Genomic DNA, 72,089 nt, shown 5'->3' with positions numbered 1-72,089 from the left:
AAATATGCCTTTCACTCGTGCTTCAATTTCACGACAAATATAAATTGCTATATATCGTTGGAAAGCTCTAAATGTTAGCTTTCCAACGCAACTAGAAGCACATCAATTGGATGTCTGTAGCTCAAGTTATAGCCCTTTGAAGTAGGCATGGTCATGCTAAGAGCGCCCAGATTTTAACTTAGCGAAAATTTGCTTCCAAACTCACTTTGTTTCATCACGATATTGCCCTGCTCTTGGCAAGAGCAGAGCAATGTGCATGCTGGTTGCTTCCTTCTTTGATTTGGTCATGGGCCACGCTTTTAAAAGCGTGGCCTAAGGCTCCAAAGTGTGCTCCAACTTCAAAGTGTGCCCCAAAGCTCTTTTTTTCTCCTTCTTAGCTTATTTTGTGCTTCTTTGCTTCTTTTTCTTCTTATTTCCTACAAGATTTATAAATTTAAAAGATCACGGAAATATTCTAATTAAGCACAAAAGAATGCAATATTTAAGCACTAATCATCAATTTCTTGTATGAAAAAGCATTGAAAAATAGGTATATGATGATTTGTCATCAATAGTAATTTAAACAAAAGTGGTAGTGAATAATGCACAAGGAAAAGAATTCAAGATGCATCTCGAGAAAAGGGTTCAATAAAAACCATGATAGGGAGAATCAAGGCATATCAAATCAAGCAAGTCTCAGGTAATGTCAAAAAGGACACAAGTTTGCAAAAAGGGAGCTCGACTCGTAGCACGTCCCCCAAGATTCAAGGATTTAGATGATTATACCAAGACAAGTCCAGGTTCATTCTGGAAAAACAAGAATCATACAAGTAAAAGGTAGCATTGGAAGGAATATCGATTCATTAAGAATGCCAAGAAGCTTGTGAAATATTTGCAATAATCCACAGACGTTTTGTACGACCAATTGATTAAGAATTGATGAAGTTGGGAATTGCAGTAATAGCGAGTATGTTTGATTATGACAAGATTGATTCTAGTTGGTTCGATGGCATTATAAAGGTAGAATTTATGATTGATTATGATGGAAGTCGACTGCATGTGAGTTAAGAACAACTACACGATTGTATCTCTACGTGAGTGTTTTGCTGGAGATTTTAGTTACCTCAGATAAAACGCACATGGGGTATTTTACAAATAACAGCTACGATTGTTTTTAAAATGTGTGGCTAAAATGTGCAAATAAGGAATAGAGGTGTCGAGTAAATTGAAATAATAATCAACTCTAAAAGCTGAAAGAGCTTCCATAAGTAGATGAAAATGTGAACATTAGAATTAGGAATGAGAGTGATACCGAATACTCAACTATGGCATTGAAATGAGCCTGGGCAACGATCACGGGAGCATTTGGACTACTAAGTGGGGTCGCGGAGAAGCGATGTCGCAACCCTTCATGTATGAAGCCTTCTGTTGTTCTCTTTGTTCTCCATTGGCATAACCGGTGCTCCTCACAGGAAAACACTTAGTCAGATAGTTTTCTCTTCTAATACTCCCTTCAACTCGATCCTAGGTTCTACCGATTATAATGGTGTCCTCAGTTGTGGTACAATCAAAACTGTTCCGGCTTCTGGCGCAAAGTCTATTGCAAACTCACTTTCTCCTCGAGATGGAGGTTCTGGTACATCTTCAGGATAGTCTCGGAAACTCTCTTGCAATAGCGGATTGGTCTCATCTTCACTCACCTCTCAAACGAATAGCAACTAAAGATTAAATCCGTTCCATACCTCTTCCTCGCAGTTCACTATCACTGGGTACCAAAAAATAACTCCGCACAGTCCTCAATACTTCCGAACCCTTAGGTATAATCCAACAAGCTTCTGCCGCGTCGCTCTGATTCTTAACCTTCAAGAGTCTAGCCACCCCTCTAAGTTAACTAAATATTGCTCCGTCTCAACAACTAATAGTCGTCAACTAATCACCAATTGGGACTTCACGATAATCAATGCTTGTCATGCATTACGAATGAATATCACATATTAATGACATGCAAAGAAGTAAAAAAATCCAACTGCTAATTCATGATCACCTCGGGTCTGAGAATCAGATTCGGCTGCCTCCTGGCATTTTCTGTGTTGACAATCTTGATTTATATGCCCTGGCTTCCCGCACTGGTAACACACACCTAGTCCAGCCCTGCATGATCTGTTTGGATGATACTTTTTGCATCTCCGACACTTTTAGTCTTCCAGTTGAATACTAATCTGCCCTCCTGAATTCGGACCCTGACAATTGTCGTTCTTTCGATCATTATTCCAGCATTGAGAACTTGAAGTGGCATAACGGCCCCTCATGAAACTTTGGCCCCTTGGTGTAGTCTTTGTCTTTTTTCCCTCTTTCCTGGTGAAAGCTTTTCGGTGGTCACTCCTAGCCAGCTCGGTTCTTCTTGAGCTTTCGCCCGCTGTTTGACCCGCGTCAATTAACTCCGGATAACTCACTATTCCCATGGGTGTCACTGTACTCGGGACACCATTTTCACCTTCATTTCCATCACCACTGTCGTTGCGAACTCTAACTTGGTGCTTTTTGCTACCCCTTTCTGGCTAGTCGCAGCAACCACAGCGCCGATGGCAGCAACATCACTCGCCATCACGGTCATGAAATCAGTCAAGGTACCTACCGGTATGGTTACATCATTACATCTCCATCCTCGACCTCGATTACAGCCCCGACCACATCCACGAGGCGCCATTTGGTTCCTGTTCACACCAAACAAGTGATATCAAGGTGATCAGTCTCAATATCGCAAGTCTAGTGCTTCAAAGTTCCAAATGCATGCTCATGAACTTTATGCTATGTATATATGGTAGATATCCTAAATAGCACATAAACATGACTCAGAGTATGTTCAGAAGCATAGTCAGTCCATCCCTCAGGCTCTATAGGAACGAACTGCTCTGATACCATAATATAACACCCTACCACACAGAGCTTTACACCTAGGATGTAAAACAGAGGTGGTGAGGCACTACGACCTCTAAAATAAAAATTTAATATATAATATAATGAAAAAGACTTATATAGAGGAGCCTTTGAAGGAAGGGTGGTGGACGAAATTGTGATCCTCAAAGTTGGTCTCTTTATACTTGTATGAAATTTATTTAATGGCTCTTATCAAAAATACCCCAAAGAGATCATGGTGTGATGAATTGGGATCTTAATAATCCCTGGTGTGATCATAACTCCGTTCAACTTAACCAGCAAGTGTACTGGGTCATCCAAGTAATACCTTACGTGAGTAAGGGTCGATCCCACAGAGATTGTTGGTATGAAGCAAGCTATGGTCACCTTGTAAATCTCAGTTAGGCAGATTAAACAGTTTATGATGAGTTCAAAAATTAATAATAAACAGAAAATAAAATAGGATAGAAATATTTATGTAGATCAATAGTGGGAATTTCAGATAGGCATGTGGAGATGTTGTGCTCCTCTTGAATCTCTACTTTCTTATTACATTCATCCAATTTCTTCTTACTCCTTTCCATGGCAAGCTGTATGTAGGGCATCACCATCGTCAATGGCTACTTTCATCCTCTCGGGAAAATGGTCCTATGCGCTGTCACTGCATGGCTAATCGTCTGGAGGCATCACCCTTGACAATGGCTACATCCAATCCTCTCAGTGAAAATGGTCCAAATGCTCTGTCACAGCACGGCTAATCATCTGTCGGTTCTCAATCAGGTTGGAATAGAATCCATTGATTCTTTTGCGTCTGTCACTAACGCCCAGCCTTTAGGAGTTTGAAGCTCGTCACAGTCATTCAATACCGGAATCTTACTCGGAATACCACAGACAAGGTTAGACTTTCCAGATTCCCGGAATCCTACTCGGAATACCACAAACAAGGTTAGACTTTCCGGATTCCCATGAATGCCGCCATCTATCTAGCTTATACCACAAAGATTCTGTTGGGGAATCTAAAAGATATGCGCCCGGCCTAAGGTAGAACGGAAGTGGTTGTCAGTCACGCGCGTTCATAGGTGAGAATGATGATGAGTGTCACGGATCATCAAATTCATCAAGTTGAAGTGCAACGTATATCTTGGAATAAGAATAAAAGAGAATTGACTAGCAGATAATAGTAATTGTATTGAAACTTGAGGTACAGCAGAGCTCCACACCCTTAATCTATGGTGTGTAGAAACTCCACCGTTGAAAATACATAAGTGAAAGGTTCAGGCATGGCCGAATGGCCAGCCCCCTAAAATGTGATCAATAGCCTCCTAAGATAAAGAATAAAACAAAACTGAGACCAAAGATGAAACGTGGTCAAAAGACGTCTAATACACTAGTAAGAAGTCTTATTTATACTAAACTAGCTACTAGGGTTTACATGAGTAAGTAATTGATGCATAAATCCACTTCCGGGGCCCACTTGGTGTATTCTTGGGCTGAGCTTGATCTATCCATGAGCTGAGGCTTTTATTGGAGTTTGAATGCCGAGTTATAGCGTGTTTCTGGCGTTCAACTCTGGGTTGTGACGTGTTTCTGGCGTTTAACTCCAGACAGCAGCATGTACTTGGCGTTGAGCACCACTTTACGTCGTCAATTTCCGAATAAAATATGAACTATTACATATTGCTGGAAAGTTATGGATGTCTACTTTCCAACGCCGTTGAGAGCGCGCCATTTGGAGTTCTGTAGCTCTAGAAAATCCATTTTGAGTGCAGAGAGGTCAGATTCCAATAGCATCAGCAGTCCTTTTGTCAGCCTTTTTCAGAGTTTTGCTCAAGTCCCTCAATTTCAGCCAGAAATCACCTGAAATCAAAGAAAAACACACAAACTCATAGTAAAGTCCAGAAATGTGAATTTAGCATAAAAACTAATGAAAACATCCCTAAAAGTAGCTTGAACTTACTAAAAACTACCTAAAAATAATGCCAAAAAGCGTATAAATTATCCGCTCATCACAACACCAAACTTAAATTATTGCTTGTCCCCAAGCAACTAAAATCAAATAGGATAAAAAGAAGAGAATATACTATAAATTCCAAAATATCAATGAATATTAATTATAATTAGATGAGCGAGACTTGTAGCTTTTTGCTTCTGAACAGTTTTGGCATCTCACTTTTTCCTTTGAAGTTTAGAATGATTGGCATCTCTAGGAACTTAGAATTTCAGATAGTGTTATTGATTCTCCTAGTTAAGTATGTTGATTATTGAACACAGCTACTTTTATGAGTTTTGGCCGTGGCCCTAAGCACTTTGTTTTCCAGTATTACCACCAGATACATAAATGCCACAGACACATAACTGGGTGAACCTTTTCAGATTGTGACTCAGCTTTGCTAGAGTCCTCAGTTAGAGGTGTCCAGAGCTCTTAAGCACACTCTTTTTGCTTTGGATCACGACTTTAACCACTCATTCTCAAGCTTTTCACTTGGACCTGCATGCCACAAGCACATGGTTAGGGACAGCTTGGTTTAGCCGCTTAGGCCTGGATTTTATTTCCTTGGGCCCTCCTATCCATTGATGCTCAAAGCCTTGGATCCTTTTTACCCTTACCTTTTGGTTTTAAGGGCTATTGGCTTTTCCTGCTTGCTTTTTCTTTTTCTTTCTATTTTTTTTGCCATTTTTTTTCACTGCTTTTTCTTGCTTCAAGAATCAATTTTATGATTTTTCAGATTATCAATAACATTTCTCTTTGTTTATCATTCTTTCAAGAGCCAACAGTTTTAACATTCATAAACAACAAGATAAAAAATATGCACTATTCAAGCATTCATTCAGAAAACAAAAAGTATTGTCACCACATCAATATAATTAAACTAAATTCAAGGATAAATTCGAAATTCATGGACTTCTTGTTCTTTTGAATTAAAACATTTTTCATTTAAGAGAGGTGAAGGATTAATGGAATTTATTCATAGCCTTAAGACATAGTTACTAACTACTAATGATCATGAAGTAGAGACACAAAACATAGATAAACACAACATAAAAACCGAAAAGCAGAAAGAAATAAGAACAAGGAACGAATCCACCTTAGTGGCGTCTTCTTCTTGAAGGACCAACAATGTCCTTAAGCTCTTCTATGTCCCTTCCTTGCCATTGTTGCTCCTCCCTCATTGCTCTTTGATCTTCTCTTATTTCATGGAGAATGATGGAGTGCTCATGATGTTCCACCCTTAGTTGTTCCACATTGTAGCTCAAATCTTCTAAGGAAGTGTTGAGTTGTTCCCAATAGTTGTTGGGAGGAAAGTGCATCCCTTGAGGCATCTCAGGGATTTCTTGATGATGAGCTTCCTCATGCATCTCTTGAGATCCGTGGAGGGTCTCTCTTGCTTGCTCCATCCTCTTCTTGGTGATGGGCTTATCCTCTTCAATGGAGATGTCTCCTTCTATGATAACTCCAGCTGAGTAACATAGATGGCAAATAAGATGAAGAAAAGCTAGTCTTGCCATGGTGGAGGGCTTTTCGGCTATTTTGTAGATTTCATTGGAGATGACTTCATGAACTTCTACTTCCTCTCCAATCATGATGCTATGAATCATGATGGCCCGATCCACAGTAACTTCAGATCGATTGCTAGTAGGAATGATGGAGCGTGAATGAACTCCAACCATCCTCTAGCCATAGGCTTGAGGTCCAGTCTTCTTAGTTGAACTGGCTTGCCTTTGGAGTCTCTTTTCCATTGATCTCCTTCCACACATATGTCCATTAGGACTTGGTCCAACCTTTGATTAAAGTTGACCCTTCTAGTGTAGGGGCGTACATCTCCTTGCATCATGGGCAAGTGGAACGCCAACCTCACATTTTTCGGACTAAAATCTAAGTATTTCCCCCGAACCATTGTGAGATAATTCTTTGGATTCGGGTTCATACTTTGATCATGGTTCCTAGTGATCCATGCATTGGCATAGAACTCTTGAACCATTAAGATTCCGACTTGTTGCATGGGGTTGGTTAAGACTTCCCAACCTCTTCTTCGGATCTCATGTCGGATCTCCGAATACTCATTTTTCTTGAGCTTGAAAGGGACCTCAGGGATCACCTTCTTCTTTACCACAACATCATAGAAGTGGTCTTGATGGCTTTTGGAGATGAATCTTTCCATCTCCCATGACTCGGAGGTGGAAGCTTTTGTCTTCCCTTTTCCTTTTCTGGAGGATTCTCCAGCCATAGGTGCCATTGATGGTAATGGAAAAACAAAAAGCTTATGCTTTTACCACACCAAACTTAAAATATTGCTCACCCTCGAGCAAGAGAAGAAAGAAGAGAAGAAGAAGAAGAAGAAAATATGGAGGAGAAGGGGGAGTGTAGGTTTCGGCCAAGGTATAGAAGAGGGGGTTGTGTTGTGTGAAAATAAAGTGGAATGGAGGGGTTTATATAGGAAAATGGGAGAGGGTAGGTTCGGCCATTTTAGGGTGGGTTTGGGTGGGAAAGTGTTTTTGAATTTTGAAGGTAGGTGGGGGTTTATGGGGAAGAGTGATTGAGGTGATTGGTAAAGGGTTTTGGGAAAGAGTGTTTATTGGGAGGAGAGATTCAGAGATTGAAGTTGTTGGGAAGTGTGACATGGGGAAGAGTGAAATAGGATTAGGAGGTAAGGTGGGAATATGTTAGGTGGGGATCCTGTGGGGTCCACAGATCCTGAGGTGATCCTGTGGGGTCCACAGATCCTGAGATAATCCTGTGGGGTCCACAGATCCTGAGGTGTCAAGGAATTACATCCCTGCACCAAATAGGCATGTAAAATGCCTTTGCATACCATTCTGGCATTTAAACGCCGAGGTGATGCACGTTCTGGGCGTTCAACGCCCATGTAAAGCATGTTCTGGGCGTTCAACGCCCATATGTAGCATGTTTCTGGCGTTGAACGCCAGTTTCATGCTTGTTACTGGCGTTCAGCGCCAGCTTTCCTCAAGGCACATTCATGGCGTTCAAACGCCAGAATGTTGCTTGTTTCTGGAGTTCAGCGCCAGATTCATGCTCTGTTCTGGCGTTGAACGCCAGCCAGATGCTCCTTACTGGCGTTGAACGCCAGTCTGTCCTTCCTCCAGGGTGCGAATTTTTTTCTGCTGTTTTTGATTCTGTTTTTAATTTTTATGATTTTTTCGTGACTCCTCATGATCATGTACCTAATAAAACATAAAATAACAATAAAATAAAATAAAATAATCATTAGATAAATAAAATTGGGTTGTCTCCCAACAAGCGCTTCTTTAATGTCAATAGCTTGACATTGTGCTCTCATGGAGCCACAAAGGTGATCAGGTCAATGTTGTATAGTCCCAACACCAAACTTAAAGTTTAGATATGGGGTCTTAACACCAAACTTAGTGTTTGGTTGTGGCCTCCCAACACCAAACTTAGAGTTTGACTGTGGGGGCTCTTCTTGACTCTGAACTGAGAGAAGCTCTTCATGCTTACTCTCCTTTATCACAGAGGGATAGCCATGTGCCTTAAACACAAGGTAGTCCCCATTCAATTGAAGGACTAATTCACCTCTGTTGACATCTATCACAGCTCCTACTGTGGGTAGGAAAGGTCTTCCAAGGATGATACACTCATCCTCTTCCTTCCTAGTGTCTAAGATTATGAAATCAGCAGGGATGTAAAGGCCTTCAACCTTTACTAACACGTCCTCTACTATTTCATAAGCTTGTCTCAATGACTTGTCTGCCAATTATAATGAGAACAAGGCAGGTTGTACCTCAATGATTCCCAGCTTCTCCATTACAGAGAGTGGCATAAGATTTATCCCTGACCCCAGATCACATAGAGCTTTTTCAAAGGTCAATGTGCCTATGGTACAAGGTATTAAGAATTTGCCAGGATCTTGTTTCTTTTGAGGTAAAATTTGCTGAATCCAGGTATCTAGTTCACTAATGAGCAAGGGAGGTTCACTTTCCCAAGTCTCATTACCAAACAACTTGGCATTCAGCTTCATGATAGCTCCTAAATATTGAGCAACTTGCTCTCTAGTCACATCTTCATCCTCTTCAGAGGAAGAATAGTCGTCAGAGCTCATGAATGGCAGAAGGAGATTTAATGGAATCTCAATGGTCTCTATTTGAGCCTCAGATTCCTTTGGATCCTTAATAGGAAACTCCCTCTTGCTTGAAAGACGTCCCAGGAGGTCCTCCTCACTAGGATTTTCGTCCTCCTCCTCCCTTGTGCACTCGGCCATATTGATTAAATCAATGGCCTTGCACTCTCCTTTGGGATTCTCTTATGTATTGCTTGGGAGAATACTGGGAGGAGTTTCAATGACTTTCTTACTCAGCTGGCCCACTTGTGCCTCCAGATTTCTAATGGAGGACCTTGTTTCACTCATGAAATTGAAAGTGGCCTTTGACAGATCAGAGACTAAATTGGCTAAACTAGAAGTGTTTTGTTCAGAATTCTCTGTCTGTTGCTGAGAAGATGATGGAAAAGGCTTGCTATTGCTCAGCCTATTGTGTCCACCATGGTTAAAGCCTTGTTGAAGCTTTTGTTGATGCTTCCATGAGAAATTTGGATGATTTCTCCATGATGAATTATAGGTGTTTCCATAAGGTTCACCCATGTAATTTACCTCTGCTATTGCAGGGTTCTCAGGATCATAAGCTTCTTCAGAAGCTGCCTCTTTAGTACTGTTGGATGCATTTTGCCATCCATTCAGACTTTGAGAGATCATGTTGACTTGCTGAGTCAACACTTTGTTCTGAGCCAATATGGCATTTAGAGCATCAATTTCAAGAACTCCCTTCCTCTGAGGCGTCCCATTATTCACGGAATTCCTCTCAGAAGTGTACATGAATTGGTTATTTGCAACCATGTCAATTAGTTCTTGAGCTTCTGCAGGCGTTTTCTTTAGGTGAATGGATCCACCTGCAGAATGGTCCAATGACATTTTTGAAAATTCAGATAGACCATAATAGAATATATCTAATATGGTCCATTCTGAAAACATGTCAGATGGACACCTTTTGGTCAACTGCTTGTATCTTTCCCAAGCTTCACAGAGGGATTCACCATCTTTTTGTTTGAAGGTCTGAACATCCACTCTAAGCTTGCTCAGCTTTTGAGGAGGAAAGAATTTATCCAAGAAAGCCGTGACCAGCTTATCCCATGAGTCCAGGCTATCCTTAGGTTGTGAATCCAACCATATTCTAGCTCTGTCTCTTACTGCAAAAGGGAAAAAGCATGAGTCTGTAGACTTCAGGATCTACTCCATTCGTCTTTACAGTCTTACAAATCTGCAAGAACTCAGTTAAAAACTGATAAGGATCTTCAGATGGAAGTCCATAGAACTTGCATTTTTGTTGCATTAAGGCAACTAATTGAGGCTTAAGCTCAAAATTATTGGCTCCAATGGCAGGAATGGAAATGCTTCTTCCATCAAATTTGGACGTGGGCTTGGTAAAGACACCAAGCATCCTTCTTGCATTATCATTATTGGGTTCGGCTGCCATCTCCTTCTCTTGTTTGAAATTTTCTGAAAGGTTACTTCTGGATTGTTGTAATTTAGCTTCTCTTAGTTTCCTCTTCAAAGTCCTTTCAGGTTCAGGATCAATTTCAACAAGAGTGCCTTTTTCCTTGTTCCTGCTCATATGAAATAGAAGAAAACAAGAAAAGAAAGAGGAATCCTCTATGTCACAGTATAGAGATTCCTTTATGTTAGTAAAAAAAAAAGAAGGGGATAGAAGAATGAAAAGTGAAGAATCCAAACACAAGGGATAGATTGGGTTCGGATTTGTAGATGAGGAGAGGTGAAGAGAAGTGTTAGTAAATAAATAATTAAATAGAATAAGAAAAGAGATAAAGAATTTCGAAAATAATTTTGAAAAAGTGGTTGGTGATTTTTGAAAATTAAAGATAAGATATGATTAAAATTAAAATTTAAAACAATTAAAAAGAATTTTTGAAAAAGAGAGAGGTATTTTCGAAAATTAGAGAGGGATAGGTAGTTAGTTGGTTTTGAAAAAGATAAGAAACAAACAAAAAGTCAAATAGTTAGTTAAAACAAAAATATTAAAATTAAATTTGAAAAGATGAGAAGATAAGAAGTTAGATAAGATATTTTGAAATCAAATTTTGAAAAAGATAAAATTTTGAAAAAGATAAGATAAAAAGATAAGATTTTTAAGAAAAAGGCATTTTGAAAAAGATTTAATTTTTTAAAATGACTTAACTAACAAGAAACTACAAGATAAGATTCTAGGATTTAAAGATTGAACCTTTCTTGACAAGAAAGTAACAAACTTCAAATTTTTGAACCAATCACATTAATTGTTAGCATATTTTCGAAAATATGATATAAAAATGAGGAAAAGGATTTTGAAAATAGTTTGAAAAATAATTTAAAAAGATAAGATTTTTAAAATTGAAATTTTGAATTGACTTGTAAGAAACAACTAATTTTAAAAAATTTTTGACCAAGTCAACCCAAAATTTCAAAAATTTGGAGAGAAAAAAGGAAAAGATATATTTTTTTTTTTGAATTTTTAATTATAAGAGAGAAAAATAATTAAAATTAAAACGTCATAATTGTGTTTTTCTCTTTTCTTTTTGGATCAAAACAAGGAATGCATGCAAGAACACTATGAATGTCAAGATGAACACCAAGAACACTTTGAAGATCATGATGAACATCAAGAACATATTTTTGAAAAATTTTTGATGCAAAGAAGACATGCAAGACACCAAACTTAGAAATCTTTAATGCATGGACTCTAACAAACGAAAAATACACATGAAAAACAACAAACAACACAAAACAAGAAAACATCAAGATCAAACAAGAAGACTTGTCAAGAATAACTTGAAGATCATGAAGAACACTATGAATGCATGGAATTTTCGAAAATAATGCATAAATTTTTAAAAACATGCAATTGACACCAAACTTAAAAATTGACTCAAGACTCAAACAAGAAACACAAAATATTTTTTATTTTTATGATTTTATGATTTTTTTGTATTTTTATTATATTTTTCGAAATTAAAGTTTGGAAAAACGAAAAAGAAAAGAAAAAATTTTGAAAAAGATTTTTGAAAAATTTTTGAAAAGAAAATTACCTAATCAGAGCAACAAGATGAACCGTCAGTTGTCCATACTCGAACAATCCCCGGCAACGGCGCCAAAAACTTGGTGGACGAAATTGTGATCCTCAAAGTTGGTCTCTTTGTACTTGTATGAAATTTATTTAATGGCTCTTATCAAAAATACCCCAAAGAGATCATGGTGTGATGAATTGGGATCTTAATAATCCCTGGTGTGATCATAACTCCGTTCAACTTAACCAGCAAGTGTACTGGGTCATCCAAGTAATACTTTACGTGAGTAAGGGTCGATCCCACAGAGATTGTTGGTATGAAGCAAGCTATGGTCACCGTGTAAATCTCAGTTAGGCAGATTAAATAGTTTATGATGAGTTCGAAAATTAATAATAAATAGAAAAAAATAGGATAGAAATACTTATGTAGATCAATAGTGGGAATTTCAGATAGGCATGTGGAGATGCTGTGCTCCTCTTGAATCTCTACTTTCTTATTACATTCATCCAATTTCTTCTTACTCCTTTCCATGGCAAGCTGTATGTAGGGCATCACCATCGTCAATGGCTACTTTTCATCCTCTCGGAAAAATGGTCCTTTGCGCTGTCACTGCATGGCTAATCGTCTGGAGGCATCACCCTTGACAATGGCTACATCCCATCCTCTCAGTGAAAATGGTCCAAATGCTCTGTTACAGCATGGCTAATCATCTGTCGGTTCTCAATCAGATTGGAATAGAATCCATTGATTCTTTTGCATCTGTCACTAACGCCCAGCCTTCAGGAGTTTGAAGCTCGTCACAATCATTCAATACCGGAATCTTACTCGGAATACCACAGACAAGGTTAGACTTTCCAGATTCCCGGAATCCTACTCAGAATACCACAGACAAGGTTAGACTTTTCGGATTCCCATGAATGCCGCCATCTATCTAGCTTATACCACGAAGATTCTATTGGGGAATCTAAGAGATATGCACCCGGCCTAAGGTAGAACGGAAGTGGTTGTCAGTCACGCGCGTTCATAGGTGAGAATGATGATAAGTGTCACGGATCATCAAATTCATCAAGTTGAAGTGCAACGTATATCTTGGAATAAGAATAAAAGAGAATTGAATAGAAGATAATAGTAATTGTATTGAAACTTTAGGTACAGCAGAGCTCCACACCCTTAATCTATGGTGTGTAGAAACTCCACCGTTGAAAATACATAAGTGAAAGGTTCAGGCATGGCCGAATGGCCAGCCCCCTAAAACATGATCAATAGCCTCCTAAGATAAAGAATAAAACAAAACTGAGACCAAAGATGAAACGTGGTCAAAAGACGTCTAATACACTAGTAAAAAGTCTTATTTATACTAAACTAGCTACTAGGGTTTACATGAGTAAGTAATTGATGCATAAATCCACTTCTGGGGCCCACTTGGTGTATGCTTGGGCTGAGCTTGATCTATCCACGAGCTAAGGCTTTTATTGGAGTTTGAACGCCGAGTTATAGCGTGTTTCTGGCGTTCAACTCCGGGTTGTAACGTGTTTCTGGCGTTTAACTCTAGACAGCAGCATGTACTTGGCGTTGAGCGCCACTTTACGTCGTCAATTCCCGAATAAAGTATAGACTATTACATATTGCCGGAAAGCTATGGATGTCTACTTTCCAACGCCGTTGAGAGCGTGCCATTTAGAGTTCTGTAACTCTAGAAAATGCATTTTGAGTGCAGAGAGGTCAGATTCCAACAGCATCAGAAGTCCTTTTGTCAGCCTTTTTCAGAGTTTTGCTCAAGTCCCTCAATTTCAGCCAAAAATCACCTGAAATCACAGAAAAACACACAAATTCATAGTAAAGTCCAGAAATGTGAATTTAGCATAAAAACTAATGAAAACATCCCTAAAAGTAGCTTGAACTTACTAAAAACTACCTAAAAACAATGCCAAAAAGCGTATAAATTATCCGCTCATCAAAGGGATAAGGTAAAACTATTAAATTGAAAAGCGTAATGCTCACGAAGCGAGAAAGCAGACGAAACGAGATAGAACAGGCTAAGGAGTTAATATACCAAAAGTTCCAAAACACATGTAACAAACTCAAGACTCGGTTCATGAAGATAAACTGGCCCGAGCGAATAAGTGTATATACATATATAGGTATACAGAAAAAAAAAACAAAAGGAAACCCAAAATACAAAGTTACAAAACCTGAGTCTCCAAAGTCACCTCTAAGAGGAAGTAATACAGCATCTATATAATAGGAGGAGATAATAAGTATCTAAGCAAATACAAATGACCAACATAAACCCAAAACATGAAGATCTTTGCAATATCAGAAGCTTCCAGCATGCCTCAGCGAGGAGCCTCACGCCCTGCATCTGAAAACCACAAAATCTGCATGGGTGAGAACCGGAGGTTCTTAGCATGGTAACAGTGCCCATATATCTAACATATAATGTTCTGGAAAATCTGAAGGTGATCCTAGAACTTCCAATAGATAATCAAAGCTTAAAATATAACTAAACCATAAGGATAAAACAGGCAACTAGTTAAGGGTCTTCAGAACTATCTAAAACTCCCCTTTCCAACTCCTGCAAACCTCCCAACCTCCACAGTAATAGAAATGCAAACACAAGTATATCAAGCAAGGAATGTACAAGTAGGAAGTAGATAAGTCAATTAGGCAATTAGCAAGTAATGATGCAATCAATTAGGCAATCCAGACAATTCACATATAATGCATATGATGCATGCCTGTCCTAGTGGCTGATGAGTCTCATCTGTCGGTTATAGAGCCAACCCGACAAGTCCTGGTAGCTAACCAATGGACGGTCCCTCTGTCGTGCATCCCCAACTCGAGAAATTCTCAATCATAACATATTCATAATCATAATCATCATCATAATCATACAACACCCACTCTTAGTGTTTATCACGGGGGCAGGCTCATCCGGACCTTTCACAGTGTCTGGCCATACCTACGACATAGGGTCAGCAGAGTATCAAGTTTTAACCTGGAGCACGTGATGGCTAGTTACTGCTTTCATCCAGGGAAACTCGTGTCTCAGATAATCATTTCACATCCATCCATACACATTCTATAATCATTCCTTATAACCATATCATTACTCATCATAATCCATGGCAAGTGGGGACGAAACCACAACCTTTGCGTCCACCTGGGGAGCCTCTATACTAACCAACCTAGAGCAAGTGGGGCAAGACCACAACCCTTGCATTTATCCAAGAGGTACGTTCTCATATGCCCAGGAGGAACCAAGGAGGTGATCCTGTCCTCCCACCATCTCGCTGGGGCGATTTTAAAATACCAGGAGGAACAAGGAAGGGGATCCTCACCGTCCACCATCTCTCTGGGGTCGCACTTTCGAGAAAGAGAACTAAATATAAAACAATAATCCACATTCACATTTTAATCCCCAGCCATAAATTACAATTCATCATTGCTATCCGGCTTAAATTCACAATTCATACCCAGGCATAAACCATTATCATACAGAGCCATTCGGCTCATATCATATACACAGTCATTCGGCTCAAATCTTCTACCCAGCCATTCCACCAGCCTCCTCCACAACTCATAACCTCATCATAAATCATAACTTACCATTATACCCACTTTCTTCACCCACAAGCTTCCCCTTTCCTAGCTTCCTCTCAATCACTAGGCATTCCACATTGATCTAAGATTTAAAGGGCGAAATTGGGGGTTTATAAGTGTGAAATAACAGCTCGTAAGGTTACGAGCTTGTTGGGAATGCGAAGAACCTGAAAACAAAAGCTTTAGAAAAGAACTGGGTTACATGCGTATGCACAGGGGTGTACGTGCGCACGCCCAAGAATATTTTTAAATGTGTGCGTACGTACAGAAAACGAAATCTTTAAGGTGAGGCGTGTGCACAACGTGCGCCGCCACCAGTGTGTCATTCCCAACGTGTGCGTGCGCACAGGCCTGTGCGTACGCACAGCTCGAAATCATTCGTTGGTTGCGCGTGCGCATAGGGCGTGCTAGCGCCGCCACCAGTAGCTCTGTCTCTGCGTGCACATGCGCACAAGGCTATGCGTGTGCGCAGGACCCAATTCTCGCGGAGTGTGTGTGCGCACACAAACTAGAAATCACAAATTCTGCAGAAGTTGCAAAATTCATATTTTTAACCCAAACTTCCAACGATCATGTCTCCTTCCACAAAATTTGGATTTCCACCAAATTTAAGCCATTTTAAAGCTTATAAAATTATCTTTCTATTGATATAAAAATCATTAAATTTCAAAAACAATAGACCGTTGAAGTTCATCAAAATTTTATTTTTACCAAAGCTCATAAACTCTCAATTTCTCAAATATGTACTTCCAATTCCATTTTTAAAACCAACCAAAACCTTACTATTTCAGTCTCAACCACATTACATCCTCCATATTTATCCCACAACACATCAACACTCTTTTTCATAAATTTTAACTCAATAATTCACAATATACATCATCTAATACCAACCTTTCATTTTCATGAAACTCCACCACCAAGGCCTCTAATTCCACAATGATCAACATACAAGATCAATCATCCATATCAAGCTCAATTTCAACTTTAATTCAACCTTTGTACATACCAAATATCATCATCATACAAAACTCACATACGTCATCAATCAAGAACTTCAATCACACACTCCAAAAACCAATAATCACATAATCATACATCCATTCCAACAACCAATCCACCATCATCACAAATTTAATTCCTATCCTATGGGTCACTAGCCTAAGTTTTCACAACCACATTATATTTTAGATACAGAAAACAGAAACTATACCTTGGCCGATTCCCGTTCCACCCGGAACACTCTCAAATTCAACTTCCAAGGTTTTCAACTCCACCAACAGATTTTCAAGCTTGGGATTCCACACCAAAGCTTTCCAAAATCACCAATCAAGCTCCAAAACACACATATATAATGCCTAAGCCACAATATCACATCAAAACACACTAACTCAATACCCAATACCTCAAATTCAACACTTTCACTAGGGTTTGAGATCTCTTACCTTATCCAAGGGTCAAGGGAGAAAGAACAAGCCTTCCCTTCAAGCTAATATGATCCTATAACATAAATGAGCTCAAAATCTCAACATTATTACCCAAGAAACTCGAAACTCAAGGCTGGAATTTTGAAGAAGAAAACGTGGCTTACCTCAAGATTTTTTGTATGGGTTTTGTAGAGCTTGACGCCGCGGTCGCGTGGCCACAAATGGTGCGTCAATCGGAGCTCCAGATCAAAAGTTATGATCCATGGAAGTTTGAGGTGAATAGTAGCAAGGGTTTCAATCTTCCCCCATCCCCTTACCTTAATTTCCAGCATGTGTGTGTGTTTAAGAGGAAAGAGAGAGCTGAGAACTCTCATTAAATGAGAGTTGGCTGGGCCCTTGGGCCCAACTTGGGTCCGGTTGGCCCGGTTTGGCCCGTTCGGCCCGATCTTGGGTCAATTTCTTTAAAATTGGTGTCAAAATTCTCGTTTTAATTTTCTCTATAACATTAAACCATAAAAATCTCATTTCTCACTTTCTAGAATATATTTTAATTTATAGATTAATTAGCCATTAATTAACCGAGTTTTACGAAGGCAATCCTAGAACTTCACATCAAACCGATACTCAAGCTTAACGTAAACCTTAAACAATAAACAGGGTTTTCTAAACTTAAAGGATTCTAATTAATACTAATAACACCATTGCATCCCACAGCTTTTGCCAACCTAACCTCCGTGGGATCCCATCGCCACCACCTACCTAACCTCCTCAGCACCAGACAAACACAAGATAAATGCAAGCAAGTAAAACACAGATTGTATTCATTTACAGCAAGTAATTCAAGAAGCAAGTAGGCATGCTATACAATTAGGCAAACTCAAGTAATCAAAGCAAACAAGCATATAGAAGATGCATATGATGAATGTCTATCATATTGGCTCGTGATATCACATTTCGGTTTGTAAATGCCAACCGACACATTCTCCCGGATGTAGCCTTTTTCTGCCACACCAGAGATATAGTGCCCTGCACACTCATGCAGCAGTGAATTTGCTATGTCAGAGATATAGTGCCCTGTACACTCATGCAGTAGGGAGTCTACTACGCCAAGGATATAGGCCCCGCACACTTCTTGCAGCAGAGAAGGAACCAACCACAACAAATCATGCAGTAGAATAACCTGCCATGCCGGGGATATAGGCTCCGCACACTCTCATATATTCCAATCATTTCCTTATCATTCCTTTCCAAGTTCTTAACTCATCACAACCATCCTTAATTCATAACTTTTCATTCTAAACTCACTAGTTCGTCAATTTCTCAATTCATAACTCTTCCTTCTCTTTCGACCAACTCATCCTCAATACACCAGAAACCTAATCCTCCGTTTGCTAACTTTTCAAAGTAATACCAAACCAAACCTCCTAGGACCTTTCCCATGTTTTGATACTCAAAAATAAGCCCAAAAGTCTTAAAATGGTATCACAGAAGATTACAAGCTTGTTGGGAAGGTGAAATAGTTGAAAACAAGTTTTAAATTTGAGAAACAGGGCATGTGCGTATGCACAAGGGTGTGCGTGCGCACTCCCAAAGGGATTTTTAAAAAGTGTGCGTACGCACAGGTACCAATTTTCACAATTCTGTTCACTCGCACAAGGCGTGCTAGCATCCCCAACAGACTGACCTTCCCAACGTGTGCGTGCGCACAGGTTGTAAATCCTCATTGGGTATGTGCACGCACAAGCTGTGCTAGCGCTCAAAACAGGAAGCCTTCCCCTACGTGTGCATACGCACAGGTCTATGCATGCACACAGGTCTAAAATTTCGCAGGGGTGTGCGTTTGCACAAGGCTGTGCGTGCGCACATACCAGAAATCACAAAACTCTACAACTTTGTAGAATTTCAGAGTTTAACACCAAACCTTGAATGATCATAACTCCCTCTTTGTAAGAAAATCAAACAATTATTTAAAAATTCTCAAGGTTTATATTCAATCAAGTGTGTATAAAAATTATAGCAAATATGGAAGAAGAAGTTAAAGTTTTTTTAGAAAAGAATTTCGAAGTAAAATTTTGCTTATAAGTCGATTTCAAAACTTTATTTAAAACAGTGCATGCCAACTTCAAAATAACTTTGTCAATTTAAAGAATAGCTTTGGATGCAATTCAAGCGAAAAAAATTGATTTAACTTTCTTAAGAAGAGAATCCAAAACTTATTTTAAAAGTTCATATCAAAACAAAATTGCCATCACATAAGAACATTCAAGAATATTAAGATGTACTTAAAAAGAAGCCAGGCCATACGTTAAATCAAGGAAGTTCAAACAAGATCAACTAGGTATAAGACATCAAACAATCTTTCAATCGAGCTACTAAAAACTTAAACCTCCTCTTCTACCAGTCGTTCCCTAAAGAGCTAACACATCGGTTTTTACCTCTAAGGATCACGTGTGACACTGAGATAAGTACAAGTATGATCAAAGAGATACAATTCGCAGGAAGAGAAAAATTAAGCGATAAAATTATGTTTCTCATGAATTCAGAAAGATGTGTAAGATTGTAACTATGCAACGATGTACAGGCATGAGAAAACATTTCAGAAAGAGTCATTTCACATCATAACAAGAAATATTTAATTTAGGAACTCTAAAAGGTACAAGGAAAGGGTAGTAGTAAATTAGATCAAAATAAACTAAAACCAAATCAGATGAGCACAAGGTTCACAACAATATGAAGGAATGATTCAAATCACTAACAAATAAAAATGGTCAAAAGTCATGAAGTATGCCGGAGGAAGAATCAAAATACAAATAGGAAAGAATTTTGATTTAAGAACTCCAATAGAAACCATAGAGGAGAACAGGGCAAATGTTTTACAAAATTCAAGAAAATTATCAAAAACGTAAATATTGTGTCGTGTTAAAACAAATTCAAGTCGAACTAAATTATGCAAGATTTGTGAAATGAAAATAAGCTAGGCTAAGGATGAAATGTTTTCTCGACAATCTGGAAAGGTACCTTACATAATCAATTAAGAATTTGCATAAAAACAAAGCAAGGTTGGTAGGAATTCAAGTTGTTTTTTGCCAAAACTATTTCTAAGGTAAAGACAAAATATGTGAAATTTGAAAGATGGAATTTAATTGGACTAAGGATCAAAAGTAATTCCTCAGAAACCTCAAAAGATATTCAAGCATTTAGTCAATTAGGAGTATATAGTGAAATCACGGTAAAATTCAAAGGAATTTCAAATTTTATTTAAAAAGAAAATTTTGAGGTATGGTTTCAAAAATATATATGAATAAAGAGATGCCGAATTCAAAGCACCTTTATCAAAATTTAAAGAATGATTATAGGTACAATCAAGCAAGAGAGGATTGAGTTGAAATTTCTTCTAAGAGAATCAAAAATTTCTTTTAAAAAGTTTAAAACTAAAATTCCAAGTGTATTCTTTTTTTTTTTTTTTTGAAATCACAGTCTCATAAAGATATTCAAGAAGATTGAGAGATGTAAGGAAGGAAACCCACTCGCGTTTTGAGAAAGAAACTTAAATTAAGGAGCTCGAATAGAATTCACAAGACATGACAAATCGAATAAGTTCTCAGCTAATCCGAAGAAATACAAAATTCTTTAAGAAAAACAACCCAATCAATAGCAATTTCTTAAAGATTTTCAAAGACCTTTTTGATGCATTAAACAATTTTAAGAACACATAAAAGAGGACATGAATCAAAAAGAGTTTGAACAGATAAAAACAAATCCCCCAAGGAATTTAAGTAAACATAAGTAGCTAGGATTAAACGAGAATGCATTTCAACAAGAGATAAGATTGAGAAATAATCAAACTACTTTTCAAAAAGAAATCTCAAGTAAGGATTTTTAAGGCACACTATGAAAGAACATGTTACAAGTCATCAATAGAATTTTCAAAACACATAAAAGAATATCCTCGAGAATTAACTCCTAACGTCCCCAAGCCGCGCGATAAGCATTATCTATTTCTTATCAATTCCAATTCGCCTATAATAACCTATTAACTTCCCGTTCACATAAGCCATCAACATTAAGTTGGCCAGACTTAACATCAACAGATATGCAACGGTAAGCAAACAGTGTTAATTAATAGGCAGTCATATGCATAAAATTCTAATTCCTGTAACTTGGACAAGACCTACAATATGACAGACACTCAGAGAATGCAATGAAGCATGGTCAGTCCATCCCCAAGGCTCTAAGCAAGATGAACTACTCTGATACCATAATGTAACACTCTCACTACCAGAATGTCACGCTTCCGGCTGCGCCACTCTGATAGCAAGAAGTATTACGACTACTTTATATACTTAATATTAAAATAGGAGCCTATGACTCGACACTGTATCGCTGATTTTTTTAAAAATCGGAAATAAATATTTTACCTTAAAAAAACAAACAGGCATAGATTCATATACAAGACTTCTTACATAATAGCTTATAATGTAATATACATATAAAACATACAACTCCTATTCCTCTTATAAAATGTAATAACAAAGACGAGGGAAGAAAAATTATCTAATTAATACAATATCATATAAACCAAAGAACTGTATAACTCCTCATAATGCTCCTTCATCCGATTCCTGAAAAGGTAACGCTGTAGGGGGTGAGAACCTCACCACACGGTCTCACCACGGAGTTTCAGAATTGTCATAAGAAGATATTTAATAAGAAAACTGTTTTCAAGCTTATTAATTATCATAGCCTTATGAATCTTTTAAAAACCAATAGTTAATCATTTAAAACCTTTTCAAAGAAACAATATTTAATCTTTCAGAAATCTAAAACCTTTCTTCTCTTATAAGAAAATCTTAATCAGAAACCAACCATGCAATCAATCAACACAATCATCAATTCAGCACCAAAGCTCATTCTCAAAAGTAGCACACTAGGACAAACACAGGCAAAACATACAAGGAAAGCACAGGTTTATGTAGCAGTTACAGCAAATAGTTCAGGTAGCAGTTAAGAACAGTTTAACAATTAGGTAAACCAAAATAAATTCAAACCCAAGCAAAGCATATAAATGCATATGATGCATGCCTGTTCTATGGCTAATGAGCTCATCTGTCGGTTATACAGCCAATCCGACAAGTCTGGTTTGCTAAACCATTGGACTGTCCCCCGACGCGCATCCCATGGGTCTATGCATAGCTTTTTCTCATATATATATATATATATATATATATATATATATATATATATATATATATCAAATCGCTCAATGGGGGTACCATTCCCAGGAATTTATAAGTGCTCGGTCACCCTTACGTCGTAGGGTCAACAGAGTATCGAGTCTCAACATGGAGCAAGTGGTGGCAAGCCACTGCGTCTACCCAGAAAAATTCGTGTATTAGATAATTCAAATTCATAAGCCATATGAATAATTCATTCAACATTCATCAATATCTAAGTCATTCTCAATATCATCATTATTCATCAATCCATATCTCATCTCCGAATTCATTCCAAAATCATTTCTCAAAGTCAATCCTCATCATCCTTCTTTCCATTCCATTCATCAACAACCTCAATTCAAAACATAATTCTGTCTTTGATAAATAAATCAATCTTAAAACATATAATGTTTAAAAAAATCTTTTTAAATAATTACTTCAAATAAAACTTCCAATTTTTCAAAATTTCGGTAGCATCTCCTCTAAAACTCGGATTCTGCCACCCTTTTCGGGTCCCAACCAAACCAAACCAAACGTCTGTTAATCATTCAAATCCCTTCCAATAACCATTATCACAACAATAACACTTAACCCAAGGAAATTACAAAATCTAGAATTTAATCAACCAATCCTATAAATCGCAATTTAAACCAACTTCAATCAATAGCATCAATCAATAATTAAGAATTCTCGGTCTTCTCAAACAGTTTCAAATCAAACCATTTCTCAAACCCTTTTCAAATCATTTCCAAAATAGCAAATCATTCTCAATAAACAAACCATTTTCAAATATCAAATCCTTTCCAAATTTGTTTTAAAATCAAATTCCGATATCAAATCGGGTTCAATACCAAATCAAATTTCAATATTAAATCTTCTCTAAAATCAAATTGTTTCCAAAATTAAACTAAATTCCAATAATAAATCTCTTCCAATAATTCAAGGAAAACCACTTTAACAACATCAGTCAACTAATCAGATTATTCAACTTTCTCATTCGATCAATCAATCAATCGAACTAATAATCTCATTCATCCAAAGCAACTCAATTCAATTCATAAGACTTATGAAATCACAAAAATGTACCTTACGCATTAATATTGATTTATAACAACTCTGGAAGGTTAAACAAGTTTAAGAAAAGTGCCCCTACCTCGAATAGTCGAAACTCGAAAACTCAAGAACACATCACAAACTCGTTTTCTCTCGGCCTATAACGGCGGCAACTGCAACCTCAACTCCAAACCACTCTCATAGCAACCACAGTAACTCTAATCATAATATTTAACAACCGAAGCTCAATCATGTAACAAATAACGCTACAAAACCTCAGCTAAGATAACAGAACATTGACTAAAGGGGTTTCAGAAACGAAAACTCCTACTACAACTAAGAAGAAACACTGAACCAAAAAGCAGCGGCTCAAGCGGTGGTCCCAGTGGCTATGACACCGTTTCTGGCATCCACAGATACGGTGACGCGATTCAAACAAAACCAAAAAGAGTAGCAGCAACCCGAATTTTGACATGCAATCACCGGAACTGAATCCCTAAGGTACCAACAGCTCAGAATCTCTAACAACCTATGCTGAAATACTAATTTTCAAAGTTTCTAGAAATAAAAATGCTTACCAAGAAGGCAAAGGCTCGATGGTAGCTTCCAAAAGTCAGAACGGTGGCGGTTCGCAACGGTGACATGACTCTGGCGATGAAGCAGCGGCGGAAGGTGTCTCCCTTTCCTGTCGCGTTCTGACCCTTCATACATAGCTTAGTTCGGCAACAAAGCAAATCCATAGCATTGATGGAAGCACAGCGATGCGACAGATCCGACGGCGACGGGATCCTCAGCGGCAGCGAACAGAACGACGGTAGCATGAACGGCGCACAGGCAGTGGTGAGAGCGAGCTGGGAACAATGAACCACAGTGGCTCTTCACCCTCTTCCTATCAGGTTCTCCTTCTCCCGGTGACCCAGTTGGGACAGCAACGAAGGAATGACGACGACAGTGCCGGCTCAGACCCTCGACGGCAGTGGCTTGACGGCGAGTTGACGTGGTACCCATCTCTCTCTGCCCTTTCTCACGTCTTCTTCTCTCTTCGGCACCGCTCTCCCTTAGCTGATTCTTCGATGGCGATGGTGACGCACCAGTTCCTAGTGGCTCTCTCTCTCTCCATTGACGGCAACTCGACGGCGGCGGCAAACCCAGCAGTGCCGCGTGACTCCTTCCTCCCTTCCTTCTCCTTTCCTTCCCCGACATAACCCTCTCTTCTTTTCTATCTTTTTTTTTCTTTCTATCTTTCTTTTGTTGGCTGAAGCTGCAAGTGTTAGGGATATTGTGTGTTAGGGATGGCAGCTAATAGGGTAAAACGAATTAGGGTTCTGCTTTAATTTTTAGGATTAAGGTATGGTTTGGGATAATTTAAAATTAGGGATATGTTGGTTAATTGGAGTTTGACAAATTCTGAATCAAATTAGGTTATATTGTATTAATTTTGAAATCTAATTTAATCCCTCAAAATTACTTTGAAAATATTATTTAATTATCAAAACTTGATTTAATTACTTTTAATAAAACAATTTCTGAAAATAAAGTCCTTATGACACTATAAGAATATAACTCTATTGCCACGCTTTTAAAGCGTGGTGAAAAGCTAAAAAAAAGCGTAGTGATAGCTTTTTCCCTCGCTTTTTGAGCTACCGCCACGCTTTTGAAAGGGTGACCTCTGAAAGGGTGGCGGTTGCTCTATCGCCACGCTTTTTTCAGCCTAATGCCACACTTTTTTTGCCACGCTTTTTTACAAATTGCCACTTTTAAAAACGTGGCTGTAGGTTGGAGAAATGGCCACGCTTTTAAAGCGTGACCAAATGTGATATATGGCCACGCTTTTGAAGCGTGGCGATAGCGAGAGATACGGCCATGCTTTTTAAGCATGGCGATAGCCTTTTCAAATTAAAAAAAATTGACTTTACCTTCATCACTGCACAATATAAATTTTCATTCCTTTTTATTACCAAATCAATAAATATAGTATGCAATTTTTATTACAAGACAAATCAAACAGTAATTAGTGACATAATTTTTGCTATAATTATTTTATATATTAAAAAACTAATACTCAAATACAAAAGAAATCTCGAGTTTAAATTCCAAAACTAAAAACTGAAGAAAAATACAAAAACAATACAACTTAAACCCTAAATCCTTTGTTGTTCCTCCTTCCTCTAGCTCTCTCAAACAATAATCTATGCTATACATGTCTTTGATAGATAATTCAAATCACATATGATCAATCGAATGTCTAAAATATGGTACAAATGCTACAATCTGAAAACATGATGCTAAGCAAGATCCACTTTTGTGTCCTGAGTATACAGGGGCTAGGGTTTAGGCAAACTAGAATCTAATCTCTTAACAACAACTGAAAAAGCCTCAAGTTGGAGACCATGAGCCTACAATGAAAAGAAACATGTGAACTGGGTGTAATCAACAGAAGACCTGATAAAAATATCAAAAATGGTTGTACCTTTTGTTCACAAAACTGATAGGAGTATGCCCACCTTCTCTGGTCAAAATTGTGCAACCGATATTATCACGGGAATGTCAGCTGGTCTTTTCAATGGAAGAACCTGACATATTGCTCATCTATTAGAATCCACGAGTGATTAGGTTACCACAGTAGGCAAAGCTCATATGTGTATAGGTATAATATGTTAATAGAGGGAGGGAAAATGTAGGAAATTTAAAGAAAATAGCAGAAAAATCATTGTATTATTAAGGGAGTTCTTGAACAATGTATTCCAGGAACCCTTGAATCATCCATTAATACTTGGGAATTCTGAGCGCTCCTCTATCTTGAGACTCACCAAATGACTGAACCATTTCTCATTTCCCTCCAAATCCCATTTTTTCCCTTCTAGCCATCCTCACTACTTAATGAACCCTAAAGTAACATGCAATACATGAGTTCCATTCCACCTAGCAAAGTGCTTTGCAGCTTTCCTAGAGTTTTTTGGGCCTCTAAGAAGGACCTACATTCATACAAACAATATATAAACCAAATTAACCATCTAAAAACTGATCACTTCAACATTTCCAAAAATTGCAACTACACACAGATACAATTCAATTTCCACATCCCAACAACTGCATTACCTATTTAACTTCACCAATAATCCAATGTCATCCAGAAACTGAAATATACAAATAAAATAAAATTTGAAACTAAAAGAAAAACAAAACAAGTTCAGCTACTTGAGGCCTAAAATTTCACAACCTCCTTTAGCTAGAAACAAAGCAGAAAATATTTTGAAGACTTTAAAAATAGAGTGAACAGTTCAACTTTCACATTCTAACTGCATTACCTTAATCACCATCACCATTACCGTCAATTCATCCATCAATTCATCATCAAAAAATTCAAAATTTCAAAGAAAAAAGAACAATAGTTTTCAGCTACTTGAATTTCAACTTCTACAGCTGGAAATAAAGAAAAGAAAAAAGAAAAAAAATAAAAGGAGAGAAGAGAGGGAAAATGAGTACCATGATTTCGCCAATAGCGGTGGGAGAAACACCATTGCCATCTTTTGACTGCTTGAATTTCTTGATGGCAATGGATTTGCTGCAATTGGTTTGGGACTTTATGCATATTTTTCATAATTTTATTTTATATTTGTCTTGAGTTTGAGTCACTATAAACCAAATTTTCAAATTTTTTATTAAAAATATTGGTTTTCTAACATTTTTGTTTTAATAAAAAGATAAAAGAGCAAGAATGAAAACAGAACCGTACCTCGTCAAAGACACTGGCGGGACTGTCCTCATATCTGTCCTCATAGTTGGCTAGAAAGAAGCCACCCAAAGTGTATTTGTATAAGTAATAATCAATGCAACCTTTGTTTAATTTCAAATTTTAACCTAATTTACAAGTCCTATCAAAATTCAAAAGATTTTAGAATGATTTTACCAGTCTTGAAAATTAACCAAACAAAAATATCCCTGAGTTCACGTCAGCGACAGTTAGTCTTCCAAAATGATGACATTTCTTGGATTCAATATTTACAAATTGCCTAAAGACTCAAACCTATAAAAGAATTACTGCATTTATAATCTAAAGAGAAAAAATTACAATATTGGACCTACCCAAAAGCTTCAACCTATTTGAATAATTTTGGAATGTATCTTCTAGCTTTCTCTGCCTTCACAAGATGGAGTTAATACAAGGCACTAATCAGTTAATGAAACAAACAATTCCTATTTCCCACAAATTAAAGTTGAACATACATAAACAACACTAAGAAAAAGATTCATTGTTACAATTTTGCAAACTTAATGAATTACCTTCCTCTAAATACCCATGGATGAGATATGACAAGTGTTTGTCCATGTCAACTAGGAACTGTGACAACAAGAGAAGAAGGCTTCAAAAGATTACACCAACACCATACTTTTAATTTCATGGTAATAAACTTAAAGGCCTACAAGCTACAATGTCAATGAAATTATTTGTAGTAGTAGTAGTGTTGAATACCATGTTAAAAACCAAAAGCTACCATCTAAACTTCTCAATCTACCTATTTCCCACCAAAATTATTCTGAAATAATAATCAACATAATTCACCATACACTCTAATTTCCAACAAAAAATGTTTAAATATAATGCTTAATGGTGGATGCTTCAGCATGAACTTACGAGCTACATTTCTTCAATCTGTAATCAAAATAATTCTTCATTTTGTTGAGTAACAATTATATCAACTTGCTTGTAAAGGAATTAAGACAACAGTTCAACTCTGTAAACAAAACTAATGTATATAAAATAATAGCACTACCTTGCGCAAATGGGTAATAAATTCACAATCATCAACTAATTGCTTCCTTAGAGTTGGTGGAATCTGAATGTTGACAAGCTTGTCAGGAGGGGCCTCTGGTTTTTCCTATCAGTGAGTAAAACCTCAAATCAATTAAATTATACCATATAGCCAAAAGACTTTAGAAGCACCATCTCCTCATCTCACCACTCAGGGGAAATATGAGATAAAAGTTTCATATTTCCATTCCAACTAATTTGAATGACAATTTATGCTAATGCACATTTCATTAGAAATTCTAACTAATTAAATTGTACTTCAAATTTCTTCTTTTTACCTTTCCTTTCCAATAATTAATAACAAATTGTGTACATATAATGTTAATTCTATTATCTTTCCTCTATTAGAAATTCTAATGTTTTTTCTAATTTATAATCATGCAAGATCAATTCTTGTATGCTTTCATTATTGCTTGCTTGTGTATTTTTTACCGATTCTATGCAATGATAAATATACTACTAGGCTTGATAAAAATACCCATGTTGGTCTTCAAATTAAATTAATTAACATACCTTCCTAAAACTACATGGGAGCAAAATGAATAACCATACCTTTTATCTCAGTGAAGGGTCAGGTAATTCGAGTACTTTTGAACACTGCTTTCTAATTTTATTTCTCTTTTCAATGTCAGCATTCCTCTTCCTAATAAAAAACCATCGGACAAGGGGAATGGCAAAGAAGAAACCAGCATAAATCTGAAAATATTATCAATTCATCATTCAATCTATTGTGAGAGCAAACCTAAACATCCTTAAGAAAATATCTATTGGGAGTGAAAGAAGGGCATAAAGAAGCTGTCAAATACTCAAACATCTTTTATCAATAATTTCACATTTTCAATGCTTTCAACTTATCTCATATTTAAAAGCCATAGCAAGGCAAGAGAAGCATTCATTGATGTTCAACACATGATGTTTTCCAGCAACACCAATTTGCAGAGTCCAGAACTAAGTCTATTTTTTTGTTTTTCTTTTTAGGTCATGTTACCCTCAAATTTTAAGTCTCAAATAATATTTCTCTAAGCAACAGCATCAAATCCTGGAATTAAATACTAAATTTACAGCAAGACATTACAATCAAATTCTCAAAATTAGCATCATCAAGAATCCTTCTATAAATTGAAAAAGAAAAAAATCATACCTAAAGAAGCGAAAAGATGTCTGCCACAAATTTAATGAAGCAGGGGCGAAGGAGCAAAGCAGGGGCGAGGCCTACACGAACGAGGGATGTAGAAGATGCGAGGCGGAGGCGCGGTGGAGGTGCAGTGGGGGGGATGTAGCAGCGCGATGACAAGGAAGGCAATGGTGAGGGTTAGGGCATGGTGGCAAGGAAGGAGAGCAGAGAAGACGACACTAACAATGCAGAGGAGATTGGCGAGGAGGACGACGCTAGTGACGAGGTAAACGAGGGCGACCCTAGTGACGAGGAGGAGACGAAGCAGAAGGGAGGCTAATGGCGCAGCGAGGACGATGCTGGTGACGGCGGGAATCTGAGCTCTTCCAGGGTTGAGAGTTGGGAGTTGAGAGTGACAGTGTAAGATCGAGTTGAGAGTGAGAGAGTAGTCCCAAAGCTTTCTTTGGGCTTATTAGGGTTTTATTTTTCAAAAACCTTTTGGCCACGCTTCAAAAGCGTGCCAAAAGAGTGCCAGGATATAGCCACGCTTCATAACCGTGTCCTTAATGAAACCCTGTTGCCATGCTTTTGAAACGTCCCTATTTCCCTCTATGGCCATGCTTTTGAAGCGTGGCAAAATAAATGTGGCCGTATCTCTAATCAATTGCCACCCTTCCAAAAGCGTGGCCGTTGACCCTTTTGGCCACGCTTTTAAACCGTGGCAAGAAAAAACGTGGCCGAATCTCTATTCAATCGCCACCCTTACAAAAGCGTGGCCATTGACCACTAAAAGCGTAGCAAAAAAAGCATGGTCATAGGCCTTTTTTCTTGTAGTATGAATAATTAAATTGAAATTAACTCATAATGATATTTTTCGAAAATTATGGGTCTTACATATGCGGCACATTCATTGGAGGGATGTGTATCAAACTATCAAATTCCAATTCCCAGACGATGACCTTCTTTTCATTGCTCATGTTTTGGAACTTATCATGCAGGAGTCTTATCGAGCATCTCAAGTCATGAGTTTTCTGTAAACAAACGAAACAAGAATCATTTAAATAAACTATATTTATACAAGGGTTGTGATTTTAATCAAGGAAGAAGAAGAAGTGTCTTTTATAATCTGAGCGCACTATTGAAACGGTTGAGTGAGCCCATGTTTACACGTATGGTAATGTGAGAATTATTTTTGTTAAACTTAGACCAACTTGTATAAATTTACAAGCCAAAAATACTTGTATATATAACAAATATATTATTATTATTATTATTATTATTATTATTATTATTATTATTATTATTATTATTATTATTATTATTTATCTTTGTTATGTGATTGTTACTGTTAATCGTTATTATTAATAATATATTATTAATATATTCACAAGCATGAGTTATTGTTCCTAACATATTGTTATTAATCTTAGCATATTATGAGTAACGCATAATTAATATATTTTTATATTTCTATTACTATTAACTACTGTCATTGTTATTATTATTATTGTGATTATTACTGTTTTTATTATATATGATTAATAATTATTAATAATAATATATAATTAATTTATTATTATTAATATATTAATAATAATAAATTATTAATGTATTAATATTCGGAAGAGTATAATAATAATGATATATTATTATTATATCGTTATTATATATATATATTGTTGTTATTATAATTTTTTAATATATTATTAATTATTATTAATAATAAATTATTATTATTATTAACATATTATTATCGTGACGGTTATAATTATGGTTAATTATTATTATTATTATTATTCATGTTTTATTATATATTATTAATTATTGTTATTAATTTATAGTTTATAATTAATATTAATAATTATTTTTTTTCTTTTTGTGAGTTATCAAGAATTCGTTGTCTAGAAAATTTGATCTGTCGGAAACTTTTAACAATGTAGTTGCAACGGTCTTAGCATTAATTGGGTTCCACCACATTTCGCGAGTAGGTGAAATGAGAGGACATTCTGCACTGCTGAGTGCTTTGGTAAAATGATGGAAGCTTGAGACACACACATTTCACCTTCCAGTCACGCGAAGTGATTGTGATACTAAAAAACGTGACACATATATTTGGTCTCCCAGTTAATGGGGAGCCCATCACGGATAAAACAGACAACAGTCATTAATTCTTGTACTCCTGCTCCGCCGTAGAGTATCCTGTAAAGCGAAGCACGTAATTTTAATCAAAAATTACAAACTACTAAGGATAAACCCATAACAGCAACTTCAAATACATGTGTTAACCACGAGTTTATGCAAGTATAAAGCCTTGAACTTCCTTAAGAAGTTAGACCCGATGTACCTAATACAGAACATATGCCACGCCTTTGGTAGTGACCATGCACCGTTACTGTGAGCTATTGCTGCATCGATGGAGTTATGACGGTTAGAGATAATGCCTGTGCCATCTCGAGTAATGATGAGCGGATATTTTATACGCTTTTTGGTAGTATTTTTATATAGTTTTTAGCATGTTTTATTCACTTTTTGTTATATTTTTATTAATTTTTATGCAAAACTCACATTTTTGGACTTTACTATGAGTTGGTGTGTTTTTCTGTAATTTCAGGTATTTTCTGTCTGAAATTGAGGGACCTGAGCAAAAATCTAATTCAGAGGCTGAAAAAGGACCGCAGATGTTGTTGGATTCTGGCTCTCCTGCACTCAAAGTGGATTTTCGGGAGCTACAAAAACCCAATTGGCGCGCTCTTAATTGCGTTGGAAAGTAGACATCTTGGGCTTTCCAGCAATATATGATAGTTCATACTTTGCCTGAGATTTGATGGGCGAAACTGGCGTTTAAACGCCTACTAGAGACCATTTTCTGGTGTAAAACGCCATAACTGGCACCAAAGCTGGAGTTAAACGCCCAAACTGGCATCCAAGCTGGTGTTTAACTTCAGAAATGGCACATGCACGTGAAAGCTATGAAGCTCAGCCCAAACACTCACCAAGTGGGCCCCAGAAGTGGATTTCTGCACTCTCTGCATCTAGTTACTCATTCTCTGTAAACCTAGGTTACTAGTTTAGTATAAAAACTACTTTTAAAGTTTTATTTTGCAACTTATGACATTTTTGACAAATCCTATTGTATCTTCTATAGTATAAACCTCTAAATCCCATAGGTGGGGGTGAGGAGCTCTGTTGTGTTTCCATGGATTAATGCAATTACTACTGTTTTCTACTCAATCACGTTTGTTTCTATTCTAAGATAGTCACTCGTATTTCAACATGGAGAATGTGATGATCCGTGACACTTATCATCATTCCCTAACTTTATGAACGCGTGCCTGACAACCACTTCCATTCTACATGAGCTCAACGTAGTCATTGGGCGACAGCTTGAGTGTGTATCTCTTGGGTTTCTAATCCACGAGTTTGACCTACATCTCCTGACAATAAAGCATTCAAACTCGTGAGATCTGAACCTTCGTGGTAGAGGCTAGAATCGATTGGCAGCATTCCTGAGATCCGAAAAGTCTAAACCTTGTATGTGGTATTCTGAGTAGGATCTGGGATGAGATGACTGTAATGAGCTTCAAACTAGCGAATGTTGGGCGCAGTGACAGTATGCAAAAGGATAAATGTATCCTATTCCAACACAAGTGAGAACCGACAGATGATTAGCCATGCAAGAAACCATAGAGGACATGTTTTCACTGAGAGGATGGATGGTAGACATTGACAATGGTGATCCACCAACATACAGCCTGCCATGGAAGGGATATGCGTTTTTGGAAGAAGAAAACAGTAGGAAAGCAAAAATTCAGAAGACAGAGCTACTCCGAAACCTCAACCTGCTCTTTCTTATTGAATAACAAGTACCATTCTTTTCATGCTCTTTTACCTTTCACAAACAAAATCCTTTTTATTATTAATCTCCTGACTAAGAGTAACAAGATAACCATAGCTTGCTTCAAGCCGGCAATCCCCGTGGGATCGACCCTCACTCACGTAAGGTATTACTTGGACGACCCAGTGCACTTGCTGGTTAGTTGTGTGGAGTTGCAAAAGTGTGATTGCAATTTCGTGCACCAAGTAACAACATATCTGCGCAAATTAGTAAGGAAAAACTCCCATGCGTCTGCCGTCTCACCCTCTACGATGGCAAAAGTAATCGGTACAATGTTTTGGTTCCCGTCTTGTGCCACTGCTACCAAAAGTGCACGTTTATATTTTTTGTAAAAGTTGTGCCATCAACCTACACCAATAGCTTGTAGTATCTAAATGTTGTAATACACGTATAGAAGCTCCAGAACACGCAATGGAGAACCCTCACACCATTCACCTCCTCACTCTCATGATTACAAGGGAGAGTTTCTATTTGAACACGAGACATTGGTATATTTGCAGTCATTGCTTTCAACTATAGAGGCAGAGTCTGGTAAGACACTTTCCAATCACCGAAAACTTTTGCAACAGACTTCTGCTTTGCCAACAAAGTCTTGCGGTAACTTACAGTATAGTTGAACCTGGATTGAACTAATTCTGCAATAATAGACTTCACCTTTATCGACGGGTCTGCCTCTACCAATGGCATAATAGCGTCAGCAATCGTGTCTGAGTCCAACTTTGCATGATCTTGTGAAATCGTCCGCATGGTGTACATGTGTTAGCCATTGTATCTCCTGATCTCTCAACAACCTTTCTTTCGATTCAAGCAAGCTCGGATAAGCCAATCGCACCCTACACCATACTCCTTGCATTTTGCATAAAATGTCTGCAGCTCAAACTCATACATAGTATAATCAACTCCTCTAGAGATAGTGTAGGTTTTGATTGCAGATATCACCGACTCCCTAGTGATGCGTGAGAATCTTTCCTATCTTTTTCTAGTGAATTTGTATCTAATTTGTTGAGTTTAAATAAAAGATTAATTATATTTTAGCCAATATGGATGCTACTTTGAGTCTTTTTGCAATTTTGTTTATTTTAGGTAGCATCTGGCGGAATTTGATGAAGTTTCTGCAGCACAAGAATCAAAGGAGATGGCAGCGAGGAGCGACGCGTATGCGTAACTGATGTGTACGCGTGATTTGGAACTTTCCATGGCGACGCGTGCGCGTGACTGACGCGTACACGTGATTTGAAGATTTGCTCAGCGACGCGTGCGCGTGACCGACGCGTCGCGTGACTCGCAGAAAAGACCATCGACGCGTACATGTGACTGACACGTACGCGTGACGTGCGCCACGTGCAGAAAATGCAGAAACCATTGGGAGGGTGATTTCTGGGCCCCATTTTAGCACCCAAGTTAGGCGCGGATCCAATGAAGCCAAGTGGTCCCCACGTTACAAGGCGCGGAGTAGTTAGTTAATTTGGATTTAAATTCAAATTTGATTTTAAAATAGGAAAAGATATTATCTTAATTTTAGATATTAGATTTTAAAATTAATGAGGATTAGTTATAAATAGGGGAGACTTCTCTTCTATTGAGGTTCCATTAAGAGGTTACATTTCATTAGGGGGATTCTATTAGGAAATTCTATACAAATTTACATTCCGCATTCCATGAGCAACTACCTCTATTGTTAAGGTTAGGAGCTCTGTCTATTTGTATGGATTGATTTTATTGCTTTTCTATTTTAATTCATATGTGGATTTATAATTTAAGAATTGTTTTCGCTCTTCATCTTATGAATCTGGGTGGAACAGAAGTATGACCCTCTTTCTATTTGAGTTCTTGTAAAACTTGGAAAAGCTCTTTACTTGAACAACAGCTTGAAAACATATTCTCCTAAATTTTAATTATCTGGATTTAACAGGATACGTGACATATAATTCTTTTATTTTTGGGTAATTAGAATTTTTGTGGCATATAAACTGGAATTTGAACTTCACCTTCTAATTGGAATTAATTGACCAAGGAATTGGCAGTTAATGAATTTTAGAGGAGACTAGAAAGGTCTAAGGAATTAGGGTCTAGTCACATATAGTTTGCCATAAATTAAATCCTACATAATTAAATTATTTAGTAAGAAAAGTTAATCCGGAAAAATAGATAACTCTAAAACCTTAACTATCTTCTCCATATTTTATTCCCAATTTATTCACTTATTCACCTGTCTCTTCAAACTCTTCTTTACTCTTTAATGCTTTTTGAACATCTAAACACTATTTTCTGCTTGTCTAACTAAGCCTATCAAACACTATTGTTGCTTAATCCATCAATCCTCATGGGATCGACCCTTACTCACGTAAGGTATTACTTGGTACGACCCGGTGCACTTGCTGGTTAGTTTGTGGGTTGTAAAATACCGCACCACCTAGAACCAAATTCTATTCCTACACTAAACTCACCATCTTCCGCCATAGCATTGCCTTCACCTACGACATGCAAATCACTGATAAACCACTATTTCATGGTTTATATTGTATTTAATTGAGTGGTTTTATCAAGCTTTTCACCCACTTATTCATAAGATTTGCATGATTTTACAATTCCTTCCTAGTTTAGTTCTATGATTGAAAACATGCGTCTTTGGTCTTAATTTAGCTAATCTTAATCCTCTCTTATTACCATTCGATGCCTTGATCTGTGTGTTAAGTGTTTCAGGCTTTATAGGGCATGAATGAGTGAGAGATTGGGAAGGAAGCTTGAAAAAATGGAAGCAACACAAGAAATTGAGGAGATGACCAGCGAGAAGTAACGTGTACGCGTCAGTGACGCGACCGTGTGGAACAAAGGAATTCGCAGTGACGCGGCCGCATGCCTGACGCGACCGCACGGATTGGAAGCTGCACGAACGACGCGAAAGCGTGGACGACGCGCACGCGTGGTATGAGAAATGCTAAGTGACGCAAACGCGTAGACGACGGGGATGCGTGACGTGCGCGATCTACAGAATTACAAAAGTCGCTAGCAGAGATTCTGGGCCGCATTTCAACCCAATTTTTGGCCCAGAAACACAGATTAAAGTCAGGAAACTTGCAGAGACTCAACAAGGTTTTCATAATTCATAATTTTTAGTTTAGATGTAGTTTTTAGAGAGAGAGGTTCTCTCCTCTCTCTTAGGATTAGGATTAGGATTTTTAGAACTTAGGAATATTTTTATCTCATCTTTTTATCAGGTTCAATATCTTTTTATTTCGGCTTCTCTTAATTGTTGATTATTGATGTTGCTTATTTGGCTTATGACTCTTCATATTTGGATTGATTTTATTTTATTAATGCAATTGAGATATTTCAGACTTATATGTTACTGATGCTTGGGCTCTATCCAAATTATTTTCATTCAAGTAGATTTTATTCCCTTCTGGCTTTGGTTGATTAATTGGTAACTCTTGAGTTATCAAACTCATTGTTGACTGAAAATTAGAATTCTTCAAGAATAAATTCGAGATCCAATAATTCTAACTTTTCCCAAGGAAAGACTGGAATTTGAAGATTCGAATTAATTCATCCACTTAACTTACCTTCATAGTTAGAGGTTAACAAAGTGGGAGAAAAATCCAATTCTCATCACAATTGATAAGGATAACTAGGATAGGACTTCTAATTTCTCATATCTTGCCAAGAGTTTATTTTACAGTTATTTATTTATTTTTCTTATCATTTACCATACTTGTTCCTCACTTTCAAAACCCGAATTTACAAACTCATAACCAATAATAAGAACATACCTCCCTACAATTCCATGAGAAGACGACCCGAGGTTTAAATACTTCGGTTATCAATATATTTAGGGGTTTTTTACTTGTGACAACCAAAACGTTTGTAAGAAAGGTTGATTTCTTGGTTTAGTAACTATACTTACAACGAGAGTTTACTATAACCTCTAAACCATCAATCTTCATTTCTTCAATCACCGTTATACGGTCAAGGAAAATAAAAGAAATGAAAGTAGTAACTTCAATCAATAAACATAACATACCTATATTCGCATACTCAGGCAATTTCGGGGATGCATAGCTGCGAGATCCAGAGTTTGCATAAAAGATGGAACACCAAAGGGGTGCTGGTTTACAAGTACATCGGCTACATTTTGCACCACTGGATGCCTACCTCGTCTCCGTCATCATTTTCGTAGTTGGCTTCAAACTCCTCTTTACTATCATTGTTATCTTCTTCCCAATCTATATCTCCGAGTTCATCCATATTCACCTCCTCGCCAATAGCGTCCAGCACTGTATGCTGTTCAAACTCAACGTACAACTCTATCGTTGGCACATGAAATTGGATTTATTGATAAATACAGAACATATGCTGCATATATGCGTCGTCGATGATGGACATTATTTAAAATTGTATCAACCCACCAAATACTTGTACAGGATTCTTGTATAACATTTTGCTCACCCATTTTAAAATATGACTTTGTATGTCCTCTGTGACACTCCATTACCTAAGACTTACCTCTAGCCGTAAAGCGAAGGATAACAAAGCGTCATGAAAGTTCTAAAACACAACAGTAATAAATATAGAAGGAAATAGTAATACTAGAAGTTTGATGAAGGAATAAAGCTCAAAATCGCATAAAGTGAATTTACAAAGCGCGAAGAGTTCACATACGATAACTAAAAATATAAAGGCAAAAGATACAACATGAGACGTAATATAATAATCAAGATAGATATATATAAGAAGGATAGTCAAAAGAACTCTAGTCGTAACCCGTAGAGTTTAGGCTGACTTGCTACAAATAGGAAATACAGAGTTTTAAGTTAAAATAGCTTATACAACTCATCTCTCAAGTAATCCTCTGTGGCAATAAAGTATAATAACAAAAGTGAGAGAACTACAACATAATAACCAAAACACAAAGATGACTAAAGATCCTCTGCTCTATCACCATCTGCAAACTCACCGAGGTGGGTTGCGATCTGCATCTGAAAAACAACAACAACATATGGTATGAGAACCTAAGGTTCTCAATATGGTAACAGTGTCTAATATATAAGATATAAGATTTTCGGACGCCAAAGGCAAACCTAGAACTTCACATCAAACAGATATTCAAGCTTAATAAAATAAATAAATTAAACCATAAGCCATAAACAAGGTTATCTAAACTTAAGGATTTCTAACTAAACTAGCACCGTTGCATCCCATAGTCTTCGCCAACCTAGCCTCCGAGTGATTGGTGCACGAAATTGTGATCATCAACAATGGCGCCAAAGACTTGGTAGCGCTCTCAAATGTGAATCACACTTTGTCACAACTTCGCATAACTAACCAGCAAGTGCACTGGGTCGTCCAAGTAATAAACCTTACGTGAGTAAGGGTCGATCCCACGGAGATTGTTGGTATGAAGTAAGCTATGGTCATCTTGTAGATCTCAGTTGGGCTGATTCAAATGATTATGGAGTTTTCGAAAATAATAATAAACAAAACATAAAATAAAGATAGAAATGCTTATGTAAATCATTGGTGGAAATTTCAGATAAGTGTATGGAGATACTTCGTCCCTGTTGAATCTCTGCAACATACTGCTTTCTTACTTTCAATCCTTCATACTCCTTTTCATGGCAAGCTGTATGTAGGGCATCACCGTTGTTAATGGCTACTTCCTATCCTCTCAGTGAAAAAGGTCCAAATGCTCTTGTCACAGCACGGCTAATCATCTGTCAGTTCTCGATCATGTCAGAATAGAATCCATTGATTCTTTTGCGTTTGTCATCACGCCCAACAATTGCGAGTTTGAAGCTCGTCATAGTCATTCAATCCCTGAATCCTACTCGGAATACCACAGACAAGGTTTAGACTTTCCAGACTCTCAGGAATGGCCGCCAATAATTCTAGCTTATACCACGAAGATTTTGATCAAGGAATCCAAGAGATATGCACTCGTTCTAAGGTAGAACGAAAGTGGTTGTCAATCACGCATTCATAAGGATGGATGATGATGAGTGTCATGGATCATCACATCCATCAGGTTGAAGTGCAACGGATATCTTAGAACAAGAATAAGCTGAATTGAATAGAAAATAGTAGTAATTACATTAAAACTCAAGGTACAGCAAAGCTCCACACCCTTAATCTATGGTGTGTAGAAACTCCACTGTTGAAAATACATAAGTGATCAAAGTTCATGCATGGCCGAACGGCCAGCCCCCAAAGTCTAAGAACTAAACGTCGTAAGATGGATGCTAAGATAAAAGACGAAACCAAGATGAGACCAATATGTCTAATACAATAGTAAAATGTCCTATTTATACTAGACTAGCTACTAAGGTTTACAGAAATAAGTAATTAATGCAGAAATCCACTTTCGGAGCCCACTTGGTGTGTACTTGGGCTGACCTTGAGCTTTACATGTGTAGAGGCTTCTCTTGGAGTTAAACGCCAAGTTGTAACGTGTTTTTGGCGTTTAACTCTGGTTTATGACGTGTTTTTGGCGTTTGACTCCAGAATGTAGCATTGAACTGGCATTGAAAGCCAGTTTGCATCGTCTAAACTCGAATAAAGTATGGACTATTATATATTGATGGAAAGCTCTGGATGGCTACTTTCCAACGCCGTTGAGAGCGCACCATTTGGAGTTTTGTAGCTTCAGAAAATCTATTTCGAGTGCAGGGAGGTTAGAATCCAACAGCATCAGCAGTCCTTTGTCAGCCTCCTTATCAGAGTTTTGCTCAGGTCCCCCAATTTCAGCCAGAAAATACCTGAAATCACAAAAAAATACACAAACTCATAGTAAAGTCCAGAAATGTGAATTTATCATAAAAACTAATAAAAACATCCCTAAAAGTAGCTAGATCCTACTAAAACCTACCTAAAAACAATGCCAAAAGCGTATAAATTATCCGCTCATCACAACACCAAACTTAAATTGTTGCTTGTCCCCAAGTAACTGAAAATAAAATAGGATAAAAAGAAGAGAATATACTATAAATCTCAAAATATCAATGAATATTAGTTCTAATTAGATGAGCGGGACTTGTAGCTTTTTGCTTCTGAATAGTTTTGGCATCTCACTTTTTCCTTTGAAGTTCAGAATGATTGGCTTCTATAGGAACTCAGAGTTCAGATAGTGTTAATTGATTCACCTAGTTAAGTATGTTGATTCTTGAACACAGCTACTTTTATGAGTCTTGGCCGTGACCCTAAGCACTTTATTTTCCAGTATTACCACCGGATACATAAATGCCACAGACACATGACTGGGTGAACCTTTTCAGATTGTGACTCAGCTTTGCTAAAGTCCCCAGTTAGAGGTGCCCAGAGCTCTTAAGCACACTCTTTTTGTTTTGGATCACGACTTTAACCACGCAGTCTCAAACTTTTCACTTGGACCTGCATGCCACAAGCACATGGTTAGGGACAGCTTGATTTAGCCACTTAGGCCTGGATTTATTTCCTTGGTCCCTCCTATCCATTGATGCTCAAAGCCTTGGATCCTTTTTACCCATGCCTTTTGGTTTTAAGGGCTATTGGCTTTTTCTGCTTGCTTTTTCTTTTTTTCTTTTATATATATATAAATTTTTTTCTGCAAGCTTTTTCTTTTTCACTGCTTTCTCTTGCTTCAAGAATCAATTTTATGATTTTTCAGATCATCAATAACATTTCTCTTTTTCATCATTCTTTCAAGAGCCAACAATTTTAACATTCATAAAAAACAAGATAAAAAATATGCACTGTTTAAGCATTCATTCAGAAAACAAAAAGTATTGTCACCACATCAATATAATTAAACTAATTTCAAGGATAAATTCGAAACTCATGTACTTCTTGTTCTTTTGAATTAGAAACATTTTTCATTTAAGAGATGTGACGGATTCATGGAATTATTCATAGCCTTAAGACATAGTTACTAGACACTAATGATCATGTAGTAAAGACACAAACATAGATAAACATGAAGCTTAAAAACTGAAAAACAGAGAAATAAGAACAAGGAATGAGTCCACCTTAGTGATGGTGGCGCATTCTTCTTAAAGGACCAATGATGTCATTGAGCTCTTCTATGTCTCTTCCTTGCCTTTGTTGCTCCTCCCTCATTGCTCTTTAATCTCCTCTAATCTCATGAAGAATGATGGAGTTCTCTTGGTGTTCCACCCTTAGTTGGTCCATGTTATAACTCAAGTCTTCTAGAGAAGTGTTGAGTTGTTCCCAATAGTTGTTGGGAGGAAAGTGCATCCTTTGAGGCATCTCAGGGATTCCTTAATGATGAGCTTCATCATGCGTCTCTTGAGATCCATGAATAGGCTCTCTTGTTTGCTCCATCCTCTTCTTAGTGATGGGCTTGTCCTCTTCAATAAGGATGTCTCCTTCTATGATAACTCCAGCTGAGTAGCATAGATGGCAAATAAGATGAGGAAAAGCTAGCCTTGCTATGGTGGAGGACTTTTCGGCTATTTTGTAGAATTCAAGAGAGATGACTTCATGAACTTCTACTTCCTCTCCAATCATGATGCTATGGATCATGATGGCCCGGTCCATAGTAACTTCAAATCGGTTGCTAGTGGGGATGATGGAGCGTTGGATGAACTCCAACCATCCTCTAGCCACAGGCTTAAGGTCCAGTCTTCTCAATTGAACCGGCTTGCCTCTAGAGTCTCTTTTCCATTGAGCTCCTTCCACACATATGTCCATAAGGACTTGGTACAACCTTTGATCAAAGTTGACTCTTCTAGTGTAGGGGCGTGCATCTTCTTGCATCATAGGCAAGTTGAATGCCAACCTCATATTTTCTGGACTAAAATCTAAGTATTTCTCCCAAACCATTGTAAGATAATTGTTTGGATTTGGGTTCATACTTTGATCATGGTTTCTAGTGATCCATGCATTGGCATAGAACTCTTGAACCATTAAGATTCCGACTTGTTGAATGGGGTTAGTAAGAACTTCCCAACCTCTTCTTTAAATCTCATGTTAGATCTCCGGATACTCATTTTTCTTGAGCTTGAAAGGGACCTCAGGGATCACCTTCTTCTTGGCCACAACTTCATAGAAGTGGTCTTGATGGGCTTTAGAAATGAATCTCTCCATCTCCCATGACTCGGAGGTGGAAGCTTTTGTCTTCCCTTTCCCTTTTCTAGAGGTTTCTCCGACCTTAGGTGCCATAAGTGGTTATGGAAAAACAAAAAAGCTATGCTTTTGCCACACTAAACTTAGAATATTGCTCGCCCTCGAGCAAAAGAAAAAAGAAGAGAAGAAGAAGAAGAAGAAGAAGAAGAAGAAGAAGAAGAAGAAGAAGAAGAAGAAGAAGAAGAGGATATGGAGGAAAGCGAGAGGTGTGTGGTTTCGGCTAAGGTGAAAAAGAGAGGGTTGTAGTGTGTGAAAATGTAGAAGGATAGAGGGGTTTATATAGTGAAGGGAGAGGGAGTAGGTTCTGCCATTTAGGGTGGGTTTGGGTGGGAAAGAAATTTTAAATTTTGAAGGTAGGTGGGGTTTATGAGGAAGAGTGGATGGATGTGAGTGGTGAAAGGGTAATTGGGAAGAGAGATTGAGTTGATTGGTGAAGGGTGTTTGGGGAAGAGTGTTATTGGATTGTGTGAAGAAGAGAGAAGGTAAGTTGAGGTAGGTGGGGTTCTTGTGGGGTCCACATATCCTAAGGTGTCAAGGATTTATCATCCCTGCACCAATTAGGCGTGTAAAACACCCTCTGCATGCAATCCTGGCGTTTAACGCCAGATTGATGCTTGTTTCTGGCGTTAAACACCAGCTCTATGCTTGTTTTAGGCGTTCAACACCAGTCTGCAGCATGTTTCTAGCGTTGAACGCTAGTTTCATGCTTGCTTCTGGCGTTTAGCGCCAGCTTTCCTCAGGGTGCAATCCTGGCGTTTAAATGCCAGATTGCTGCATGTTTCTGGTGTTGAACGCCAGCCAGATGCTCCTTATTGGCGTTTAAACGCCAGTAAGCCCTTCCTCCAGGGTGTGCTGTTTCTTCTGCTGTTTTTGATTCTGTTTTTAATTTTAGTATTTGTTTTGTGACTCCATATGATCATGAACCTAATAAAACATAAAAGAACAATAAAAATAAAAATAGAATTAGATAAATAAAAATTGGGTTACCTCCCAATAAGTGCTTCTTTAATGTCACTAGCTTGACAGTGGGCTCTCATGGAGCCTCACAGGTGATCAAGTCAATATTGTGGACTCCCAACACCAAACTTAGAGTTTGAATGTGGGGGTTTAACACCAAACTTAGAGTTTGGTTGTGGCCTGGTGCACGAAATTGTGATCATCAATGGCGCCATCAACATGGTACGCTCATTTGCAATCTCAACTCTTTATCACAACTTCGCACAACTAACCAGCAAGTGCACTGGGTCGTCCAAGTAATAAACCTTACGCAAGTAAGGGTCGATCCCACGGAGATTGTTGGTATGAAGCAAACTATGGTCATCTTGTAAATCTCAGTCAGGCAGATTCAAATGGTTATAGATGATTTATGAATAAAGAATAAAATAAAGATAGAGATACTTATGTAATTCATTGGTGAGAATTTCAGATAAGTGTATGGAGATGCTTTGTCCCTTCCGTCTCTCTACTTTCCTACTGTCTTCATCCAATCCTTCTTACTCCTTTCCATGGCAAGCTGTATGTTGGGCATCACCGTTGTCAATGGCTACAGTCCCGTCCTCTCAGTGAAAATGTTCAACGCGCTCTGTCACAGTACGGCTATTCAGCTGTCGGTTCTCGATCATGTCGGAATAGAATCCAGTGATTCTTTTGCGTCTGTCACTAACGCCCCACAATCACGAGTTTAAAGCTCGTCACTGTCATTCAATCCTTGCATCCTATTCAGAATACCATAGACAAGGTTTAGACCTTCCGGATTCTCAAGAATGCCGCCATCAATTCTAGCTTATACCACGAAGATTCCAATTAAGGGATCCAAGAGATATCCACTCAATATAAGGTAGAACGGAGGTGGTTATCAGGCACACATTCATAGGTGAGAATGATGATGAGTGTCACGGATCATCACATTCATCAAGTTGAGGAACAAGTGATATCTTAGAACAAGAATAAGCCGAATTGAATAGAAGAACAATAGTAATTGTATTGATACTCGAGGTACAGCAGAGCTCCACACCTTAATCTATGGTGTGTAGAAACTCCACCGTTGAAAATACATAAGTGATAATGGTGATCATTGGCTTCGGCCCCAGAGAGGGAACCAGAAGAACCAAGATGTCTAATACAATAGCAAAAGGTCCTATTTGTAGAGAACTAGTAGCTTAGGGTTTATAAATTATCCGCTCATCATGGCCTCCCAACACCAAACTTAGAGTTTGATTGTGGGGGCTTTGTTTGACTCTATATTGAGAGAAGCTTTTCATGTTCCTCTCCATGGTTGTAGAGGAATATCCTTGAGCTTTAAACACAAGGTAGTCCCCATTCAATTGAAGGAATAGCTCTCCTCTATCAACATCAATCACAGCTCCTGCTGTGGCTAGGAAGGGTCTTCCAAGGATGATGCATTCATCCTCGTCCTTCCTAGTGTCTAAGATTATAAAATCAGCAGGGATGTAAAGGCCTTTAACCTTTACTAACACGTCCTCTACCAATCCATAAGCTTGTCTTACTGACTTGTCTGCCATCTGTAATGAGAATGTGGCAGCCTGTACCTCAAAGATCCCCAGCTTCTCCATTACAGAGAGTGGCATAAGATTTATACCTGACCCCAGGTCACACAGAGCCTTCTCAAAGGTCATGGTGCCCATGGTACAGGGTATTAAGAATTTACCAGGATCTTGTTTCTTTTGAGATAGAGTTTGCTGAACCCATGTATCTAGTTCACTAATGAGCAAGGGAGGTTCACCTTTCCAAGTCTCATTACCAAACAACTTGGCATTCAGCTTCATGATGGCTCCTAGATATTGAGCAACTTGCTCTCCAGTTACATCTTCATCCTCTTCAGAGGAAGAATAGTTTTCAGAGCTCATGAATGGCAGAAGGAGGTTTAATGGAATCTCTATGGTCTTTATATGAGCCTCAGATTCCTTTAGGTCCTCAATAGGGAACTCCTTCTTGTCTGGGAGACGTCCCATGAGGTCTTCCTCATTGGGATTTATGTCCTCCCCTTCCTCTCTAGGTTCGGCCATTTTAATTATGTCAATGGCCTTGCACTCTCTTTTTGGATTATCTTCAGTATTGCTTGGGAGAGTACTAGGAGGAGTTTCAGTGATTTTCTTATTCAGCTGGCCCACTTTGCCTCCAAATTTCTAATGGATGACCTTGTTTCACTCATGAAACTTAAAGTGGCCTTAGACAGATCAGAAACTATGTTTGCTAAGCTAGAAGAGCTCTGCTCAGAATGCTCTGTCTGTTGCTGAGAAGATGATGGAAAAGGCTTATTATTGCTGAGCCTGTTTCTTCCACCATTATTAAAGCCTTGTTGGGGCTTTTGTTGATCCTTCCATGAGAAATTTGGATGATTTCTCCATGAGGAATTATAGGTGTTTCCATAAGGTTCACCCATGTAATTTACCTCTGCCATTGCAGGGTTCTCATGATCATAGGCTTCTTCTTCAGAAGATGCCTCTTTAGTACTGTTGGATGCATTTTGCCATCCATTCAGACTTTGAGAAATCATGTTGACTTGCTGAGTTAGCATTTTATTCTAAGCCAATATAGCATTCAGAGCATCAATCTCAAGAACACCTTTCCTCTGAGGTGTCCCATTATTCACAGAATTCCTCTCAGAAGTGTACATGAATTGGTTATTTGCAACCATGTCAATAAGTTCTTGAGCTTCTGCAGGTGTTTTCTTTAGGTGAATGGATCTACCTGCAGAATGGTCCAGTGACATCTTAGAGAACTCAGATAGACCATAATAGAATATATCTAGAATGGTCCACTCTGAAAGCATGTCAGAAGGACACCTTTTGATCATCTGCTTGTATCTTTCCCAAGCTTCATAGAGGGATTCACCATCTTTTTGTTTGAAGGTCTGAACATCCACTCTAAGCTTGCTTATCCCATGAGTCTAGGCTATCTTTAGGTTGTGAGTCCAACCATGTTCTAGCTTTGTCTCTTACAGCAAAAGGGAAAAGCATGAGCCTGTAGACTTCAGGATCTACTCTATTAGTCTTAACAGTCTCACAGATCTACAAGAATTCAGTTAAAAACTGATAGGAATCTTCTTATGGAAGTCCATGGAACTTGCAGTTTTGTTGCATTAGAGCAACTAGTTGAGGCTTCAGCTCAAAATTGTTTGCTCCAATGGCAAGAATTGAGATGCTTCTTCCATCAAATTTAGAAGTAGGTGTAGTATAATCACCAAGCATCCTCCTTGCATTATTGTTGTTGGGTTCGAAAATTTCAGTAAGGTTGTCTCTGGCTTGTTGTATTTTAGCTTCTCTCAGTTTCCTCTTCAAAGTCCTTTCAGGTTCAGGATCAACTTCAACAAGAATGCCTTTTTCCTTGTTCCTACTCATATGAAAAAGAAGAGAACAGAAAAGGAAGAGGAGTCATTTATGTCACAGTATAGAGATTCCTTTATGTTAGTAGAAGAAGAAAGGAATACAAGAAGGAAAAAAGTTAAGAATCCAAACACAAGGGGGAAGATAGGTTCGAATTCTTGAGATAAAGAGAAGTGTTAGTAATTAAATAAATAAATAGAAGGAGATGAGAGAGAGAGAATTTCGAAAATTAATTTTGAAAAAGGGTTAGTGATTTTTGAAAATTAGGAGAAGAAATAGAATTAAAAAATAAAATTTGAAACAATTAGTTAATTTAAAAGAATTTTGAAAAGAGGGGGATGATTTTCGAAAATTAGAGAGAGAAGAGTAGTTAGGTGGTTTTGAAAAAGATAAGAAACAAACAAAAAGTCAATTAGTTAGTTGAAAAAGATTTGAAAATCAATTTTGAAAAGATAAGAAGTTAGAGAAGATATTTTTGAAATCAAATTTTGAAAAAGATATGATTTGAAAAAGATATGATTAAAAAGATATTGAAAAGATATTTTAAAAAAGACTTGATTTTTAAAATTAAAATTGATTACTTGACTAACAAGAAACTAAAAGATATGACTCTAGAATTTAAAGATTGAACCTTTCTTAACAAGAAAGTAACAAACTTCAAATTTTTTAATCAATCACATTAATTGTTAGTAAAATTTTCGAAATTTTGAAATAATGCTAAGAAAAAGATTTTAAAAAATATTTTTAAATTTTCGAAAATCATAAGATAAAAATGAAAAAGATTTGATTTTTGAAAAAGTTTTGAAAAGATAGGATTTTTAAAATTGAAAATTTGACTTGACTTGTAAGAAATAGCTAAGTTTTAAAAATTTTTTACTAAGTCAATTCAAATTTTCGAAAATTATGAGCAAAATAAGGAAAATATATTTTTTAATTTTTTTTTTAATGTTAAATTTGGAGAGAGAAAAACACAAAAATGACTCACAACATGAAAATTATGAATCAAAACATATAATGCATGCAAGAACACTATGAATGTCAAGATGAACACCAAGAACACTTTGAATGTCAAGATGAACATCAAGAACATATTTTTGAAAAAAATTTTCAAGAAAAGAAAACATGCAAAACACCAAACTTAGAAAGTTTTCATGCTTAGACACTATGAATGCAAGAATGCACATGAAAAATAACAAAAAAAAAACACAAAACATGAAGATCAAACAAGAAAATTCATCAAGAACAACTTGAAGATCATGAAAAATACAATGCATGAATTTTCGAGAAATGCAAGAAAAAGATGAGCATGCAATTGACACCAAACTTAAAACATGACACAAGACTCAAAAAAGAAACACAAAATATTTTTGGTTTTTATGATTTTATCGATTTTTTGTATTATTTTTTTTTGAAATCATCTAGGAAAAATAAGATAAGAAATTCAAAATTTTTAATAAGAATTCCAAGAATCTTTGCAATGTTAGTCTAAAGCTCCGGTCCAGGAATTAGGCATGGCTTAATAGCCAGCCAAGCCTTTTGTGAAAGCTTCTGTCCAAAGCACTAGACATAGCCAATGGCCAACCAAGCTTTAGCATATAAATCAGACATACAACAGCTGATACTTCATCCAACGTCATATACTGAAAAGGGGAAGCCTCAATCCAATTGAGTTAGACATGGCTTTTCAGCCAGCCAAGCTTCAACATGCTTCATGAAACACTAGAACTCATTCTTAAAAATTTAGAATAATTTTTTGAAAACAGAAGTAAAAAAATTTTTTGAAAGATTTTCGAAAAAATTTTGAAAATAAAACAAAGAGAAAATTACCTAATCTGAGCAACAAGAGGAACTGTCAGTTGTCCAAACTCGAACAATCCCCGGCAACAGCGCCAAAAACTTGGTGCACAAAATTGTGATCATCAACAATGGCGCCAAAGACTTGGTAGCGCTCTCAAACGTGAATCACACTTTGCCACAACTTCGCACAACTAACCAGCAAGTGCACTAGGTCGTCCAAGTAATAAACCTTACGTGAGTAAGGGTCGATCCCACGGAGATTGTTGGTATGAAGCAAGCTATGGTCATCTTGTTGATCTCAGTTGGGATGATTTAAATGATTATAGAGTTTTCAAAAATAATAATAAACAAAACATAAAATAAAGATAGAAATACGTATGTAAATCATTGGTGGGAATTTCAGATAAGTGTATGGAGATACTTCGTCCCTGTTGAATCTCTACAACATACTGCTTTCTTACTTTCAATCCTTCATACTCCTTTCCATGGCAAGCTGTATGTAGGGCATCACCATTGTCAATGGCTACTTCCCATCCTCTCAGTGAAAATGGTCCAAATGCTCTTGTCACAGCACGGCTAATCATCTGTTGGTTCTCGATCATGTCGGAATAGAATCCATTAATTCTTTTGCGTTTGTCATCACACCCAACAAAGGCAAGTTTGAAACTCGTCACAGTCATTCAATCCCTGAATCCTACTCAGAATACCACAGACAAGGTTTAGACTTTCCAGACTCTCAGGAATGGCCGCCAATAATTCTAGCTTATACCACGAAAATTCTGATCAAGGAATCCAAGAGATATGCGCTCGTTCTAAGGTAGAACGGAAGTGGTTGTCAATCACGCGTTCATAACGATGGATGATGATGAGTGTCACGGATCATCACATCCATCAGGTTGAAGTGCAACGAATATCTTAGAACAAGAATAAGCTGAACTGAATATAAAATAGTAGTAATTGCATTAAAACTCGAGGTACAGCAGAGCTCCACACCCTTAATCTATGGTGTGTAGAAACTCCACTGTTGAAAATACATAAGTGATCAAGGTTCAGGCATGGCCGAATGGCTAGCCCCCAAAGTCTAAGAACTAAACGTCCAAAGATGGATGCTAAGATAAAAGATGAAACCAAGATGAGACCAAGATGTCTAATATAATAGTAAAATGTTCTATTTATACTAGACTAGCTACTAGGGTTTACAGAAATAAGTAATTAATGCAGAATTCCACTTCCGGGGACCACTTGGTGTGTGCTTGGGCTGAGCTTGAGCTTTACACGTGCAGAGGCTTCTCTTGGAGTTAAACGCCAAGTTGTAACGCGTTTTTTGGCGTTTAACTCTGGTTTATGACGTCTTTCTAGCGTTTGACTCCAGAATGCAACATGGAACTGGCGTTGAACACTAATTTGCATCATCTAAACTCGAATAAAGTATGGACTATTATATATTGCTGGAAAGCTCTAGATGTCTACTTTCCAACGCCGTTGAGAGCGTTCCATTTGGAGTTTTGTAGCTCCAAAAAATTCATTTCGAGTAAAGGGAGGTCAGAATCCAACAACATCAGCAGTCCTTTGTCAACCTCCTTATCAGAGTTTTGCTCAGGTCCCTCAATTTCAGCCAGAAAATACCTGAAATCACAGAAAAACACACAAACTCATAGTAAAGTCCAGAAATATGAATTTAGCATAAAAAATAATAAAAATATCCCTAAAAGTAGCTAGATCCTACTAAAAACTACCTAAAAACAATGCCAAAAAGCATATAAATTATCCGCTCATCAGTGATCCCATCGCCACCGCCTCCCGATCCTCCTCAATGGTAGAAAAACACATTTAATGCAAACAAGTAAAACACAAATAGTAGTATGTATTAGGTAATTCAACTAGCATTTAGACATATTATCCAAATATGCATAACTCATGTAATCAAAGTAAGCAAACATGTAAAAGATGCATATGAAGAATGTCTCTCCTATTTGGCTCGTGATATCACTTGTCGGTTCAAAATGCCAACCCGACAAATCCCTGGGATGTCGTCTTTCTACCACGACCAAGGTTATAGTGCTCTGCTCACTCTTTCTAGTGCCCAGCACTTTATCTTACGCCCCGTGAGTTATAGTGCCCAGCACACTCTTTTGGGTTATAGTGCCGAGTTTACTCTGGCGAAAGAAAAGTTATGTGAGAGGGAGACCGTCTCAGTCCTCACATCTCAATGTAGGCGGGAGACTACCACAACCCTTGCCCAAGGCGCATAGCGACTTACCAATACAATTCGTATCACATGAGCGGGAGACTGCCACAGCTCTCACATCCGAACGTAGGCGGGAGACTGGCACAGCCCCTACGACGGTGAACAATGTTTATCCCAATCTCATACTCAATCTCGTTAGCCATAATCATTCCTTTTCAAGGTTTAAACTCATCATCCATCCTCAATATCACAAGTTCGTCATCAACCCGGCTCCCCACTAGTTCACATGACAACTCTATCCAACTGACATACTAGGCCTAAGTCACCGTCTTCTAAACTCCTACAAAAATATCTAGTTGAACTCACTTATTATTTTCCCCCTTAGATTCAAAGCCTAAAATACTAGAAAAAGGTTTTAAACAAGTGTTACGGAAGTTTACAAGCGTGCCGAGAAGGTAAAACAGTTAAAAACACGGTTTGTGCGTACGCATAGGGTTGTGTGTATGCACGCACCAAAAGAGTTTTGTCAACTTGTGCGTACGCATAGACGTGTGCGTACACACCCAAGGTAAAATATTATTTTCGTGTGTACGCACAAGGGTGTGCATATGCACTCAACAGAGGACTCTTCCCAGCTTGTGCGTACGCATGATGTTGTGCGTATGCACAACTTGCAACTTTTGCACGCGTACCCCTTATGCATATGCACGAGTCATAACTCTCGTTCTGCTCGGTGTGTAGGCACAGGTGTGTGCGTGGGCGCACAAACCAGAACTTACAATTTTCTGCAACATCACAGAATCCAGATTTTTGACACCTACTTCCAACGATCATATATTTCTCAACAAAATTTTGATTTTCACAAAACCTATACCCTTTTAAAGCTCTTTAAATTGTCTTTAATTTGATATAAAATTCAATTAATTTCAAAAATCAAGGCTCAAGATATGATCCGCCAAAGTTGGCCAAAATTTTGTTTTTTACCAAAAACTTTAAACCTCAAATTTACCAAATTCCTCAATTCGAAACCAAACTATTCACAAACCAACCAGACCAAAATCACTCAAGAGTTCAAACCAAGCATTCCTGAACCATATCAATTATTCAATCATCTAAACCACTCAATACTCACCTCATCCAACTCTAATTAACCTAAATTCACATCCAAATTCCTCAATACCACCATTCAATATTTCCAACAATCATCAATGCTTCATGTATCAAATATTTCATCCAATTAGTCCTATTAACATCAATAAATCAATTCAATTCATCAAACATCCTCACTCATTTATTTTCAACATGAACCACAATAACCAATAATTAAAATCATCATCAATATTCATCTTTAAACCTCGACATCCACCATCATAAATCATCAAAGTTATCATACCCATCAATAATCATCATCTACCAACATATATGTCATCACATTCAAACTCATTCAACCTCTGTCCAAACCATCATCAAGCATAACATTTACATACAATTAATCATACAATCACATCATTCAAGCCTATCTTAAGGGCCAGTAGCCTAAGTTTTATGAAATATTATATACTACATAAAGGAAACCAAAATTATACCTTGGTCGATTATTCTCCACGCACAAAATCACTTCCCCACGAGCTTTCAAGCCTTCACTCAACACCAAACAACACCAAGAACACTCTATATCATGAAAAATAACAAAAATAAAAGCTAGGGTCTATGACATACAACTAAACACAAGAGTTTAGTGATATCTTACATTGTTCAATGAGTTTTGGGGTAAAACCCACTACTCACCCAAGCTAGATTATACCTAAACAACAAGAACACAAAAAAACTCAACAACCTAGAAGCCATTTTCAAAAATGACATAGGGTAGAAAAACTAAAAAGCAAAGAGTGAGTTCCTTACCACTTTGTTTATCTAGAAACAACAGGCTCGACGAGAGTTTGGCGTGACCGCAAACAGCTCATCAATTGGAGTACCGTAGCTCAAGTTATGGATAAAGAAAGGAGAGAGTGAATAGTGCTCTTCTTCCTCTCTTCTCCAATAACCAGTGCCCCTTTTCTTTGTGTGTGCTGAAAAATGAGCTGAAAGCTCATTAAAATGTGCTTTTATATATTGGGCTTGGTCCAACTTAGGTCCGGTCCAACCGCATAGCATTTTTTGTTTGTTTGGCCTAACTTTAGGCCAAAACTTTTAGAATAAATGCCCGTCTTACTATTCCAAATACTTTTCTATGATTTTCTACTATTTTACTCTCTCATGCAGTACTGGACATACTTAAGCCGGTACTACCGACTAATCTACCGGTACGCATATTTACGCAAAAATTTTTAAAAGAAAATACTTTTCCACTCAGAAAAATCCACTGAATCCGAATCTCACCTTTATATTTTAAAAAAAATATTTTTATATTTTCAAACCTATTCAGGGCAGTTAAATTATTCTTACTTAAGAGGTTTTATGCGAAAACTCTGGTTCTTACATTCTCACACAGACCATTTTGCAACTCTAGAAAACTCATGGTGAATGGAATAACAAAAAAATGGACAATCACAAATAAAATTCACTCCTTCATGTATGTTCGATATAATCTCACCATTATAATACATTCGCAAGTATGCAATGCCTTCTATAATCTCAACTTCATCTAACCCAACTTTTTTTATACTACTTAGCTTGGCAAAGAAGAATGGGAGTGGGAGCGAGGTATGAATCACGGATGCAATGGTATTTATAGGCAACACTCTTGATTAAAATATTTTTTATGTACAAAACACAAGCTGCATTTTGCAGCTTTCAATAAAAATACTTCGTCCATATAAAATGCAACTTGCGTGTTGATGCTTCAAAAAATTAAACAAAAAACATAAAACGCAACCTACGCTTGGTTTCTCTCATAAAAAGAAAAAAACAAATCCTCAACAAAATAAAATGCAAGTAGCGTTTTACTTGTGTCAGAAACAAAAAAAAAATCAAAAAAAGTGAAAAAGTAAATTGCATGTTATGTTTTGTGTGTTTCAGAAAGAAAAAAATAAGCAATATAGTGAAAAAGTAAAACGCAGTCTATATTTTTTATTAAGGTTGCTCTAGTGTACAGATTCAATTTCATATAGATATACAGATGTGCCTTCTTTTTATGGAAAATGCTGACACGTGTTGTTTCTATTACGCAGGATGGAGTAGATTGTCAGGAGGTTGAAGGCGCTAATGGGAGGGTCAACTGAGCCGAGCTGGTGGCGTGAAATCTAACGGGATTTGACTGTGTTGGGATGCTGTTAGTGGGAGTTTGTTGAATTGGGCCTCGCTGGGCGTCGGAAAAAAAATTGGAGGAGAGGCAGTCAAGTTGGGTCATCGTCCCACCCTTCACCTCACATCGAAGCAACCTCCTGGTTCACACTGGCGCACAGCCACCGCTGGTCATCGCACGACCACCATCTATCGCGCAGGATTAAACTCTGTTAGGCATGGTCGGTGGTGCTCTATGTGCTTTCGAAGTCGCCAATCATCCGCTCCTTCATCGCAGCACTAGAGTGGTGGTGCTCTGACTCCGCAGCCTGGTATGTATAGCGATCTTCCCGCTATTCCTTGCCATTCATGTTAGACAAGTATGCTTACAATCTAATAACAGCCATTTTCAGACTTTCAAAAGAAATAAATTCTAGTTCCATTGGTCAGAGTGAAGGCCTGAATGATTTCTGAGTTTATTCTTGTAAGTTGTAATATGTGGTGTTAAGTTTGTATTTAAAGTTGATCTGTGTTAAAAGAAATAAGAAAATTTGTTGTCAAGTTGCTTGGTGAGGACTAGATGCAGACTCCAGATTAGGATTGAACCAGTGTAAATCATAGGTGTGTCTTTCTAAACTCTTGTCAAAATTTGTTATTCGATTCGTCTATATAACATCTAACATAATCTAACGTCAGCCTCAGTAGTGATTACTCAAAGCTTGGTCCTAGTGTCATCATCCTTTTGGATACTTTTTCTTAAAATTTGTTGGAAAACTATCTGCTCTTGTGTGAATACATCTCTCATGCGCTTAGTATGCTTTAGCCTATACGATAAGATAATGTTTGCAAGCTTAATTTAGATACTTCTTTGAAGATTTGGTAACATAAAGTGCTGATTATGTTATTGGATTGTAACAAATAGCCTTCAACCAACCTCTAATGAGGATAACTCTAAACTTGATTATCAATGGGTATTTATATTTCATATAGCTCTATCTCGTAGCATTTTTTGTGAATATCAACTCAAAATAGATTTTCTAGAGGACGTGAAGATAAAATTCTGAAGTCCAATTTTTGTTAATACAGTTTGAGATGCCTTTTTTATTTTTCAGTTTGGAATATATATCATTGATAAAAAAGTTGATGGAATTGTTCAGTGGCGGAGCTTGAAACAAATTTTTTGGGGCCAAAAATTTAATATAAAAATTTAATAATAGTATTTATATTAAAACAAAATTTATAAATATAATTATTCTTTAAGTTTGTTACTAATAAGATAATAAGTAAATAATTCTACAGATAAAAAAATATAAAATAGTTTATAATGATATTTTTCGAGTCTTTAGTGACTTGAAATCTTCAATAAATGAATCAGAACTAAACTTTTTAGTAATTTATAATATTTATTAATTTTTTTATCAATTTATACAAATACAATAATATCAATACTTGTTAAATATTCTAATATTTTTTATCATATAAAAAATTAAGTTAAATAAACAGTAAAACATAAAATAATATTAAATTAAATAAATAAATGATACCTAATTAAATAAATATAAAATACCTAATATTAAATAAATAAATAAATAAATAATTTTTATATTAGTTAAATGATCTTTTTTATTCTTATCTTTTTTTGTTAAATACCTTTTTTTATTTTATTTGTTTGTTAGATGATTTTTTTTATTCTTAATTTTTTTTGTTAGATAATTTTTTTATTTGATTTGATTTTATCTTTTAATTTTGATGTGTTGTGAAAGTCAAACAAAAACGTGAACCTGGGTGCTTTAAACTATAGTAAAATATGTGAGCCAACTAAACTATTTTTTAATTTTGGAAGAAATACTACTAATTTTTTTATAAAAAGTTTGGGAGGCCATATCCTCCATTGTCTCAACTAAATTCCACCTCTAGAACCATTCTTATGGGATGAATTCCTAGCATGAGTGATCATTTTTTGTTTGATAGATAATAAGAAAAGACATAAAAAGCAAAGAAGATCCAAACAAAAAAGAAGAACTCCAATGAAATGGGTACATCCAGAGAGGTAGTTTGGTTAATAAATACATAGTTCTTAACTAGGCACTTATATGTTACTACCCAAAGATATAATATGTTACTTAATTATAATAGTTTGCTGTTTGTGATTTTCAAAAGTTGATGAATTCTAAGGTAACAGAGTTTCAAGGCAGTTATGTCTTATTTGTGGTGTAAAATATATTCTTATCTAGGAGATATGTGATTGATGTTTTGACTGTATAGTTATATTAATTATATGTTGCATTTTTTGTGATTTTTATGTAATCAGACTAGAGAGTTGCATGGCTTAATTTGATGGATTTCAAAGCATAAGTTTAACATTGTGGGTGAAGACTCAGATGGGGTAGTTCTAATGATTGTTGCGGACATTATTGTGCGAATGACGACGAATATGATGGCGAAGTGGGCTTTGAGTCAGGGTAGATTTCGACAGTGGAGAAAAAGGTGTAGGGGATGCTGTTGATGGTAAGGGGTCGAGCGGTGCAAACGACCCGGGAGATGGTGGTCCGAGAGGGCAACTTGTTGCGGATGACTTCTTGGATAGAGAGTTTGCTTTTTTCACATCGGAGGCGTAGCCACATCCATACTAACCAAACTTATTTTTCTTTTTGCCTTCTTTTAATTAACATTAATACTTAGAAAGAAAAAATAAGTCACCGTAACACTACACACTAGACTAAAAGTTTCGCGTTCAGTAATTATACCGCAAATCAGTAACGGACACCGACAAATTTATACTGCAGTGCAAAAAGTAATACATGAAAATATTAAATTAATTTTTGTTCCTAAACTCTAAACTTCCAATCCTACCGCCGATTTTGTTCATACTAATTCCCAAAATTCAAATCCTACACTCTAAATCCTAAAATCTAAAGTATATTACTTTGAAAAGAATTTTCATTACAATTTTTTGACAAAATTAACTATGTCATACATCTATTATTAATACAACAGTACCTAACCACATATTAAATATTGTTTAAATAACATTTATTATATTAAATTAATATATATATATATATATATATATATATATATATATATATATATATTCTATTTGGGTCATAAGTTCTTCAATTATATGTTTTTCATATAACATTATTCGATCAATTTTTTGGTCTATGAATCTATTCATTGTGTCCAAAAAATATATTTTTAAACCCAACAGAGCCATCTTCTGCCACAGCGTAGGAAGCTCGACTCTGTAATGGGCACAAACTTTTCTCTACACAATTTCACACTGCACCCAGTCACATGGCTCATTAACACGTGTTGCCGCTGCCTTCTTTCCATTCGAAATTTATAAATCTTTAAAGAGCAGAAATCTGTACATTATAATTTTTCTTCTCATTAACACTATAACAGTAAAAACATTTTATATAATTTTATTTCATTGAGTTACACCATAATTATTTTTATATTTAACAAAATCAGTCTAAAATAATAATAATAATAATAATAATAATAATAATAATAATAAATATTATCAGACATAATATTAAAAAGGCAAATTCTGTAGTGTCTATAATTTTAGTGTCAAAATTGTCGAAGTTACCTTTTATGGTAAGATTTAAATATTAAAAAAATTATTTATTTTTATATTTTTTAATTTAAATATTAATTTTTATCTTTTTTTAGTAATTTAGACAAATATATATAGGCACCGTAACATACACCTATTAAAAATATAAAAGTACAATTCCTAGCGTTGAAACCAATGCCACCTAGCTACCTCCTCAATTTCATGATGGATATTTTGTATTTTTATTGTTAAATAATGGAAAAATAAGAACCGAAAGGTAAACATGAACAGCTTAGAATTTTTGTTATATATATATGGAAACTTTAGGAGGAAGGAAAAGTTTCCACTATCCAAATTTGGAAAAGCAAATGTCAATCGATTGTTTTCTAAAATAGGCAATTGAGGGTTGCACGAACACTTAGCAAATTTTAGAATCATGTCTCCACACACGCGCACACACACATACATATATAATTTTAATATGTTAACAGTATAAAAAGTTTATAAGATTATTTAATTAAATTAATTTTTTAAATATTTTTTAAAATAAAGAGCAAAAGTTAATTATTTTTATAGACGTGATAAAAGACGATTAGTTGTTAGTGTAAATTTTTATTATATTGATAATATATAAAAATTAAAATCTGATTTAATTAATGTTATGTTCCATTAGTAAAATGGTCCCATGATTAAGTGATCTGTTTATGCAATGAAAGGACAATTCGACTTTCGAATCCGCATAAACAGAATAACAACCAATGAATGCTTAATTTTTTAGTTCAATCAGTGAATACTTAAGTGAATTGAATACACGTATACTAAACTATGGGCAACTAAAGCTTAGGGTTATTCTAGAGATGATAAAAATTTTTGAAGTACGAAAATTTCTGCCAAAATAGCTCCAAAGGAAGATTTGAAGACTGAGAATTTTTTTGCAAAGATGAGATGGAGGCCAAAATATTCTTGATGTAGACGTGAAAATTCGAACAAAAATTTCTGCCCCGTCTCTGTTAATTTTTAAATTATTAAGTTTATTTAAATATTTTTAGTCATTTCATATATCATACATATATATATATTAAAAAATTTAATTCTAATTTTAAAAGTGTCTTCTTCTTTTTTCATAATATTAATATTATACTGTTTCACTCTTTAATTTCATTCTAGATCAGAACTCGCAAGTTTCAATCTTTCATAACGTTACAAATATACTCTTTATCACTCTTACTCAATACTCATTGTGTCGTCATTCTCTTGCCATCTCATTGTCTTTGATCACGACGTCTTTTTTTATTTTTACTGCTGCGTAACTATATCCTTGTATGTTATAATAATGTTTTTTTATTTTTTAAAATTATTTTTTAATCTTTTATTAAAACTTTTATAGAAAATAGAATTTCACGGAAATAAAATTCACAGAAAATGAAAATAAAAAACAATATTCTCTTCTTATGGCAAGAATTGAGGCAGAAATAAAAAAGAAATCTAAGAGTAGAAACAGAGAACAGGAAAAAATAAAAAAGAAATCTAAGAGTAGAAACAGAGAACAGGAAGGTATTTTCCATTCTCACTCTGTTTCGTCGCATCCTTAAGTTTTTTTTTTTTTTTAGAATAAAGTATTTGAAATACTTTTTGATAGTGCGAAGATGAGAACACACCTCAAGAAAACCCCCCGGGGGCCGGCGGCAAAATAAATAAGTAAATAAATAAAATAGAATAGAAAAACATAAACAAATTCATGTCGCGGAGGTAAGAACAAAATGGCTTCTAGTTAAAGAAACTCCACCCTCTCCCCCTTTTCCAATACTAGAATAACTTGTGTTCTGAGAGAGTAGTTTTATTCTGAAATGACAATCGGCACTCATATATTCTTCACAATATATATAATAAAAAAGATTGAGTGAGTTTAGGCAGGTACGTTAAGTCCTCTAAAACTAAGGAATAAATATACCCCGGATTCGATTAACATCTATGGATATATTTACATATTGACTTCATGAAATAAGCCTTTACAATAATTGTAATATTATACGTGTTTATAACACAAAGCACAAGTAATAAAATAATTTTAAAATTTTATTTTTTATTTAAATTTTATTTAAATAATATCAATTATTTGATCTAAATATTTGAGTGCAATAGTAAAAATAAATTTTTTCCGATGATACTATATGCTATAATATAAGTGTCTCGATATACAGTGATTGATCCAGAAAATTTTGATAGTGGTGATAAAATTTATATAACATGATAATAATTTTTATAATAAAAATAATATATAAAAAATTAAATATTAAATTATCTATTAACTATTATATATTTGCGTATAAATACATGTATTATTTAATTTATTTTTAATATATATTTTATATTTAATATATATTTTATATGGATAGTTATTTTTTATGTATATGTAACATGATTATTATAAAATATGATTATTATAACATGATTATTATAATTTTTTATTTTGTCATTATAAAATATGATTAGTCTTTAAAATATTTAATATACAAATTAAAATATTAAAATAGTAATTTAAATAATAATATATAATTTAAAATTCTATTATTTTAGGTTTTATATGTTTAAAAAATTAAGTAATTTTTCTCTTAACACTACTATCAAAATTTCTCTTTCTATATATATTACTAAGTAATTATTTAAAAATTCACTTCCCAACCCAATTAGAAGCCGACTCTTATTGATATTCATAATTAAAAAAGTTCTTTCAATTAATATAGTTGCTACGCAAAAATTAAAGTTAATTTCAAAAAAAGATAAATAATATTCTTTTGAGTTGATTTTTAAGAAAAAACACTAATTTCATTTAAATCTGAGAATTGATCATTCTAACGAATATCTATTATGAAATTTTTAAATTGACGATTAAGTACCAAAAATTAAATAAAAATTTATTATGGGAAAAATTTAATAATCCAATAGGGACAAATAAATATTATTATCATATACTACTAAAAAAAATCTAAATTGTATGCTTGGAACCGTCCATGGATATATATATATATAATATGAGATTATTTGTTATATAATTTTAAATTTAATTATATTTTAAATTTAAATATTTTAAATTTTATAAATTATATCACAACTTAATTTAATATAAAATCAATCAACATCTTGTTCAAACTTAGAATTCAATTTTAAAATTAAAATAACTAATTATTCTTAATTATATTATTATTATTATTATTATTATTATTATTATTATTATTATTATTATTATTATTATATTCTTAGAGCTAATAAAAAATATAATAATATTTTATTTAAATTAATATAATTAATTATTTGATCAAAATTAAAATAATAATTAAATAATTCTTTAGTAAAGGTTAAATACTCATTAGACCCATATGTTTAATACTAAGCGCATAGTAAATTAGTCATATTAAAGTTACTAATTAAAATTGGTGTCTAGCAACACTCTTCGACAATCAAATAGTATGAAATTATATTTTTACTAAGAACTCAAGAAGAATAAAGTATAATTTCTTCCATCATTTTAGTTCTTGATTAATCCTTAAAATATGATTTAATTGTCAAACTCTGACTTATTACTATTATTATAATGAACTATTAATAACTTAAGAAACTCATTTATTCATTCATTGAATCTTCTTGTTAGCCAAGACTTTTATTTACTCCAATCATTGTAATCTTAGAACTCAAATTCTTTACCAAGAGTTGACAATTTTCTTATTCACTAATCATTAATTTCACAATTATTTATTCATATACAATATCCATTCAACTAGCACGCTAGGATATTAAATAACTAGAATTAAAGTATAATAAATATATTATTGCTTGTTATGACAGTCGTAAGACAAATGAAATTTTATTACTATATTCATCTTATATAAAAATATCCTATTGACAAATATCGATAATCATAATCATTAAAAATGTTCAAAGTGAGTCAATTCAATAGTCATATCAGTATATACACAATCTATATATATAATTTAATAAATGAGATCTATTAATTTTTATCCTCTATATATATATATATATATATATATATATATATATATATATATATATATATATATATATATTCGGATTATTAACGTCTCTTTTAATAATTTTATACCCATGAATAATTTATATTAAATTATAAAAATTTTATCTTTTAATATTATGATTATTATTATTATAATAATAAATTTAATAAAAAATTTTATTGTATTAACTTTTTAATTAAATAATATATATAATACCAATAACAAATTATTTAACACATGATAAACTAAATTATAATCATACTACTTATTTTCATTCTCAGCAACAATGACAAAAAGGACTCAAATTCACGTCCTTCTGAAATAGTAATGAATAAAATGATTTTTGAAATATCACATTTGGATTAATTTATTAGTTCTTAAAAGATCAAGTATCTTAAATTACTCGAGATTTTATTATAAAATGATTTACAACACTTTTTATTATTTAATTGATGGAGAAATTTATCCAACTAATAATTTTATCTTTGAGAGACCAATTATTTGATGCCTATGACGATCTTTCGAAATTATGTTGATGTTTAGATAATTTTTTATGACTATATTTACTATTAATCCTTTTAAAATTAAATATGTTTCAAATTTTTGTTGTCTGTATCAACATTCGTTAGCTGCTAAATGCTAGGTTATTATTTAAACCATTTTTTAATGTTTAATTATTCTATTAATTTTTATAATTTTATTATATTTTTAATTAAATTTTTATAATTTAAAATTTGTAATTTAATCTCTATTCTATAAAAATTTATAATTAATTTCTTATTAATTATTATTTTTCATAAGAAAAGTAACAATCTTAATTAGAATATTTTACAGGTCATTTTATATTAGGGAAAAAGACAGATAGGTCCCTGACTTTTTAAATTTTTGACAAATACATCCCTGACAAAATTTAAATACAAAAAAGTCTCTGACTTCAACAAACGGAGGACAATTTAGTCCTTCCGTCTATTTGCCTCTCATACACCTAACAGAACTGGCTGACGTGGCTAAAACGGTATACAGGTGTCCGTTACGGTGCCACGTTGGAAGGGGAAAAAAGTTCGAAGGACAAATAAGTCCTTGACGTCATTTTACAAATAAAGTTCGAAAGACAAATAGATCCTTGAGAAATTTTTTTTTCATTATACTTCTATTATGCTTCTATTATGAGAATTTAGTTTATAAAATTAGGCTAATTTTTTTTGTATGAAAAAAATATTGGTGTTTTTGTTGAAAATTGGAGAATGTGGTGTAATTATAGATGGGTGGATTTTTTTTGTGGGAAGTCAACACGTGGGAGGCGTGGTGAACACGTGGCATCATTCTGGCCAACACGTAGGGGTGTGTTGAACACGTGGCAGCATCTTAGCCAACACGTGGGGCGTGTTGAATAATTTTCACAATACTGTAATACACTTCAAATGTCAATATTCAACCAAAACACCAATTTTCTTTCCATATTAAAAATAATTTCTGATAAAATTATGCTTATATTTTGAAATCTAGTTAACTTGTTTTATTCTACAATTTAAATTATTTGTATTAAAATTGTAGAAATTGGGCTTGTTATGTTTCTACTCTTTTTCTTAAATTGCATTAGTTTAGTTTTAGTACATTTGTGTATTATATTAGAATTTGTTAAATTGCATTAATTCAGTTTTCATCATACCAGTGGCATTAGTTAGCATCAGTTCATTTATGCATCAAGTTAGCATTAGTTTATTTGTGCATTATTCATGTATTAAGTTAGCATTAGTGCATTTGTGTATTATATTAGAACTAGTATTTTTATGCATAATAACATTACGAGAATATATTTTTTTTAATTATAGTTCACTTTGTTCTAACAGTATAAATTATGCATGACACAAAATATTTATAAAATAAAACTACTTTTACAAAAAAGTCGTAAGTTGACAAAAATTTCTGACTAAGAAGACTAAGATATCTGCAAATAAAAAATTAAATAATAAAATTTTTAGTTATTATTTTTATATAAAAAGTCTAATTTTTTATTAGTAATTAATTTTAACATTCGTTATCTAAAATTTAAAATAATTTAATGTGTATAATTTTACATTTAAAATATTTTAATTGTAAAAAAATATCGAATGACATATTTTGATTTGTCAAATTACTAATATAAAATATAATTATATATAGAGTAAAAATAGTAGAGAGAAATATAAAAATGGAGAGAGGTAGATGAGAGAATTTAGGAAATGAGTTTATTAATTTTGAAAAAAAATTTTTAAGGACTTATTTGTCCTTCGAACTTTTTTTCCCTTCCAACGTAGCACCGTAACGGACACCTGGACACCGTTTCAGCCACGTCAGCCAGTTCCGTTAGGTGTATGAGAGGCAAATAGACGGAAGGACTAAATTGTCCTCCGTTTGTTAAAGTCAGAGACTTTTTTGTATTTAAATTTTGTCAGGGATGTATTTGTCAAAATTTTGAAAAGTCAGGGACCTATTTGTCTTTTTTCCTTTATATTAAACACAAAAACAAATATTTCAAAAAGAATTTGTATTTAAAAAAATGATAGAAAAGACTTAAAAATTTTATTTAATATAAAAATTCAATAATAAATTTTTAAATTATAAAGACTTAACTAAAAATTAAGTAAAATTATAAAGACTAAAAAGAGTGATTTATTTTCTTTTAATTTAGTGGTGCTCCTTTAAATTGTGCTTTTGTTCTTAAGAATTTCCGAAAACAATTAAAATAAAGACTATGGGGAGAAAGTTAGGAGAATCACACGCCCAAAAACAGAAATTGAATAATTGTGTTCATGCAATTAAGGAAGGTTCTCTACGCAAGGCATTCAACAAATTAAAATTTATCCACGTCCATCTACATGAATGGTACTATTGCCATTTATACTAAAGATCGTGGTAAACTTGGATATGTTCAAGAAGCAAGACATTCTTAGAATTTTTTCCTTTTAATTTTTTATTAATTTAATTAAATAATGATATTATTACTTGAACATAATTTTTCTTAGACACTTTAGTGTACGTTGATAACAAATAAAACGTATCTATCTTTTTCAGAAAATTTAATGAAAAGATATATAACTATTTTTAAGTGTTTTTAAAAATATATTCAAATAATACTATTTTATTATTAATTAATTAATTAATTAATTAAACATATGAAGGCTTGATTACAACTTGCAAAAAGACCTATATGGAGCGTCACACATGATGCTTTTCTCACCTGAGCTGGGGAGAAAATTAAAATGGCTTTTATTGGACGAATTCATTGGCCAAGAATACGGCCAATCAAGAACCGATTCCGAAGGGTCCCAATTGTGGGTGTATGAGCAGCGAAATGAGCAAGGAAAAAAGAAATTCTTTCATACATAATTACTTTATGCACAGGATATTATTAATTAGATGTCTAATATTATTTAGGGATGCAATGATAAATCTCTTTGTAAAGTTATATTAGAAATACTTAATTTTTTGAGCTAATTTTAAAGTTGAATTACATGTATCTAATACATAAAAATATGAAAATTCAATTATTTACAATTATAAAGCTATTCATGTACCTATTTTTAAGGGGGAGAAAAAAGTTTAATGTGAGATTGTGAATACAGTAAATTATGTGTATGTCACCTATCTGAACCTCGAATTAGATTTAATTAGATAATCTCTTATATTTTATTAGAATTGAATAAACTTAATTATTCTAAAAATTAGGATAAGAAATATTTTACATTTATAAATATTTTAAAATTTATGACAATATTGTAATAATATTAATAAATGCAAATAATTTATGACAATATTAGATGTAAAACTTGTAATAATATTAATAACTGCAAATAAAAAGAGGAGTATGAAGTTTTGAACATATAAATATATCAGGAAAAATGTTGTATACTATCAAAATTATTATTGGAATAAATTTAACGGTATAAATTTTATCGGTAATTATTTATCAACAAATTTTTTTGTCCGTCATTAATTACTAACGGATATTAACTTTTAATTGGCAAAATTCTAGAGTTTGTTATTGTCGGATTTATTCCTCGATAAATCCGATAGTAATCTTAAATTTTATTTTTTAAATTTTATTTTAAAAATTTAATATATAATTTTAAATGGTTAAATTCAATAATTTTTAAACTAACAAAATTCAAAATTTACAATTTTATATAATAGTTTGTTTATAATATTTTGTTAAAAGTTTACAAATAAATTCACGCATCAAATTTTAAAAATAAAGAAGAAAAATAATAATTACTCGTGTATGAAAAAAAGTAGTACTATAAACATATATTCTAAATCTGAAAAAGATGAACTTACATAAAGTTTGATATGAAAAATAAGATATCTCATGGAGACTAAGTAAATTATATAGTTTTTTTGGTGTCTTGTAAATTGTATAGTTGAGACTCTTTAGACAATAAAATATTGAAAAAAATTAATTACACAAATGGTATATCTGTTTAAGATTCCAAGTAATCTACTAACTTGAATATGTATGACTCACAAATAGTATATTTATTAACTCGTTCATATATTCAAATGAGTAAATTGTAACAAATTTAATAAAATTAACAACAATCAACTCAGCCAAATTAATTCAAAAAAATAATTAACTCAGACAACAATAAACTCAAAAACTTAACAACAATCAATAATTTTAATCAATAATTAACTTAAAAAATTAACAAGCTAAAATTAATTCAAAGAATTAACAATAATCAACACTAATTAACTCAGAAAATAATTAACTCAGACAACAATAAATTCAGAAAATTAACAACAATCAATAATAAGTTAATAATTAACTTAAAAAAATTAACAAGATAAAATTAACTCAGAAAATTAACGATAATTAACACTAATTAACTCAGAAAATAATTAGTTCAGACAATAATAAACTCAAAAAATTAACAATAATCAACAATAAGTCAATAATTAACTTAAAAAATTAATAAGCTAAAACTAACTTAGAGAATTAGCAACAATAAATACTAATTAACTCAGAAAATAATTAACTTAGACAACAATAAATTCAGAAAATTAGCAATAATCAACAATAAATTAATAATTAACTTAAAAATTAACAAGCTAAAACTAACTTAGAGAATTAACCATAATAAACACTAATTAACTCAAAAGATAATTAACTCAGACAATAATAAACTCTAGAAAATTAACAATCATCTAAAACACCGTCAACTCAAAATAAACCCTAAATTATACCCTACCTAACCTAATATTATTTAGTTTCTAATTACACTAAATTAATATAACAAACCCTAATCACACACTTCTTTAAAATTTTTAATCAATAATTTAATAAAATACCTAACAAAATTCTAAATAAAAAATCTGAAAAAATACAAAAATTATAAAAAAAAAATTACCTTTGATGGTGGCTACAAAATAGTGAAAGTGTAGTGGTGACAGAAGACAACAGTAAAACCTATAGTGGTAGAGCTAAAGTTTAGTAACATAACAAACAACCAAAAAAAATGGAGAACAACCTTACTTTGGCCGGTAGACCTCAGTCACGGTGATGGCGACGACCTCCAATCGATGGCAAGGGACACCAACAGCAGCAACACGACGGCTTTCCACAAAGACTCCAACAGCAGTGACGATCTGCGACGACAATGTTGCTTACCAGTGGCGACGGCACACCCTTTTTCATTGGACCAAAGGGAGAGAGATGAGAGAGAAGAAGAGAAGAGAGAGAGAAAGAGAAAGAGTTTGCAAAAATAAGGAAGAATGATTTCACGTTTAAATTTTATCCCAAATTTATCATTGGATTTACCGGCAGAAAAAACCGACAATAAAATGTTCATCGTTGTCTAAACGATGCATTTCGATAAATCTTGTTACTATCGGAATTTTCTGACGGAAAATCCGACGATAAATTTGGCGCTAATAAAATTTTCGCACCTCTATTTCTATCGGATTTAGCGGCGAAATTTTAAATCCGACAATAACTTATTCAATGGACAAATTTTTAATCATATCTGTCAAAAATTTCATTATTAAATCCAACGATAAGTCACCAAAAAAAAAATCCAACGATAACGTCTATTGCTATATTTGTCAGTAAATCTAACGATACTCAATATTTTTTATAGTGTACGTTGATGCAATATTTTTATTTTTTATTTATCCAATATCTGAATATATAGCGCAAATATAAACTAGGTTTGAACTTTCGATCAATTTTAAGGGTGACAATTGTAAAATAAATTCAATAAGTTATTCCTACTCTATCGCACTACAATAAAAATTTCTTTTAATTGGTAAATTTTTAGTAGCTATAATATAATATATAATTATTATATATTTTATTTAATTTATATTTTTGTGATAATTATATATTTTTATATCATTAAATAATTATTGTTAAAATTTTTTAACGATAAAATATAAAATAATTAATATTTAATTGTCAATAAATATACTAATAATTATTTTTATTGTTATTAAAAACAAAATAAATTACCTCTAAAACTTTTTTTTTTTAGTAGCATCGTTAGTGGGGTGATTTGAAAAAACTCCTCTGAACCGAAAAAAAATCGTAAGATAATAAAATAGCGAATTAATCATCATTAAATTTTTTATTTATATTATGAGTGATTTTTTCTATTTTGATCTAACAATATGATTAGATACTTAATTAATTTTTTATTTTACCAATTTTTATATAACATTAGAAAAAAAATTACATAAGTGATTGATCAAATATAACTAGCGCTATACAAAATGGATAGTAAAAGCAAAAAGGACGAAGTTTAATTTGTCCCGCATAACATCATAAGATGAGTAGAATAACGATTTAAAGAGAAACATATCGGAGAGACACTTCTCTTGCAATGAGGCAAATTAAAGAGACAGCATTTTATGTGAGGAGTGGTGGGAGCATATGATTTGTTTCAGCCCTCATCGACCCAATTATTAGAATAAACAAATGATATCTTAGTGTGTAGTAACACATGTATTCACAAAAATGAATATTAAAAACACATAGCTGGAAGATTCTCTTGATAGAGACATTATAAATACGGAACTCGAGTGTACTTACTTTCCTCAAGCTAAGCTAGTAATTGTATTTGTATCTCTCACTCTTTATTAATTTCCTCTATCTTCTTCTTATTTGCTTGTTAATAAGAATTATATTATTCTCCTAATGGCAAGAATAATGTCATCAGAGCCTTTAATTGTAGGGAGAGTGGTAGGAGATGTTCTTGATCCATTCAATGCAAGCATAAGGATGAGTGTTAGTTATGGGAACAGGCAAGTGTACAATGGCCATGAGTTCTTCCCCTCCACAGTCACCTTCAAGCCCAAGGTTGAGATTGGTGGAACTGAATTGAGGCCCTTCTTTACACTGGTTGGTACCTCTATATATATATATACTCCTCTCATCTCTTCTTCTTTTGTTCCTTTTTCTCTTTATAGGTTTAAAAATGGGAAAATCTTTGGCAGTTTGGCTGTTGTTATTATCTTTATATAATAATAGTAATAGTAGCTGGCTCTATTATAATAGCTGGTGGCTACTTCTACGAGAATGTCTTCGTGTAAAGACAATATATGAATTATTAGATGATGCAGTTAAACAGTTCATAATATCATCTACGTTTTCATAGAAGTAGCCAACACTAATACGGTCAGTAGTATTATGATACATATATATACGTAGAATGTAAATGTCTCTCTTTTGGGTTGCAGGTCATGACTGATCCGGATGTTCCTGGCCCTAGTGATCCTTATCTCAGAGAGCACTTGCATTGGTAAAACTTAATTAAATTTTTACTACATGAAAATTAATTAGGGTAACAACTAAAACCAAAATAAAACAGCTGTTTATTACAAACACATAATGCATCATTTGGTCATATGAAAGAGACACACATATTATCACGATTCATAGGCATGCATTAATTTCACATAGCTAGAGGTGTATCTAGATCTCTAAGAGTCAAGCATATTAAAAAAATTGAAATATATATCTGCAGGATAGTTACAGACATTCCAGGCACAACAGATGCCACATTTGGTAGGTCTCTCATTCCTCTTTTGATATCTATGGACACTACAAGACTGAGAAATAATAATAATGATGTTGATGTATGTTTAATTATTTGTTTTAGGGAAAGAGTTGGTGAGCTACGAGATGCCAAAGCCTAACATTGGGATCCATAGGTATGTTTTTGTGCTCTTCAAGCAAAAACGAAGGCAGTGTGTTAGCACCATTCCTTCTTGCAGGGATCACTTCAACACCCGCACTTTCGCCGCCGATAACGACCTCGGCCTCCCCGTCGCTGCCGTCTACTTCAATGCTCAGAGGGAAACCGCTGCCAGGAGGCGTTAATTAATTAATTAAGAAGTAGCTAGAGATCCAAGTGTGTCTGAATGAAAAATAATTTACTTGTGTTGCAGAAAAAAGGGAATCATTTCTTTTTTGACTATCATGTATGTATGTATGTATGTATGTATGTATGTATGTAGAAGGGTTACTTTTTCATTATCACATATATGCTGTGTGTTTTAATTTCCATGGTATATACGCCATGTCGTTTCATCTAATCATAATAATTACTACTTTAGGATTTGCTTCCCATCTTAGCTTGTTTCTTTTGTCTATTATTTTTCCTTCATTAAAACCAAATCTATGTATGTTCCCGCTTTATACAGTCAAGGATGCATTATTCACTTAGCTTGTTTTATCTGTTTGTGATTATATGTATTCCGAACTAAATGTCAACAATGGCGTCTACATACATTATTATTATTACCTGAAATTATAATCATGTGTTTTCAGATTGACAATTTGACATCCATATATCTTTGGGGTACATACCCATCCCCCTCTCAGAAACGTAATAATGAGTATGCAGTTAGTTTTCTTTTTTAATCCAAGAGATGAACATGCAACCCCTAGGGCTTTAAAAAAAATGGTTTTATTTAATTTATTTGATTTTTGAGACGATAAATATTTGAGTTAATAAAATGTAATATTACATAATTAAATATTTATGTTATAATAATAATAATAATAATAATAATAATAATAATAATAATAATAATAATAATAATAATAATGACTATGCAGAGGAAAAGATTCAAGAATTTGACGGTATCAAGTACCTCCACCTTCTTCACCACCAAATGGTTTGTCTTTTCCTCTCTTAATAATATAAGAAAAATGTTTGGGAAACAAAAATTTTCAACTTAATACTGTCAAAAGTTTTTAATTTTGGTTTTATTTATGTTAGGGAAAAATATAGGTAGACACTAAAAATACTAAACAATGTGAATAATAAATATATCGGATGTTCATTTTACTAGATGTATAGATAATTATTCTAATATTAAGATTTAAATGAATAATTTAAAGGTGCAATGTATTTTAATTTGATTAATAATTATTTATATTACTTAAAAAAATTATTAGTTACCTAATATAACCCTATTATTATTTCTATACTTCACTCTTTTAAGATATCACGCGCTACTCATATTTTAATTTGTCATTAATTGAATAATTTTCTTATACACTCATTATAATTAAAACTAATGAAATAATATCTTTTAATTTAATTGATAGTAAACTATTAATATTAATTTATTTTTTTAAAAACATTAGCAAAAATATTATTCTATTTTTCTAATAATACATTGATAATATTGACTATGCATTTAGTGTTATTTAAAAAATAATAATTTAATTCTTTTAACTAAAGATTTAGATAGTAATAACCTATATACAGTAATAATAACCAAGGTCATTGGTCCATCTCCCTAATGGAGCTGATGGAGTCTTTCTCCACTGCAAGTAATGCCCTATGTATGAATAGGGTGTTCATGATTTAATTTTTTTATAATCTGGAATTGTATTAAACTATTTTAAATAGTTTAGAAATCGAATTAAACTATTTTATTACATTAAAAAATTAATTTTAAACCAGTTTATAATATAATATATCAATTTAACGTAATTTATAAAAATAAAATCAATTTTAATTAAAAAAATCAGTTTAAACTAGTTTATAAGTTAAAACTAATTTTAACATATAAAAAATTAGTTTTTACATCATTTTTCTTCTTCCACTTTTTTTCTCCCTCCTCTCTCTCTTTCTCCCTCCTTCTCTCCATTTCCTTTTCTCTCTCTCTTCTTTTTTCTCTCTCTCCTTTTCTCTTTATCCCCTTATCCTCTTTTTCCCCCTTCTTTTTCTCTCCATCTCCCTTTTCTCTCCATTCTTTCTTTTTTTTCTCTCTTTCTCTCTTCTCTTTCTCTTCCTCTCTCTCTCCTTCTCCTCTTTTTTTTAAAGAGGTATTAAAATTTAGATAAAAAATTTAGAAGAAGATGAAGGTTAGTTTGAAGAAGAGAAGAGTGGTTAAAGAAAGAGAGGTTGAGAAAAGTTAGATCTACAATTTGAATCTGCATTCCGTATCCAATCAACTAAACTGTGTAGTAAAAGTGTAATCCCTTTTATAGCTACAATAGTGTAAAATTCTAGAAACATATGAAAGCTCAGTATATAACTACACACAAATAATCTCACTAACTTCTAGAAGTTGACCTCTAACTGATTCTTAACTAACTTCTTTAAATAGAAAGCACAGCACAAACTCAACAGTAAAGGTGCACAGTAAATCCTCTAGCTTACTTAGTAGTAGTTCAACACTCCTATCATCATCTTCACTTTTCTTTTCTGATTTTTCTGCAAAAAAAAAAAA

At 34.5% G+C, this 72,089-nt stretch overlaps 1 protein-coding gene and 2 non-coding genes across 3 annotated transcripts; all 3 read left to right on the top strand.

The window, feature by feature from the left end:
* Positions 1 to 9,891: 9,891 nt before the first annotated feature.
* Positions 9,892 to 9,995, top strand: LOC112699946 (small nucleolar RNA R71). The gene has a single exon (XR_003152877.1). It is a non-coding gene; the product is annotated as a small nucleolar RNA R71 (small nucleolar RNA).
* A 36,010-nt stretch (positions 9,996 to 46,005) lies between these two features.
* On the top strand, positions 46,006 to 46,113 carry LOC112700069 (small nucleolar RNA R71). The gene has a single exon (XR_003152992.1). It is a non-coding gene; the product is annotated as a small nucleolar RNA R71 (small nucleolar RNA).
* Positions 46,114 to 68,426: 22,313 nt separating this feature from the next.
* On the top strand, positions 68,427 to 69,990 carry LOC112696691 (protein CENTRORADIALIS-like). The gene is made up of 4 exons (XM_025749517.3): positions 68,427 to 68,739; positions 69,078 to 69,139; positions 69,365 to 69,405; positions 69,500 to 69,990. Exons 1-4 carry the CDS (start codon positions 68,536 to 68,538, stop codon positions 69,718 to 69,720), a joined length of 528 nt encoding a protein of 175 aa, XP_025605302.1. The 5' UTR covers positions 68,427 to 68,535; the 3' UTR covers positions 69,721 to 69,990.
* Positions 69,991 to 72,089: the final 2,099 nt, after the last annotated feature.

The sequence above is a fragment of the Arachis hypogaea genome, chromosome 6 (genome assembly GCF_003086295.3).
Source record: "Arachis hypogaea cultivar Tifrunner chromosome 6, arahy.Tifrunner.gnm2.J5K5, whole genome shotgun sequence".
Classification (NCBI taxonomy): Eukaryota; Viridiplantae; Streptophyta; class Magnoliopsida; order Fabales; family Fabaceae; genus Arachis; species Arachis hypogaea.
The sequence above is the reverse complement of the archived record's forward strand: the minus strand, read 5'-3'. Positions and strand labels throughout refer to the sequence as shown.

Excerpts from the sequence above, each read along its gene's own strand:
- LOC112696691 (XM_025749517.3), top strand. The coding sequence starts at position 68,536 with ATGGCAAGAATAATGTCATCAGAGCCTTTAATTGTAGGGAGAGTGGTA. Across the intron at positions 68,740-69,077 it reads TGAGGCCCTTCTTTACACTG|GTCATGACTGATCCGGATGT; the intron begins GTTGGTACCTCT and ends TTTGGGTTGCAG. Across the intron at positions 69,406-69,499 it reads CACAACAGATGCCACATTTG|GGAAAGAGTTGGTGAGCTAC; the intron begins GTAGGTCTCTCA and ends TATTTGTTTTAG.